General features: G+C 41.8%; 1 protein-coding gene across 1 annotated transcript; it reads left to right on the forward strand.

The window, feature by feature from the left end:
* The first annotated feature begins 11,716 nt into the window (after positions 1-11,716).
* Positions 11,717-56,182, forward strand: SH3BGRL2 (SH3 domain binding glutamate rich protein like 2). Its single transcript, XM_075747564.1, has 4 exons — positions 11,717-12,001; positions 34,063-34,248; positions 50,945-51,025; positions 52,150-56,182. The coding sequence occupies exons 1-4, from the start codon at positions 11,957-11,959 to the stop codon at positions 52,162-52,164; spliced, it is 327 nt and encodes a 108-aa protein (XP_075603679.1). The 5' UTR covers positions 11,717-11,956; the 3' UTR covers positions 52,165-56,182.
* The last annotated feature ends 15,907 nt before the right edge of the window (positions 56,183-72,089 follow it).

Below are 72,089 nucleotides of genomic sequence, written 5' to 3' on the forward strand. Positions count from 1 at the left end.
ATAATGTATTATCTGACATACAGTGATAAGCAGCTTAGCTGTCCGAGATCATATTAAATATGTTTTATTTAGCCTAACTCTGCGGCGCTCCGTGAGGAGACACCCTGATGTCCAAAAGGAGCCCTTTTGAAATCAGTGCAGCCCTGCATGGGGATGGGCACCCTCCTGCATGGCTCCTGGCCTTGGAGGAGAATAAACTTTCCGATTGTCTGGTCCTTCCTTCTTTTCTAAAACCCTTTCCTCAGCTCCTGTTCATGCACTTAATAAATGAAACAAAGTGAGCCCATGCCCTAGAAAACAAAAATATCCCTGTAGCAGATCATCCAGAAGTTTATAGCTTAGAATGGAACTGCCTTGATCTCTTGTTTAATGAGTTCTGCTGGAAAAACACATTTTAAAAAGAACTCCTACTCTGCATTTTCCATACTTTAAAAATACATCTTTTTAGTATTTTGTTAATAGTTTATTGGAGGATTGACAATCACATCTACTCCCTATATTCTCTTTTTAATTACTTGTAAAATTCATGTCACCTTGCAAAAAACCCTGAATAATAAGGTTTCTCTTGAGTCTGTCGAAAGCCCCAACACTAATATCCAGGTGAGGTAGCAGTCTTTGCCTCTTTTTGACACCTCTCTGAGGTCGAAGGGATAAAGACTCTGTAATGACAGATCCTCTCAGCCCCCTCTCCACTCTGGCTCCAACTGTTCCTGGCACGGATGCGTGGACTCCTTTTGCTGTTTGGGGAGCTCCATCTGCAGCTCAGTGATCACAAGCTGAATTTTAACCAATAGATATAAATAGATTTGATGGGAATGATGAATGTGATAGTCATCCCTAGACAGTCATTGCCAAGAAAACAGTGATATTATTTAAGAAAAAAAAAAATCAAAAATGTTTGCCTTTTTTTTTTTTTTTTTTTTGAAATGGGGACAAACTGAGGTGGAAGGAAGCAGTTAAGGCAACTGTAGACCTCAAAAATAGATTTAACTGATATTAACATTGGCTAAATATAATAAATACAACACAGGCTAAAATGCAGGTCTACCAGTATTGGTAGGTGACCCTGAAGTAAGAATTGGTGAAGACTGCATGTGGTAGGGAAAGGAGAACAAGCACAAGTTTCTGCTTTTTTTTTTACTTGACTTTTCTATTCATTCTTTCCATATTCTTAAACACAATCACAGCCCTCAGATCATCAGCTTTAAAAAAAAAAAATCTGCTTAGGCTTCCTCTCCTTACAAATTCTAAAATACCTATTTTAAGGGGATTGCTTGTACTCCTTTTGGTGGGAAATTACATTGGACATTGGAGTTAAAGGTCATATGACCTCAAACAAGATGGGTGCCAGTGCTGAGAAAACTGAATAGAGGGCTACAATTTCCACAGGATTTAAAATTAACCTCATTGCATGATTGGCTTACATTTCTAATCGGATATATCAGGCTAAATATAGCCTTTGAAGACAATTTCTTTCCATGCAAATAACCACTGCAGGCTAAAAATGAGTAAAAATGTAAATTAAGAAAGAAGAAATGTTAAATTAAATTATAGACAAACTGTCATCTTGCTAGAATATTGACCTGAAACTGCACATATAGAAGACACCTGCAAGGGAGAGAAGGCAAAAGGAAAAAATAAATAGAGAAATTAGTATGTCTGTGTATATATATATATATATTTATAGAGGGAAAGTTTCTAATGCTGTCAGCAATTTCTGTCAAAGATCTACCTTCAGAGGCATCACTGTTGACTTTCAAACATTTCATGTTTTATTACTGCATTTTAATCATTAACTATGAATGGCGTCCCTGGATGATCTGCAGGAGCTATGAATCATTCATTACAACTAAAATGAACTCTTTTTTTTTTCCCATAAAAATAAATAAATATGAAATAGTTTCCAAAAAATCAGGACAGCAAAACCTTTAGAAAAGAACTTATATTTTAGGAAATGCTACAAATCAATACTACAAAAAACTCCAAGGTCAGAGAAGGAACCAGAGAGCAGGGAGCTGAGATTAAGACTGTATGCAGGTTTTTTTGTTTTCTCCTTTAGTCTCCTAAATTCCCAAAGAATGAAAATATCATAAAATGTATTATGTAGGCAGGGGCAATTCTAATTTAATAAGTCCATACTAATATTTTGTAGATAAGAGAGCTGCTTTTGTGGCACTAAACCCATTTGGGAACAGTCTTTCATTTTGCATATTAGCGCAAGACATGAATTTCCATGTGACGGACAAAAAAGATTTGCTTCGCTGACAAAGGTTCCTATCTCTGTTGGAATTCAGTGAGCTCCAAACATAGGAGAAATATTATAGCCCAGTTCACTTGGTTTTATTTATTTGTTAGCGTAACTTGTACCAAGAAGTATAAATAGCCCTTAGTTCCTGGGGAAGTTCACAGCACTGTTTTTGATCAGCCTCACAAGAAATTTGCTCTGAATCCCTACGGGGTTTATTCTTAATACATGAATTCCAGCCTATGAGAGAAACAACATCTTCAACTATGATCTTCATTATATCCAAGTCCCATAAAAATCAGTGTCATTCGGTTCAATATCTAGATGCAGCTTTCAGATAAACAGTGAGACAACCCAGTCTTGGAAGTGACAGCAACATGGAGATAGTGTGAAGATACCACAGGCAAAGCTGAATTTGAGCAAGATGGAGATGTCTGTAGGTATGAAAACCACAACTAACAATTATCTACTGCTTTTCATTCTTAATGGCTGCATCCCAGTGAGTGACAAAATGGAAAGATCCTAAAAGAAATATTGAAAGACTGTCTCTCAGAAATCGCTTTAAAGAAGATAAACCTGCTACACAGTAGGTCAGCTGCAAAACTCAGAACCACACCAGGTTTCTTGGCCTGTAGGCCAGCGTCTCACCATGGGGTCATGCTATGGAAGGTTTGTAAGGCCCTCATCAGTCATATCTTCTTAAAAAGAAGTCTGCTGTTTGAGTTCAGGTTGATTCACAGTTGTTATCTCACAGCCTGAATCTGCAGCCCGTTTTGCTGAGCATCATTCATACACCCAGATAGTCTCATGTATTTCACTGAATGCTACTTGTCTGAGTGAGGTCTGCTCAGTGGGAATACAGACTGCTGCTACGGGCTTTAGTGATTAGATGGGGAGGCAGGCAAGGGAATTAAAATGAAGAGCTGAAGTCTTCCGTGAAGTGGGTCTTTGACCCACTGATGATGTGAGGGATCTCAGGAGGAACCCCTGACACTGGCCTCCAGTGCAGCCTATTCTGGAGTCCAAAAACTCAGAGGAAGGGTCTGTCATATGTCCTGTTATCTAGTTTCCATTCTGAAATGCTACATCCAGTTATGATACCACAGTATCCATTGTGCTGAGTTTAATATTTCTCAGACTTTTGTAGACTGCAGTCATCAATACTAAAAGTTAATATTGAGTCAAAGTTATCTCCTGTTATTTTAAATAGAACTGGTTTTTTAAGTGTAGAAAGTAGACTGGGCATCACAGATACTTACCCACTTAGGGTCTGATATAGCTGTGGTATCTTATTTGTCCATTTGTGGTCAAAAGACAACTTTCTTTACACAAGTAAGGAAATAATAAAACAATAGGTTTTTAAAAATTGTAACTTCTTTTTCAGGAGTTATCTAAGAGCAGCCTGTGCTGCCTGATTCATGGCTAAAATAGGTTATGATTGAGACATGTATGCTGTTTAAATAGCCTAGTTTGCATGCATTGCTCTTGTAAACCTTAAGATTTGAGCTGTATTCCTACTTGCCAAACAATCTCCTCAATATTTTTTTCTTTTAAAATGTAAGTCAATCTTTAGAATTTTTGCATAGCTCAGGGTCATATTCTGCACTCAAATTCATTCCAAAAAGAATCTGAGATTAAAAGATTGCTGTTAGGTTTAGCAACATAGCTGCTTGGCCACACTTTTGTTAGTTATTTTATATCTGCTATTCTGAAGTAATTCTAGTTCAGTCCAGCTGCATTTAGAAAAAATCAATAGCAGCTTTGACATCCTTACCCTTGCCATGCCTTAGTACAACAGCAGACTTGACCCTGCTGCTGGCATGATATGTCTGTTGCTCAGTGAAACAGAAAGTATGTATCTTGAGAAGATGATTTTGATGAATAGACCAAATAATATTTTTTGCAGCAAGATTAATTTTGCTAACCTCTCATAACTTCTCATTTGGCTTGCCATGTTTGTTTTACAGATTTCTGATGAAGACCAGTTGTGTTCCTTTCACCATCCTTTTCCAATTAAAAAAAAAAAAAAAGGGGTTGAATTAGTTTTTTGTTCTTATCATCCAAGTCATGCTCTGAATCATCTGGAAACTGTCCTATGCTGTGCCTTTCCTGACAAAAGTAATACATATGTATTGTGTCAACCGGCAGTTCTCCCAATGGAAAAACATGGACACAAAACACGTCATTTTTTTCTGCAAAGAAGAGCTGGTAAGGTCAAACATGACCAGGGGTAACAGTTTGAGTTTTGTAGCTAACTTTTGGGAAGTGTTAAAAATGCCACTTATCGTTTTCACCACTTTACATTTTAGAACTGAACAACAGTTAGAGGTTAATTAGTCCTCTATGGAAAATATTCCTTCCCAACCGCTACCTCCCCAGTACCTTTATGGCAGTGGAAAATAAATCTTAGATAGTTCTGAGACAGAGTTAACAGCTGCACTAAAGATTTGATCTGGGAAAACATGGTGCAAAAAACGACATGGAAATGCAAAATCTTTATGCTACAAATCCGAAAGGAATAAATAAATGTTAGCGAATTTTGCAGGGTTACTTTACCAAAGAATACAAAATATGTATCTACTTCGACAGGCAGGTTCATGCTTAGCAAAAAAAGAGCCTGGTTTGAGATTACTAAGACAATGCATGGAAGGACAATGATCTGTCTACCCATCACTTGAGAAGTTGCATGGTTTCTCATTTGTTTAGCTTGGCTTACATTGCCTCCTACATGCTCCTTTGCTCAGCGCATTAGTTGCCAGGCCAGGCAGCTGATTTCAGCCCAGTGTGCTCCTGCTCTAAATCCACGTCCCTTTTGCTTCTGTCCAGGCAGGAGAGGGTCCTCTCTGTTCAAACTAGCTCATGAAATTGCAATCAGTTCCCACGTAAGTCAATACAACCTGCCTGCAGCACATGCCAAATCACTGCTGCCATGTTGTCCTTTTCTGCCTTCTCCCTCCACCAGCTCCGTCTCCCACTTGCTAGTCCCCTCTCCAGTTTGGGACACAGGACCCGCACGCTTTCCCCACCCCCTCATTCTCCTTGGCCCCTGCCCATGACGCCTGCAATGCTAGAAGGTCTAGAAGGATGCCAGTAGGTTGGCTGCAGCCATCTGCGCTGCTCTTACTGAGTTAAATTCATGCCATTTACACAGTCTGTCTGCCGGGAAGGGCTCTGCCAGTCATCCAGCATCATCTCCAGAGAGAGGGGATACACTGGCGACGGGGCAGGTGCCAGCACAACACGCACACGGGGACTCCTTTGGCTGTGAACTGAGGATTAGAGTGGGACAAAGACTCTTCACTGCTGGTTCCTAAAGGTCACTTCAAACCTGTGCCTGAGCACAGTCTTGTGTCCCTGTGACAGGAGTGTGGCCTCCATTTGTGGGCTCAAACCCATACTTGAAATGCAGCACATACATAATCTTTATCCTCAAATTAATGTCAGCTTTTCAAGTTTGAGATTTTTATTTTCCCTCTCTGTTCTGTGAAACATCTAAAAAACTCCTAAGTACTATAAAAATAATAACTATTCTTAGTTTATTTGGTGCATACACTATAGGAAGGTTGCCAGTATTCATTGCAGTACTCAGCTGCTTCTTATTCTCCACAAGATTACTCTTTGTCCCTGTATACATAAATATTGCTGACCCACTTCTCCTGCATCCTGCAAGAAATGAATCTTTTAAAGTGCCTTGTCAGAGTGGAACTGTACAGACATGGAAAAACAGCTGGAAAATGGCCAAAATGAAGATGGTGGTAGATTGCTTTTCCAAGGGCTTGGCAGAAGGTCCCCCAGAAAAGGGCTTGCTGTAATGTAATGGTGTATGACTGCTCCTTAAGCGCACTTTGCATCTCAAGTGCTCACTAATTTAAGTTGCGTTGGAACTGCAGATGGGGAAATGAAATTTGGGGGGGCTTTCATCCCTCATACCTCTGCAGTAATTTATACTAAAGGTTGTTCAAATCAACAGAAATAAAGATGAATCCTTTCCCTAAGTTGAAAAAAAAATAAACAAAAAAGAAAGAGAAAGCTGCTCACAAGCTTGTTTTCACGAAGAAATGCAAGAAGAGTGGATGGGGTAGAAGGTTGGGCACTGACTGAAACCTGCCTCGATTCCTGCTCCTCAGTCAGAGCCACCAGCTTCAGCAACGGTGGGATCTTTAAAAACATGAGTGCAGTATGAACTCTGGCACTTCTTACACAATGTACTTGTAAGTTTAAGGAATGATGAATGATTTAATACAGAGCATGAAAGATGTTTTTACCTCCAGGTTCAGTTATTGCAAGTCAGATGACTGAGCTACACCAGATGATGGATTTCACAGGAAAATGTTTTTCTTTGCCACGGTCCTTAGTATCAGGAATTCATGGGGGGAATCAAAGCAGCCACAGACACTAACAGCTAGTCATGCTACAGCTAGTCATGCTTCAGCTAAAGGGCAGCAGATTGTGACTTCAACTGAAGGGCAGCAGCTGGAAGAATGGACTCTTATATAGCTTTGGAATTATCTAGATATATTTAGGTTTAAATAGCAGGAAGGAGGGTTTACTCAGCTCTCTGTGGTTTGGGTTTTTTTGTGTGCTATCAGTTGTAAAGAGATGGTACAAAAATTCTGAAATCAAGAACAGTCGTACCTTTCTGCTTTCTTCAACATCCCACAAATTTGTGAAGGCAAGAATCAAAACCTTTCTCAAAATTGTTCCAGCTCTGTGTCTTCCCAAGAGCTTGCTTTAACACCTGGACTTTGTAGTAACTTCAGAGTAATTCAAGTCAAAAGAGAAAAAGCTTTCTCTTGGGACAGTGTTTAATTCTGGTGATGTTATCTCTAAAATCTGACAGTGGGGAAAGCTGTGAAATGCTCTGAATATAAACCTCTGGCTACAGTCAAGGTTCTGGAAAAAAACCAAAGTCCTGTGTGAAACTGAGTTTGTTATTGGGACACTCTGGTGTGATTTACAAAACCTCTGAAGGCATTTTTGCAAGGGATAGGGTGATCTTGACTAGGAGCTGCTTGACCTGTTGTGCATGTAAAGGAGGAGTCATAATATTATGCGCAACCCACGACTGCAGGCATTAATGCACAACTGAGAGAGTGTACGCTGGAGGTTCCTTCTGTGATTAAACTGATACCTTAAAAATGCAGTGGCTTCTAGGACGTATGTGCAGAGCCAGGCTCCAAACGGCATTATCTCATATGCTTTCAAGCTGTGTCTAGCCAAGATATTTGTAGGCTATCAGCCACCACACTGAGTGCCATTACTCAACAAGTGGAACAATCCTGTACTTAACATCACATTACTTTGGCCATTTCGTATGTTCTAGAGCCTGTAGGTTATCTGCTTTCTCTTAGGATCTGCACTGCGAGGTGAGCTGATGATACTCCGTAGCTCTATTGCAGCTGGAGTGTTCTGTTTTCTCTACTATTTATCTTCCCCTTTTGCTCCTCCCAGGCGTGATGATAGTCACATTTCTACCAAGGAAGATTGCTCAGGACTGTCAGAGCCTTTAATGACACTCTAAACCAGTAATTTTCAACATGTTTTGATACTTAGAATTTTAAAAAAGTGCTAAATACACCTTCAGAAATTTCAAGTATGTGGATTGTTGCAGAGTCTATGAGAATTTACTACCGCTTAGCAACTTTTCACAGAACCCAGAGAAATAACTGATGGGTACCAACAACCCACAGAGCAGAAACTTCTAAAATGCCTCAGACTGCGCCTTTCCAGTGAGAGATGAAGCCATTTGTCCTGGTTTCAGCTGAGAGAGAGTTAATTTTCTTCATAGTAGTTAGTATGGGGCTATGTTTTGGATTTGTGCTGGAAACAGTGTTGATAACACAGGGATGTTTTTGTTATATAGAGATGTTTTTGTTGTTGTTGAGCAGTGTGTACACAGAGCCAAGGTCTTTTCAGCTTCTCACACCGCCCTGCCAGTGGGATGGCTGAGGGTACACAAGGGGTTGGGACAGGACAGGACAGCTGACCCCAACTGACCAAAGGGATATCCCCTTCCATATGACATCATGCTCAGTTTATAAGGATCTTGGGGAAGAGGAAGAGGAGGGGCAACAGTGTTCAGAGTGATGGCATTTGTCTTCCCAAGTAACCGTTATGCGTGATGGAGCCCTGCTTTCCTGGAGATGGCTGAACACCTGCCTGCCCATGGGCAGTGGTGAATGAATTCCTTGTTTTGCTTTGGTTATGTGTGCGGCTTTTGCTTTACCTATGAAATTGTCTTTATCTCAACCCACGAGTTTTCTCACTTTAACTCTTCCAATTCTCTCCCCCATCCCACTGGGGAGGAGTGAGCGAGTGGCTGCGTGGTGCTCACTTGCCAGCTGGGGTTAAACCATGACACCATCTTAATCACTTTTTCAGTTCTGAATATAATATTCCATTTCTCCAGGATTTTTCTCCTGTGCCTGTTGCATCTTGCTACATAATCTTTTATCATAATTAGAATCTTCTTTGTCCAAGGAAGTACTTTTATACTTGTGTTTTCACATATTCGCAAGCCTTGGTTTTGTGTATTCTTTGTTACCTTAGCAGCAGCAAAGTTCTGTTTAATCTTCCATGAAGATCTGGCGTAACAATGAATCATTCTTACCATGAAATCTTCAGAAACTGCCCTCTGCCCCCCATAAACTCGCATGTCCAAGCTGCACCTCCTGTAAACATGGAAAACTGCTCATAAATCATTTTAACAATGTTTTTAATTTATCATATTTCTTCTACTTAACTAAATGTTTGTAGCATCTGGTATTCAAGGCTCTATAACTGTAAAATAGAAATGGAGTTAAAGGTATGGCCTCAGGACATTTACCAGCAGTGGCTGCAGGATGGAGGATGATGGCCAGTCTTAACCTGTACACCCCCTGCAAGTGCAGAATTTCACATAACAATATCTGATGGGTTTTACCCTCCACGGACTAATAGTTCTCTGCTTAGGAGCCATGTAAAGTAAGAGGCCACTCTACAAGCTTTGAAATCTTCAACTTTTCAGTGTAATATTTCTTTTGCCTAACTTTCTGGATTACTGCCAGGACAGAACAAGTTCTCTTGTGTGTATGGAAACACTAACAAAAGAGAGAAATGGAAAAACTTTCTGGATTGTCAGCGCCCATGCTACATTGAAGTTGATACTGAGAAGTTGTAGGTGCAAGATATTTAGCCGAAAATATTATAAATTTACTTATGAAAATGGAGAATTACAAGAAAATTCATTCAAACACAGCTTGAAATTGTTCAAAATCTGTTTCAAAGGGTGTTTGAAAGGACACTTTAATTAAATTGCTGCATTCATGGTCAAGTAGTTGAATGCAAGCAGGAAGCCCCCTGCTCTGTCTTTGATGGTGTCTCTAAATATATGCGGAATAAGGATGCTGAAGCATTGGCTAGAAGTTGTGTCCAGCGTGATGGATGGAAGGTCTCCAGGATCTCTGCAACTTTGGCTCAATTTGGGTCTATATGAGACTCTGTTTCAGACTCTGCCACACAGTTATTGGTTATGTGTCAAGGTTGTCTCTGAGACGTAGGAGCATCCTTTTCTTCTGTTTGGTGGGAGTGAAAGATGTTCAGCACTCCTCAGAATTAGACTTTGCTACCTTTTTTTCTGTTTTGCTGTATGTAATAAATATATTAGAAGGCAAGAGTTATTAATATTATAATTTAATGCTGTGAGAGAATCAAATACAACCAGCTGTAGTGAGTTGCCCTGATTCTGTTTGTTTCATATAATAACAGTATGGCCAAACTAGAATATTAAACCCAGTATTTTATAGTAGGGAGTAAATAGGGAAGTAACTGGTAGTAAACATCTCCATCTTTTTTAAGAATGTGTAGAGAAAGATAGGAAAATATGTTGTCAGAAATAATCTTGCAGTGTGACAGAAATTCATTAAGTAAGGTAATGGGTATTTTCTAGCAAATTCGTATAATTACTTACCTATTACAGAGTTTTAACAAGTTGCTCAGAGTTACCTTACAAACCAACATAAAAAAAGTTTTCCTCCTTTGCTCCTTTTGCTGGTTGTTCACCAGCAATTAACCAGTAAAAACTTGGTGGTTGCTGGTTTATGATTCCCACAGTAAAAGTTATGCTCAAACGAAGACAGGAGCACTGAAGCCAGAAAATCTTAACCTTTGTACCTAAGTGTACTCCAATGAAGTTTACTCTGTTTTCAACAAGCACTCTTATGAAAGCAAAGTAATGCATAGTTATAAATCTTTGCAAGATTGGTACCTGAATTCCCATTACAGGATTAGACTTTATATTGCTGATATTGAGCTCCACTCCAGAGGACAGTGAAGTCAGTAGAAAGCCTCCCAATGACTTCCACAAGATATAAATCAAGCTCAAAATATGCACCAAGCATCCTGATTATTTTTATGGCTCTTGCTACATACCTTCCATGAGACCTGCAGGATTTTGAAATAAATTATCAATATTAAAATGTAAAGAAAGCTTTAAGGACATGTTTGGCAGCAAGTCAAGGTCTGCGCTTAGTCTGGGTGGTGTAAATTCACTGAGGGCAGTGGCGATGCAAAGGTTTGAAGGAGGCTGACACCATGCACTTCCCCATTGAGTGACACGGTGGGAAGGGAGTTTAGTCAGAGGGAATGAGTAACCATCTGGCTGCGTGTAGGGAAGTAAGAGGATGAGGGTTACGACTGTAGTAACACATATATGGCTGCTAGCTACATGGTTCTGAGTCCTTTAAATAAAGACAGGCCCTGTCCTCACAGACCCAAAAGCTGATGAGGGCCATAGGGATTCCCTCCAGTCACTTGCAGATGAGCTGACTGATGAAGGGTTATTTGGGGTTATCTGCTTATTCTGTTGATTAAGAACATCTGTTCCACAGCTGACAATATTGAGAACTGTACATCTCTACCAGGGAGTGAAAATAGCGCTGTTTAACTCCTCTGAGATGTATGGTCTAGGAGAATCCTCTTGCTCTGTGGCACATCTCCCTTGCCTTGTCCCTTTTGCCTGCCCTGACAGGAATGCCTCCGTGTGTCCTGTCCAGCACACCACCATTTTCCGCCCCTTTGCCGCTGTAAATTGGCAGCCAGCTGGGCCGGACCCGGGCCCGGCAGAGGGGAAATGGTGGCTTTGTCACTACATGCAGGACAGGAATGCTGGGAGCGGCCAGGCAGGCTGAGCTGTCAGGGAGGAGCAGCCCTTGATCACGGAGGGGATGAATTTAAGTGCATTTGTTGTTCATGATGCGCTGGGGCCACCTTGACCTGCAGGCAGCGCACCTGGAGGGTGGCACAAACCCCTTCTCAGCCTCTTAAACGCGAATTGTGGCACTTGGCAGCCCCGGGGGTTGGGGACAAGGTTGCCTGAAGCACGCAGGCTGCCGGCTTGGCTCGGTTTTCCCGGTGAAGCACGACGAACAGTGCGCTGTCCCCCGCCCGGGGAGAACTACAGCGCCCGTCGGCCCCTGCGCGCCGCCCCCACCTTTCCCGCCTCTCGCCGTTATCGCCTGCCTCCTGTCAGCGAGGAGCTGGACCCGGCTCATCCGAGAGGGGTTGCCGCCGCGGGGAAGGAGGTGCTGCGGGTGGCAGCCGGCCTTGGGGGGCGACGGCGGGGTGGAGCGGGGCGGCCCCGTCCCGTGCGGGGGGAGCAGCGTCTCCGCAGCCTTACTGCCCCGTCCCGTCCGGTCCCGTCGCCGCGGTGGCGGCGCGGCTCATGAGGTGAAGATGGTGATCCGCGTCTTCGTCGCCTCCTCCTCGGGCTCGGTGGCGGTGAGTGGGGGCGAGCGACGGGGAGAAGGGAGAGGAGCGGGGCGCGGGGCCGCTGTGGCCAGGGCTCAGCCTCCGGGGCTGGGGACAGCGCTGGGCGAAGCTGCCCGCTGGTTGTCAGCCGCCGGTCGCCGTTCCCGTGGTTGCGGAGCCTGCCCTCAGCTGCGAGACCTCACCCCTCACGCTAACATGGACCTGAGAGTCAGTATGCTGTTGCGAAACGCGGGTCTGAATTTGACGGGGTTGCGTGTGAAAAGGGGGGAAAAAATAAGACAACTACTCCTCCGCACCTCCCCGAGAGGCTGCCAAAGCTTAAGTTGTTCGTCAGTTGCTTTTGGCAAACCAAGCCCCCCTGAAACCTCTTTGTAGGGGACAAATATTTGGTGTGTTTAAGGGGTCTTAAAGGTGATTAACGTGGGCTAAACTTGCCCGCTGGGGAGGAGGGTTCAGCGCCTTGGTGCAGGGGGAGCCGGCCCTGAGGCGCGCTGAACCCGGTCAGGTGCCATGCCTTGGTGCCTGCCAACTACTGCAGGTTTAAAGGATAAATAAAAGGAGAGCCTAGAGACAAACTTCAGGCTCGTAGCACTTCTCTGCATTAACAGATACTCTGGAAAAGGTACAACTCCTTTCAAACTTGGTTTTGAAAGGCACCACTGGGTCCTCTGCTTAATTGAAGTACTTATAGCTTTCTCTTGTTGAATTAATTGGGCATGTGACCTATGAATTTCCATATTTTCATATAAAGTGACAGCTCTGATTTCCGTTAAGGCAATCTGAGCGTAAGCGTTCTACTGAATTTGTTCTTTAATGAGAAACATCAGAAGGATTTAGATATAATTGCTATTCTTTATGCTTCAGCAGTGAAGGCAGCGGCGTTTTTGCATTGCGGAAGGATGTAGCACTGTATTTCCCATCTGAAGGTTTATTGTGTGTTCACTTCCTTCAGCCTTTTACTACGCAATACTTGTTTTCAGTTCAGTAGCATGGTGACAGGTATGTGTTGTGATATGTTTTGGCAAGAATTGTTCAAAATGCTTAGTGGCAGCATTACAGCTAATAAAAACTAATTATCCATTTCAGTAGCCAACCGAGTAAACACAGAGCATCTTCAGAACTCTAAAGTCCATGTTTATCAAGCATCCATAATAGAAACATCTCCTTCCCTGCATGGGCAGTTGGTTCATGCTGTGGTAGCTGAAGATTGCTAAGTTTAGTTTCTGTTTCATGCCTCATAGCTTGAACAATAATGCATAGTTTTATATTTTGCTTTTGTTGAAGGGGCAGGGAAAAGGGCCACATAACTAGCTCACCCATATCTCCTGTTCTGACCAGTCTGCAAATAGGTTATTGATGGGAGTTTTTGATTCTGCCTTCTCCTTCCCCTGTCTCTGCCTGCAAGGTACATATGCTGTTAGCAGCAGCAGTATAACCCTCTTCACAATCTATTAACCCAGAAAACCAAATCTGAGGTTGACAAACAATTTAAGTTGCACATCAGTTCATTTGCTGACTTTTTTCTGGGTTGGACAACAAGAAGATCACATATGATACAGATAACACTTTGCATACCGGTGATAGTCAACTTTCTTCATCTAGGCAGCAGTATGTCCGAGTACAGGCTAGTCAGAGAATTGATAATTTAGTGATCGATGGTACTGTTAACACAGGACCAGAGCTGTGACATCTCTTTTCTGTCAGTTTTTCTTCATCTGTGTTATCACAGCATTTAGGAATGCTCATTATGGGCTAGGGTCCTGCTGTGCTCAGTGTCGCATCACTGAGGCTTTTTACTGTGGGCTTTGCAGGGGTTGTCCATAGATCATGGCTAAGTGATTGAGGAAAATGACAAAGAAAAAATTATTATCAGCTGGTTATGTGGGAATCTGCATCTGGAGAAAAGGGCGGTTACTGTATTGCACGTCTCTAAACAGGGAAGTTTTAAGCTAAAAATTAGTGAAAGGAAACAAAAGGTGTTTGAGTCATGTAATTCCTTGTGATCTCCTCCAGCCTTCAGCACAACTATGTCAGCTACTTTTTGGGATCCTATGCAATTCATGAGAAATGAGGATTTCCCTGTCTAGAGAAATGAGTACCCCTCTAGAGAAATGAGTAGTCCTTATAGATTTTACTCTGGCTCCTGCTAAAAACAGTGTTAGAATCTATGGTTTAATTTCCACCTGTAGGTCAGCTTGAGTCAAACTGTAGGCTAGCTGCTTGTGAGAGTGGATGTGGCTGACTGAGATTAGTACGTCCTGGTGTAATTGACCAAAATCTTATATATGTAATATTTGCTGATAAACTAAAAGCAGTATCATAGTGACATGATTCATTTTCTTAATCTCACTAGAAATATTTTATTAAATTACTCTTTATTTTAAAATGAAAACTCCATCTAGTCTCTAGAGTAAGCTTTTGGTTCCATTTGTTACCTCACCAGCAGTGTGCTGTTAAAGCAGGAGCACTTCTTAGTCCTCTTTCCTCTGTGCCTGGAATAAGACTGGCTTGAGTTTCCAGAGAGGGAGGAGTGAAGACAGTGATTTGTTTAAATAAAAATAATACACAGGAATTTCCTTATGGTGAAAGAGATGATATTACCTAGCAAATATAATGAGCTAAACTCTTTGTGTATGACTACTTTTGAAATCTTCAGAATACCCAGGTCAAATGATAAGCATTTGGCTGAAACATTCCTGAGAAATATACTGGTTGTGTAGTCAGCAAAATCTTCAGTTTGCATAAATATCACTTTCCCTGGAAACTTTTGAAATGTTTATTGATCCTGATACTTGGTGCAATTTATTTTGTACTAAAGATAAAAATACGCAGTAGTCATACATAATTATGAGTTCAGTGCATAAAATGTTTTGGGGGTCATTCTGGAGAATGAGAAAAGGAAATAACGGAGTGGAAGAGAAGTCACGAACAATGCGAACCTTTCCTCAGTTTGGTCTTGGACTTCTCCTTGCAGCATCTTCCTCACATCTGAAGGTTCTTAGACCCCTGAGAGGTTAACGGTAGTAACTGGTTGGTTGTGATATTTTTTTTTTTAATTAAACTTGTGAATATAAATGCCTCATGAGCTTAAAAGAGCTCCCAGATCCCAAAGCCTAGTTGTTGCTTGAGAGGAAACATTCGTCTTCAGTGTTAGGGAAGCTGGACTGTGGGTTTACCCTGTAGGGATGCTGTAGACAAGTTCCCGAGACCTTCTTGTGGGAAGGGAGGAGAGAGGCATTGTGTATATGTGTACATTTCTAAGTAACCTCCTGTTGTTTTAAGCATGCATTAGGCAGATCCAATTGAATCACAATGGGAAGCCTCTGAATAGGCAGGCAGGCATGTTTCTACAAGCCTTACTGTCTCCTACTTTTTCTGACCTGAATTTCTACTTCTTGTTGGTTAGCTTTGTCTCGAATTCCAAGCACTCCTTTGTAGGACTGGGGAGGCAGGCTCTGCTACTCCTCCCTGATAAGGACAATCAGTGTTCCTTTGTGCTTAGGAGAAAGGCTACATTAAAATTAGCGTTTACTTTTCTCCTTCAGCAGTGCTTCACTGTTTTCAGGAAATAGTTTATGCCCTCGTTTTTCATTTCACCAAATCATTCCAAGGTGACTGTAATTTAATCTGTTTCACATTTTCCAATCTATCAATAAAAATTTACACTTGTGCTACTGTACTACGTATTGACTCAGTTAAATGGTCTTCAGTGTTTTAAAGCAGCTCTACCTTTGACAGGAAGCTGGTAGTATGAGCTGAGTAACTCTATGCCTGGAATTCCTACAGTTGTGTAGAAATGTCAAACCAGAGGAGACTGCAGTCGTCTTGCAGTCAGAGAACTGAAGATCAGGTAAGAGGAATATCATTGAAGAGCTTTCAAATAATAGAGAAACTTCAAATGACTGTTGCACTTTCTCCTCTGTGGTAATAATTTATTGCCTTGGAGCTTCATCTGTTAAACTGAACAGATAATATAGGAAGTTACTGAAATAATGGAACAGCGGATAGAATCTACTCTGACTAGTGACAGATGTGAAACACTTTCCCATTGAAATTTTTGTGTCTTCACGAGATGTGAAAAACACATCACTGAAATGAATTCCATTTAGCGTACAAGGGCAAGTGCTGCTCAGCCATATTCTCCATGAGAACATGTTTAGGGGGACAGGAGGGTTTGGGGAGGAACCACACCAACCCAGAAAGAATAGGCTTTTTTAAATGACCAAGACTTGGACTTTGACTCTTGCTACTGAAGAGGTTTGTGGATTTTTTTAATAGGAAGCTTGATAAGATAGGTGCAGTTATAGTTAAATTGTTTCTATAGCAAATGTTGGTTTTATGAGACTAAAGCTCTTCTTTTGTTTAAGCATAGTATAGAGGTCAAACGAGTTGGAATTTTTGTTTCCTGGAATGACTTTAAATCACAGTGTAAAACATCAGAATGTCAGAATAATTACAGTTATGTTTGTTTGGTTCACGTGTTGTTGGATAATGTAGTGAAGACAAATACAATGCTAATGTTCTTAAGGCTAAGCTTGTCTCCTAGCAATAACGATGAATTTCAACTCCACCCTTTTTTGTACAAACTCATTGTAACTCAACATTTCTCGTAGCACTTCTCAGGAAGAATGTGTTTCTTGTTGAGAGGTTTGGAATAAATGAATTCAGAATATGTCACTTGGAGAATATCCACCATCTAACAGGTTTTTTTTGCCTCTCTGCACCCTAAAAGCTCAGCAGTCAAAAGTGAAAGTGATTTGGTTGATTGATACAAGTGCCTTTTGTGAAAAATGCATTAGTTATGGCGGTCAGTTGGAAGGATGTGATTTATGGAAATTCAGGTGCCTATGATATAATATATCAAGCTTTGCAAATTATAAACATAATGATTTTTTAATAGAAGTTTGTAAAATCAGATCAGAGCAGCAGGTGAGTTAGCTTTTCAGAAATGAGACAATAATCTTTACAATTAGAAGTGATTCTGCACTATTTATATGGGAAATAGCAGTATTTTAAATGCATAAAAACAGTATTGACTAACATCTGTCAGCATGCTGTTTGATTGGATCCTCCAGGCCTGATTTATGAATGTCACATGAACATCATACTGTATCACTTCACTTGGTCAAGATGGTGGTGCTTTTGGTCGTGCACAGGCAGAGTAGTGCTGTAGCAACAGCAACAATACTAAAAGAAAAAAGTTGGATTCTTGCTCAGTCATGTGTATCTGTGTCTTGCACATTAGCAATTATATCACGTCCATAGGAGAGTTCTGGGGACTTTCTGGATCCAGTCCCTTTGACTGACAGAATTAGTTCCCTCATCCTTCCCCAAGTTTCCTATTGTCAGGTCAGGCAGCTCATATTTGTCTTCGCTGGCTTCTGTCAGTCCTGCTTTGCAGGGTTCACATGGCAGAGTGCCTTGCTCTTGACTGTGAATTCTGCAATGCAAGGAGGTCAGCACTGAAACCTTTAGCTATTATTCATCCAAAGGACCCTCTGTGGATCTAGCACTCAAGTCTGTATTCCAAATAAGTCTAAATCCTAGTTACATCCTCCTGCATTGTGATGGAGAGAACTAAGAGACACTGGACGGTGGTTCACATAGCTTAAGGAATGTGTTCAGGAGGGAGCTGGGTGAGAAGCCTAGTCACAAGAATACAGGTGGAATTTAGACCATCTGTGTATGGTATTCAGTACCTAACTGTTGCAACATTCTTGTGTGCTCTAGCGCTTTTCAAATATTTACATTTCTTCTTGGCAGATAGATTATGTCAGAAATAATGCTACCTTGAAGAACACGCTTTAGACTACATAGTGTCATGAGCAGTAGGACGGTTGCTGACCTTTGATTACAGTTGTAGCTGTAATAAAACTTCAAAGGAGGTATTGTTCTCATGAGTTTCTGAAGACTGTTTGGAGTGTGTGTTTTGACTCTTCATTTACTGATCTGCTTTGTACAGACATATGGTTCCATGTCTCTAACAACAATATAGTAACATCTTCATTACAGATTTAGCCCTCTATTTTGAATATATTCACATGCATTGGAAAGAATAAAATGAGTGATAAAAGGCAACTTGTTCATTTTAAGAAGGTTTTTCCCCTCTGTTTTTCTATGAAGTACAGCAGCGTCAAAGTGCAAGTCCCTGAATGCACGTACTTCACAGATGGTGACCTGTTCTCCTTAATCTTCACCCATATCTTCAAAGCCTGGAAATTCATTTTCATAACTCTGGTCATAGTGTCAGTGAGCACAGGAGGTCACATATAACTGAATTTGTTTACATTAATAAAGGTAATAATTAACTTGCATGCAATTTAATGACTTTTGGATTACTTTTGTTTTCCACGTTGTTTTGTGAAATGGAAATTAATTTGGGCACATAGCTCACCTGTCTGTTTTCTGGAGAGTACAACCCAGGAGGAAAGGCAGGGAATGAAGCATATGCCATTCTTTTGTCATCCCCATTTTGTTGTCTGGCGTTAGTACATCAACATATAAACTGCCACTTATATAGCTGTCATTGTCACTTTATTCTGTGCCAACATTGCTCCTGCAGAGACAAACTCCAGCAGAGGGGCAAGGCAGGCAGCTCTCTTGCTGTAACACATTGGATCACTGCAACTGCTTGCTTCAGTGCTGCTGAACTGGGGCTCTTGGTACCAGCAACATTAATCTGGTGAATTCAAATTGAAAGCGTTTTCCATACGCAGCCTACTGCAGGCTTGGTGTCTGGTTTCTTGTAACTACAAAGGTCTCTCAGCCAAGTGACAATGAATTGAATTCTATTACGTTTGCGCATCACGGAACTGCTTTCCCAAAATTTGTTCAGCTATTCTTCTGTAAACCTAGGTCAGATAGTCACTTCTCTCTAGATTTTTTTTTTCAAGAAGTTTCTTATTTGGGAAAAATATGCTAAGCACCAGACCATCAGTACTTTTTTCCTTTCTTTTGGAGTTCAAGTCACTGCTGAACTAATGCGAATCCTGTGATCTGCAGTCATTTACTGGGATGTAGTGTCTGGTGTAGTAAATTGTAAGATGTGATCCAAAGCTTGTTCAAATTAGTGAAATCATCTTAATTCACCAGTTGGGCTTTCGTCCAAGCCAAGTGGCTTCCATGCTTACCATTAAACCTAAATGGTGTCTCGTGTGTGTGAAAACTTCCGGACTTTAATAATGTGTATTGTTTTAACTGTTTTTATTCATGTATATAAACTGTACAGTACTGCTGCCACCAACTTGGAGTTGCTTGAGTACTGTCTGCAAACATAAAATCCTCATTAGCAATAAGGAGATATGAACCTTGGGATATAATTTTCAAACTAAAATTAAAGACCTAGATTGTTGGTAGAACAGTTGTATTGGACTCCTAAGCTTCTGTCCTTGTGCAGACCACAAGAAGTACGTACCAGTTGCATGACTTACAGGCCATGTTCTAGGCAAGAAAACTGAATTTCCTGAATTATCACTGTTCTGGTAAACAGTGCAACTAGAAACAAATAACTAACTCTTGCAAAGTTATGTCTGCTTTCTATTCCTGAATACTTCCTCATTTTTAAAATGTAAGGATGTATAGATAAAATTCAAGCAACAGTGAAGGCATACCAGTAAATGTGAAAGCGTACTAGTTGAAGTTACTTGACAGTACCAAAGCTCAGAAAACAAAGCTTGCCAATGTCATGGAACAGTATTTATGCAGAGTAAATTAACTTTCTTAGTACTTATAGGAATTTTTTAAGTTCTTACATTCTAACTGATACATTGAATATTCTGGGTTTAATAGTCTTATCAAAGGTGAAGTATACTGTTGAATAAGTCCATTTTACTTGCTATATGAATGCTTTTGATTTTAATTAAAGCAAAATTTATATCTAGAATGCAACATGTTTCAGTTGACCGATGTTAGATTTTCTCTGGTACTGTGATTCTCTTATGTACAATGCACCTTCCAATTTAATTATTTCAGACATTTCTATTTATCCAAAGAGAAAAATACAGAAGAAATTAAGATTTATGGAAAAGTAGTCAGCATTTAAGGAAGTTTCTTATTGCATAAAATGAGGATCACTTTTATCTTTAGCAATCTGAGTTCAATTTGGAGATAAAGAATTGTCACTAAGCTGGTAACCTAGACTGTATCATTTTACTAACAAATACACTAAAGGCAACAGTTTCCTGACCTGCAGCCTCAAGTGCTGGCCTTTTAAGGGAGTCTATCCGGAATGAAGTACTGCAATCTTTATTTTGCTTGCAGTGTGAAAGCTTGGTAAGAATGATAATGAACACAGAAATGCTGTAGTCCTTGGAGGCTATTCTTAGTTGAAATCTACTGTATCCAAACCCGTGGTTATGTACCAGGTTAATTTTTGGTAAGTTTTACAGAAAATAGTTAACATTTTGCAGGTCCCTTAAGTAGGTGGATTTCCTTCTTGACAAGGTGAGGGGAAATGTAGGGGCAGTGGTAGTGCTTCTTACCTGTGACTGTCAATGGAAACAGCCTGCAGTTAGCTGCAATAGCTTGGAAGAGCTGCTGAGTTCCTCAGTAGCCATGATGATACTCTTTCCTTAATCTTCTCTCCTGGGGTTGGTATGTTGTTTAGTCAGCACCCGTTGGAGGGGCAGATGGAGTCAATTTAGAAACCTAAGTCACTGTTGACTCTCATTTCTGAAAACAAACATCAGATTTCAGTGGGACATTCATTTCAGTGGGACTCATGTAGCTGAGGAATGTGTGACCTGATCTTTCAAGGAATGACTCAAACTTGTTGGTGAACTTCAGGTGCGACTAGGAGGAAGGGGTGACTGAGATGATAGATACAAATTCATTTAACATAGTTTGTCTCATAGCAAGAAAACATGGATCCAAAGCCTACTTTCTTGTATTTCTTGGGCTTTAGGCCTCCATCTGTGAAGTATTTTAGGGTGAAATCTTTTGATACTTCTGTTCAAGGCTGTGGCAGTCCTTTCATTTAGGTGTGCTGCTTTTCTAGGAGAGTTATTTAGCACCACTCTGAAGGGGCTGAGTCTAAAAGTATGTGGCTATCCTTCTTTTGGGGTGATAAGAGCTATGGTGATGAGGAACTTTCTTAAGACAAGTTATTTCTGTCTCAGTGGGGGAAGAGGAAAAATGGCTTTTACAACAGTAGACAAGCTTATTTAGTCTAAATTTAATATTGTACTTCACTATAAAGTAATTGAATTTGGCATGGAGGAAGGGGAGTAACTGTCTTGCTAGCTGATTTATGACGAGAAGCTCTTAGGAGATGCAGGTTGTTCAGTGACTCATATTAATCATCAATAACAGCATGCCCTTCTGTTGTTTCCCATCTCCCTTGGATAGGATAGAGCTTGTCTTCACAGTTAAGAGTTCCAGTATTTGTTGATTTTTTTGTTTGTTGTTGATTTTTGCTTTTTTACCTCTGGGTAACAGACCCCACCATTCCTAGTAAGACAATGTGGAAAACTGCAAAATGTTTCTCATTTTACTGCCAGGAATAAACTTGCAGAAGTTAATACCTGGGAGTAACCTTTGCAAATGTGTCAACCTGCCTTTTGTTTGAATATACATATGTAGATGTGCGTTTTTGCATATGCACATATATTTTGAGATATATATATATAGTGTGTATGTTAGGTATATTTATATCTATGTACATATTTCTTAACCTTGGAATCACCAATAGATGCTAATTATCATATTAGTGGTAAAAATAAACCACTAATTTTTGCATCCCCAGAAGAGAAACAAAGATAACGTCCTGATGCCTCACATTGGTTGCTCAAGATATGTCAGCATCTGTCGGGGCCCTATGAAAAAATGATTGCTCCTTTATTTGAATGGCTAGACCTTATGGGATTGTAACCATGGACGTCTGTCTTCTGTGTAAGCTAGAGTGCTAAAATCATAGAATGATAGAATAGCCTGGGTTGGAAGGGACCTTAAAGATCATCTAGTTCCAACCCTTCTGCCATGGGCAGGGACACCCTCCACTAGACCAGGTTGTGCATGTGTGTTTTTCAGAGAAAGGCAAGTGAATTTTTGTGTGTCTTCATTTGAAAGAAAGCTTCCTTTGATCTGATGAACAATACAGCATCAGCAACTGAATCCTGTCATTACTTTGCTGCAGGGTTAGTGAAATTGTCATCCCTATCTAATCTAAAGAAATACAATTCAAGTATGCATTAAACCTTTGATCTGGATCTGCATCTCCTAAGGTCAGACAATCTTCCTGAAGCATCTCTAATTGAGTGATCTGGTATGTTTATACAGAAGCAGAGACAGGAGTGGCATTTGAAAGATTTAGATAGCATCAAATTCTTCAGTAGGACCCTTCTAGGAAGCTAAAATTAGTTAAAAAGGAGATACAAAACTAGTCTTTGATCAGAGAAGACAGCTGCCTTGAAGGCCAGATGTGCATGCAGTCCCTTCCTACTCAGTGAGACTAGCTTGCCTGCAGCAAGGTCTATTTTCTGGTAAAGGTTCCCAGAATTAGGCCCCAGGAGAGCCTAAAAATCTATGGGTTTATTCAGCATAGTATTCAGCGATACCTTTGGCTATGTGGAGGTGACTCCTGTTGGCCTTACAGGAGATGTGTCTGTAGTTTATGGGATAATAATCAGATGACTGCTGTGTTTGGGGATGCAGCTAGCCATTAAGAAATGGGGCTGCAGAAGTATAAAAGAGGTAGTTTGCACATACAGAGCTGCAAGAACACACGAGTTACACAGATATAGTTGCAGTTTTTGAAAGAGAAGTAACGTTGGCATTTGTTAATAAAGTTAGATGCCTCATTCTGCTCTCAGTTGAGTCAAAGGTAATTCTGTTATTGATCTGAATAATAGCAGTGGCAGTCAGCCCTAGTTTAGAGAATATCAGCAAAATCCATCATCTTAGCCTTATAAAAACGTACTGGTAGAACCTTGCGGTAATACAGTCCAATTTTATCTGAAATCTGACATTTGTCTGGACCTGCAAATGCATTTTTCTGTTTCTATTTCATATACTGCTGGGAAGACCTATAAATATCTGTAAAAACTTAGCACAACAAATTCTGAATGACTAGCACTGCTGTTACTGCTGTTATTTTAAAGTGTATTATCAGGGGTGTGTATATCTGTAGTTGGCAGAATTACACATCTGTGCTGTGTGGATAGTAGCTGTCAGGAGAAAATAGTGAAAGTAATGACAGCTTTATTTCACAAACTTGTTTTTATATCTCTGATCCTTCAGGATGAGAAAAACAAATAAATGCAAGCATACTCCTTAGGGAGAGGCTAGGTGTTTTTTCCAAGTGTCCAAGGGGTCTTGTAATTCTCTTAAATTCATGAAAGAGGATTAGTAGTTGTGTGGGAGAAATATGGATGTGACCTTGTGTTCGTGTGAGAACAGGGTTCTCCATGAAACCCGGTATGCCACTACTGGGCTAGGCAGTGCTGTGGTCTTGGAGTGTGCCTTAATGTCTCTTTGAAACTGCACCATACTGTCAGGAGATTCTGCTGCATGTGGTATCTTATGGCTCCACATTCTTCATCAACTAGCTCTTGTTTCAGAAATAGCTGGAGCTGCAGTTGGGTTTAATTGCATGTTGGGCTGTGTGTCCTGAGTGACAAAACAGAGAGGGCGCAGCCTCATGGGTAAGGTAGGAGATGGCCAGTGGAACTTACCTCTTGAGCTAACAGAACTGAGACACCACCCCGATGAAACAAGGCTAATTACTTACTACATCTCATGGGCTGCTAGGTGTTTTATCCATTCTAATAGATAAGTATTCGTATGCCACTGGGTTTTGATGCTTAAAGCTAATGAGAAGGAAGAAATATGACCCTTTTTTTTTTTTTTTAGTACCAAGAAATTTGCTTTTATACCTCTTTTGCAGTAAGTACAGAAAATATAGCTGGGGATGCTTTATTCATTGTTACAAAACAGTGTGACTGATAAATACATAGAGTTCCCAATGCTTTCAGTGCTCTGCTGACTCACCATGTCACAAAGGACAATTGTGTGTTTTCATCTTAAAAGTCTAGGTGGTAAATGTGTTACATAATAGGAAGTGTGTGTGAATTTCTTGTTACGAAGATTTTTTGGTTTAAAATTTTTATTTTTCTTTACAGAATTTAAAACAAAATAGAATTATTTCAGCTGGAAGGGACCTAGTTCAACTGCCTGACCACTTCAGGGCTGACCAAAAGTTAGAGCATGTTATTAAGGACATTGTCCAAATGCCTCTTAAACACTGACAGGCTTGGGGCATCAACCACCTCTCCAGGAAGGATGGTCCTTTACCTTCTTCGGTAAAGAAATGCTTCCTAATATTAAGTCTGAACCTCCCGTGGCGCAGCTTTGAACCATTCCCATGCATCCTATCACTGGGTCCCAGGGAGAAGAGCTCAGCACCTTCCTCTGCACTTTCCCTCCTCAGGAAGCTATAGAGAGCAGTGAGGTCGCCTCTCAGCCTCCTTCTCTCCAAACTAGACAAACAGAGTCCTCAGCCGCTCCTCACAGGACATTCCTTCCAGCCCTTTCACCAGCTTTGTTGCCTTCCTCTGGACGCATTCAAGGACCTTCACATCCTTCTTAAATGGTGGGGCCCAGAACTGCACACAGTACTCAAGGTGAGGCCGCACCAGCACTGAATACAGCAGGACAATCACCTCTCTTCACCGGCTGGTTATGCTGTGTCTGATGCACCCCAGGATGCGGTTTGCCCTCTTGGCTGCCAGGGCATGCTGCTGACTCACACGAGTATTACAGCATTTGCTTACTTTCCAAAACCTGCTTATAAAACTGCGCTCTTCAGTGCTATTTCAGTGAACTTTAAACAATTACCAAATATTTAACACATTTTAAGAAAATAAAGAAACAAACCATAGTTATAATGTTTTTCTTCCCTCCACAAAATCATCATTCTACCAGGCAAGCTTGATTCACATAAACAAAGTGATACCTCTTAAATCTCTGCAGATTTCCAGGTATAGCAGTGTTGGAATTCCATGTGCAAGACATCAAACTATTCCCTGCTCTCCTAACTCTGCAGGAGGAACTGTGAGATTCAAAGGTCAATTTTCTGTTCATCACTGCAGGACTAAGGACTGAGTTTCCAATAGTTCCAATAGTTCAGAACTTGACTTGACTAGTTCTCAACTACCTTGCTGAATTGGGACTTTACTGGGAAGCAAAGGATGTTCTTCAGAATCAAATAACTTACAGAAAACAAAAGAAATAAACATATGAATAAATGTAATATATCATGGAGATCAGAGGACAACTTGCATTTAATTAGGAGGTACTAAAGAGTAACTGAATTAATAAAGGTTGCAGTTATCATACTTGTATTTATGTGTAGTATACATTTTGAAAAGGAAGATAGATGTTGCTTGTTGAAAGGGCTCCTTTCATGATGCAAAATACTTGCTATAAATATGCCATTTTGGCAAAAAAGTACCAGGAGGAGTTAAAAGTAGAATGCTAAACAGGAGATTTAAATTGTTCTCTGGCAACTTTGAGAGGTTTCTGTTGGAAAAATGCACGAAAATAACACTTTCTCTTTAACTACTCTCTTGAATTACTGAAACATATGGTAAATTACAAACAGAAACATCTATCTTTTGAAAGAAGTTAGCTGCTGGCTAGGGTTTGAAGTGTTAGTTTTTTGAAATTAATTATTCTAGTCCTGCAGGATGGTTCCATCAGAAGTTTTTGATAGCTGAGAATATGCTTTATGAATCCCTGAAATCTTCCAGACTGCTCAAAGTTTCTCTTGTTTTTTGTGTTAGCCACTAGGATCCCCAACCTTGTTTAAAAAAAAAAAAAAAGTCCTAGCACATAATTCTAATAATTTTGAAACTTCTTGGCTCACTGTTGGATGAGACATTTTTAAAAACAGACCAAGTTATCAGCTTGTTCTGGTAATCTGCTCTCTGTTTTAGCTAGAGGCCGAGCTGAAGAAGAACCAGTATGCCTTCCCAGTACCCTCACAAGAAAATACCTATGACTAGGAAAGATCTTGGTATCTGTAGCACAAATATCATTGCAAGTGTGCATTTTGTCAAATAGAAATGCAGAATAGTGTAATTCTGCAGGATGGAGCTCGTTATAGGTTACAATCCAAACTGGCAGTAGGTTTTGCAAGCTTCCTACTAGAACAACCAAACATCCTGACCTTCAGTCTGGCAGTCACCTGCTGCTTGCCAGGCTAGGCAGGGGATTCTCTTGCTACGTTTCCTAGTGTCCTCTGGTTGCTAGTCTGTCAAGGTCTCTCTGATTTGGAGCTGCCTGCCTGTCCACCCAGTGGGACTGCCAAGTTGTTGTTCAGTTCCTGTTGCAAAGTGTTCGAGTTTCACTTTGTTTTAGCCATTTTTTATTTCCACAAGCAATGCTGGGGGTTTTTTTTGTTTCACATTGATGCAACAGAATAAAAATTGACATCATTAATTGGAAGATAGATCCAGCTTCAATGGTATTCTTACTCTTTTGATGGGAAGTAATGAGCCAAGATTTGGGTCTCCATAGCATCTGGTTTCCTCCAGTCCACCGGAGACTCACGTGTAGTGAGTGCATTTTCAACACTGTAGGAACACATTGTTCCTACTGCAAGAAGAAAATTATGATAGAATCACTTACTTCATTTGTGTACATCATTGACAAGTCTTGTTTTCTGCAGTACAGAATAAATCAGAAGAGGTAGAGTTGGGAGTGACTTGAGAGGCTTTCGCAGCTATGCACAGCTCAAAGGCGCCCTGCACAGCACTGCCTGTAGCTGATATTTCTGTAGAACCTTCTCTTTTTCTGTTCCTGGTCTTTCCCCGTTTTCTGTCTCTCCTTTTCCCTTTATGCTTACTGAAATAATACCAAGTAAACCCCTGAGCAAACTCCCATCATCTTTTTGTTTTGTGCAATGATGGATGTATTTGTACTTGCTAAAGACTCCTTAGTGTTTTTGAGTGTTACCTTGTTACTTGCACAGAGAAAAAATTTTTTTTACAAACTATCTTAAATAAGAAACTTCTCCCTTCAGCTTGTAATAGACATACATACACAGATTTAAATGCATTTTATCATAGTGCAACATCTGACAAGGAAAATACGAGGTTAGCTGGCATTGGCCATGGAGCAGTTTACTGTCTTCTGTAGCTTTATAGAAAAAGAAAATAATGTTTTCCTTTGCTGACTGCTTGTGATTAGGAGTCTTTTAGAAAACAAACCTGGCTCAAATTTTAATTGCATTTGTTAAATACTGAACTCCTTCAAAGATGCCATACAGATATTGCGTGGAGCTAAAGGTGTGCAGATTGCCTGGCTAAGCAGTGGCTCAGCAGCTCCCAGGGACTGGCAAACTTATTTTGCATAAAGCTGAACAGATTGCCCTCCCAGTTCAATAGAGTGTTTCATATGGCGTGTCCTTAATTATGTCTCTGTATGCAAGCGGAAGATTGCTGCTAGCAGATCAGGGCAGTGCAGGCTGCATGTGGCCACTGTTCAGGGACTGTTCTATTTCTTTTCAGATTGGAAAGTTCTGTGGTCAATTTTTAGGATATTGAAACATTTTCTTGAGGATGAAGCATTGAAGGTGTTTTTAGCTATTTGGAGGTCTGTTCTGAGGAGACTGTATTTTCCTTTTATCACATGTAGTGCAATATTTGCTACGGCAGGTAACCACTTACTTTACTTTGGAGAATAGCTATGTAATGCTGATTTTTTTTTTTTAATTTTAAATTTCTTCTTTATTACCCTCCTTTACCTCACTACAGCTTCTCATCTCCTTTTTGCCTACGTACATAACTGACTTGTATTTTCTTATGCCAAGAACATTGAATTAATCATATAAACCTTTGTAAAGATCTGTCACAGCACTGGCATCTCTGTGCAATAAAAATTACCAGGTGTCAGTTGTGCTCTCCTTTCCTAAGCCAGAAAGAGAAATTTGGTAGAAGTCTCTGTTGCTACAGGTTGCAAATGTAACAGGACCATGAAGATTTGCATGTCAGTTTTGGTGAATGTGTGAGATGATTGTTTTTCATTACTTCTGAATGAAAGCAGAAACACAGTGGAAACAAAAGAAAATAATGCAGGTGTTGCTTAGTCTGTTTGAGAGGCATTGCCTCCTCCTAGCTTTTCTAAGGTAGGTATGTGTAGGTTTGCAGTTAACACTGTTTAGAGTTCTGTTCGTTTGATGTGGTTAGTGCTTGCATCTCTTTGTTAGAGTGTAGTATCTCCTTATTATATGGGAGTATGTGTTGAACCTCATCTCTATGAGAAGTGAAGATTACTAATCCTCTGCAGTAACTATATTACATCTGCAATTTACACTGCAACAATGCCTTTGGTTTTGTTTGCATGACTTGTAAAGGCAGAGGCTCCCATTTGAATATTTTCAGCTGTGGGAGTGAGCTGGGGCTTGTGTTTATGTAACCCAATGTTGTTTATGCAGTTCATATTTCAAATACCTGTAGCTGGTCATGGTTCAGTTTCTGCTGAGCCATTTTCTTTGGGTGCGGTTTTGCTACTGATTATAAACTGATGAGATTGTGGTGCTGACATTATTGATGCTTCTTTGTTCCCCTGATTCCTGCATTATGCTTGTGCAAGGAAAGCTGCAGGAGCTGCTTGGCAGGAGGGAGGAGCTGCTTGTGTCGTCTCAGTGACAGCCAGCGGTGAGATGGCTTAGCTGTATCATCAAACTGCACCCTAAAGGTGCCCCTGCCAAATGCAATACATTCAGTTTTTCAGCTGAGTCAGTGAGTGGATAACAGTTGCTGCAGTTCTGGAGTAAAGGCAAAGGTCAGGAAAGAGTAACAAGATTGAAAGAAAAGGAAGGGAACCAGCAGGACCATCTCCATCTTCAGAGGCACAGGTCTAGGTAGACATATGCCAGTCTGTGAAACAAGTCTTTGAGGTGGACTTACACATGCATTCTGTTTTGTTCGTTTAAATGTCAGACTTCTAAAATGTGTTTGTGGTCTGACAAGCCAGCTTAGAAGATACTCATCATAAGGCCTTGTTTTCAGCATGTGTAGTCTAAATATTTTTTGGGGTGGGATTTTGTGTTAGAAAGCTGGCTGTTTGTTCTTAGGATCTGTCTGCAGTGAGTGGACAGTTCAGTTAGGCTTTTGGTCCCTTCAGTTCCAGGATGAAGAGGTTGGAACACATATCACTCACCAGCCAATGCACTGAATGGTACCTGCTGTCGTTCCCTCCGCTTGCAGGCAGGAGGACTGAAGCCCAGGGAATGCCTGATCTCCAGACAATGTGTGGAGTTAAGAGTCCAGAGCAGAAGACCAACCTCCCAGGTCTACTTTGTGGGCACCAGACACTGAGCAACATGCCTGCTGACACTGTGAAGAGATTTGAAACTGAGAATGTGTCTGCTTTGTCCCACTTACATTAACTGGGCTAATGAAATAAGGGAAAGAAGTTCTCTTTAATCATGGTTATTTCAGTTCCTATTAATACTGCTACTTGACTCATTTTGACTATACTACAGTAGAAATGATACTTATTTATCCTATCTGGGCTAGATAAATCCTAGACTAGTGAGATTTTTGCAATGTATTCAGTATCTTAGTTAAAATAGTATAGAATAATGACATACTGCTGCAATTTAGTAATGGAGAGACCACATGATATGCTCTTCTGGTTCAGTCAGTAGGCAAGCCTTGATAGTACAGATCTTCTGAAAACAGGTTCAGGAAGCATAGCGAAGGAAAAAAAGAAGGAAATTGTGACCTGTTGGAAGTGATGAGAAGCTTCCAGGGAGTTTTGGAGAGAGGATGTGATCTGATTTTGCTAAACTTCTGGTCTAGTCTGGATATGATTTATGACGGTAACACCCTTATTCTGCTGTTAAATGAGCAATAGGATTTATCTTTTTATTGGAGATCACTGTTCAGGTTAGCTGGGAGATCTGTTCCCTCCCCATATTACTTGTGTGGGAAACAGAAATCTTGTAACAGAAGAATTTTCAGTCTAGCCAAAGATATAAAAAGTAAAGCGGCTGAAAGCAGGACGTGAGGCAAATTCTGAACAGAAGCAAGCAAATATTTTAAGTGGCAGCAGTTAGTGAACTATGGGAACAATTTGCAAAGGCTGGCAGATTCTCTGTTATTATCAGTTCAGGAATGGAGCTTAGGGGGAAAAAATCCAAAGAAACTCTTTACTCCTAAGAGGAATTAATTCAGGGATGCTGAAGGTCAGAGCAGATAATCCCAGTGGTCCCACCTGGCCTGACCTGAGGATGTCTTTGAAGTATCTCTCCAAAGCAGTCTGAAAGTGTATCTTCCTGTTACCTGTAGCATATCAGTATAAAGAAATGAAAACCAGGGGAGAAAGCCAGGATACTTTAGCTGAGATAGAGGGGTTTTTTGTAAATCAGTCTACTGAACAAGTGATTAGCTCATTTTAGCAGTTCTGTATGTCAAAATGGACATCCTATTTTTCTGATTTTTAATCCTAATAAGGAGACCAGCTTCAAATACCAGGGTAAAATGGAAATGCCTCTGGGAGTTTTTTTCCTGTCTTACTTTTGTGAATAAAAATATAGGTTAGCAGTAAAACCAAACCCAGAGAAATGATGTTCAGAAAACCATCAGCCTGTTAAAAATACAGGAGACAAACATCATATTACAGTAGTAGACTATTAGCTCTATTAGAGTTTTCTTCACCATGTTAAAGGTAGAGTAGAATCATACTATCTAGACACACAGATTTTGTTTCAAAGTCAGTGCCACTGCTTCATAAAAAGAGATGATATTTCCTGTTCCTAGTTGTATTTATGGCTAATACTCTTTCATGACTATAAGGAAATTTAAACAAAAATCAACATTGAACTGCCTGTTTGAGATGAGATAATTAGAATGCATATGGAAGCTACAGTTTCTTTATAGGATACAAAATTAAATGGGGGATGTGTTTTCCTCTGAAACTTCACAATGTATGTATATTTTGATGGTGTATCTCACAGTGTCTTCTGGTATGCTGCAACGTATTAAAAACAAAATGTTTTGATGCTAAAGCAGTTTGTCCTGTAAGAATACAGATGCTTTCCCAAAGTGATGTATGAATAACCACGAACCAAGTTTTTCTGAACATGGTACCTCTGATTATATGAATAATCTTTTCAGATTCCTTTTGGTTGCATCACACTCTGGAAACCTTGGAAGCAGCAAGGTACAGGGCTGTTTCGCAAAGAGAACTGAAGTATCCACCTCCGTAGTTTGTCAAATGAGGATGTATTTTTCTCCACTGGGCTCTTGATAGGAGCTCAGATCCTCTGCATAGGCTAGTGAGGAAGGGAGAACTGACACTGCTCTTTGTGTCATGTTGTCTTTGCTCAGTTTTTCATGTGGTTGAATGCTGGAAGTTTTTATAGCTCAGAGTAACCACAGATGAGAGCTACAGGCAGGATTGTGAGGCTGACGCACTCCTGCGGCACAGATCCAGTTGCAGAGGAAGACAAAGGTCCTGTGGTTTTCTTGGGGAGTAGTCAGATGGCTTCTGTTGTGGCAGATGCTCTGAGCATCCATCTTAAACAACAAGGCATAATTTAATAGGATTTTTAATGTACCTAATGCTCTTGTTTCAGTTTACAGACTTGAATCAAATCACTTGGGGGAGGAGAAGATGCTACTTTTTGGGCTAAGAATTTTTAGGGCATTTTGTTTAAATTTATGCAGCTGGCACATCCACAGCTGATAACTCATGCAGATGTCATGTTGTAGAATTGCAAGGCTTCTGGCTAAAAAAACCCACCCTATAATTTATTTCATTTCAACATCTTAATTAGTTTTATAAAAATAAAAAGGAGGGATTAGGAAATGTGAATTCTTATGGTGTGAACAGTAAAATATTACGGATCTGATTAAATATGAGTTGCAGTTAAACTTGTGCCCAGTGTGCAGACTGCTGGAAGACAGCAGATGAGAATAGGTACATGTAGATACATGCGTACTGGTGTGTGGCCTGGGTCTAGCATTGGAGCTCTCTGCTACTGTGAAACTGCTAGAAGAATGGTTGCCGGCACAGACAGCTTTGGACAGGTCTTACTTACAGTCTCACAAACAGTTCATGGCCATGATTTAGATGTTACAGCATGCCAGGGATCATTCCCAATGTACAGTTCACGTGCAGCCACTCTGAGAAGGTGCCGTTTTAACAGACTTGGCCAGATGATGCCATTTGGCCTCAGGGCCAGAGGGTTGGCCCAGCCACTATGTAGTTTGCTAGTTGCTCTGACCAATGCAGGAGGGAATTCACGTTGATTTTAGCAGTACTCCACTATAAGAAAATGACCTCTCCCACACATCATTTTAGACGTCTCATTTCTGTTTGAACAAATACTTAATATTCGTCTTAAGAAAATCTCAGTCTCTGTCTCTTTGGGGCCTCTCTTGCAGCTTTCTTTTTTTTTTTTTGGCAAAAGACAGAGGAAAATATTTTCGTCTTTCACTTCTACATTGACAACAGAATTTGTTTTTGCAATTTTTAGGGAGACAGTGAATGTCATGTTGTCTTGGGTACCAGCAGTGATGATGATGCAGTAATTTTGCTGTGGTTGATAATACATTATTTGCACACAATTTTAGGACCTGCCTTCTGTATGAAAAAGTGATCCTGTCACATATGCCTAAAAAACCCCATCAGTATATGTAAGAAAAGGAAAAAGAATAAGACACTGAGACACAAACTTACTATGCATCGTCCTTCTTAAGAAAGACAGTAATCATTTAAGAACTTTGTCTTTGCAGTTTCTTGGGATGGCTACCCCCTTATTTCAAGGAAACAATGATTCCATGAGCATTACCTCCAAAAGTTATGTATTTTCGTGATGCATTCAGGTAGACAGAATGGATTGTGTGACAAGAACAACTAGCACATGCACTTTAAAAATTCTCTGATTTCTAAATAGTATCTAGGTCATATGATACCCACAGGCATGATTCATCCACCTGGGCTTTATGCCAGTCAGCAACTGCGTGGATCTGACACTCCAGGAATACTGTAAAATTATTAAAGCTCTATTTTTTTTTTTTCTTCAAATAACACTGTTGATGATAATGGTAAAGAATACAGAATATTATTTATAGTTCCTTTCTGAAAGAATTCATTTCATTAAGTAGATGCAAAAAGTACAGTGTGGACTGAAGGGAATGCAGAGCAGACCTAGCAGGCCCAGGTAGCCTTCCTTGACCCTACAGACTTTCATTTCATAGGTTGCTATCTTGATATAAAGTCCTGTTTGAGGCAGAAGTAGTCTTCACCTGAGTCTATCTGTTTGAAGCCCAGCTAGCTGTTAAGGGTTGATCTTACTTGGCTACAATTTGCTAAAAACTGCCAGTGTTCTGCTCCTGTTAGGTTTTTGTATAAAGGTCATAATCTCTTTGAGGGGCAGAAACACCATACATTTATGCTTTTTTTTTTTTTTTTTTTTTTTGTTGCAATGAAGTTAATCTTCAAGAGATGAGATCATGCTTATTTTTAGGCATGTGTATTATGCAGACAGACACTCTTAATTAAAGATTCAGCAAGCCTTGTTCAGGGAACCATCAAGCTGCATTTTAAAAAGATGTGTAGGTGTCTAGGAAAACAAAAATGTGTGTAGCTGCATTGGGTTTTTTCTAGATGTACCAACATGTTGATCTCAATGAACACTTATCGGAGTAGACTCTTCTGGGGCTTGCCAGGTTGCTTACCTTGCATTTTGACCTTGCATAATAACTCTGAAAACGAGCTACCTCTTTTAACGCCTACTTCCAAAGGGTCCCACACAGATTATTTTTTTTAAAGCATCTTTAGTGAGTAAAGGCTAAAATTCCTACAGCTGAACGAAAGAGAGAGCCTTCTAGAAATGAGGTGAGGAAGTATAACCTTTGCCAACTTGTAAAGAAACAACAGTGTTTAACTTCTATGAACTTAGAGCTGAAAAAAATATTTTCTTTCTCTTCCTGAGTTTGTGACTACCCATCCCATGAAAGTAGGATGGGAGAGGAGGAAAGTTCTCAGGTTTGTAAGCATGTCTGGGTTATGGTGGACTTGGTCTGATTATTGGTTTTTTTTCCCTTTCTTTCATCCAGATAAAGAAGAGGCAACAAGATGTGGTGAGGTTTCTGGAAGCCAATCGCATAGAGTTTGAAGAAGTGGATATCACAATGTCAGAGGAGAAAAGACAATGGATGTATAAAAATATTCCTGAGGATAGGCAGCCCGCGCAAGGCAATCCACTGCCACCACAGATATTCAGTGATGATCGGTACTGTGGAGTAAGTAGCTGTTATGGTTGTCAATGGACAATATATTGATATACCCTGTTGGCCATTAGAAAAACTGGGACTTGCTGTTGAGCTTTCTCTAGTAATACCTGAATTAATGGTGACAGTTTGGGGCGGTAGGAGGAGGTGATGATCATACAGTGAAAATTCAGATCATTCATCTGTAAATCCTAAAGTTGTCTTCAGCTGGTGGATTCCCTCAAATGTAAGAATTTGTAATGTCACGTGCTTCATGTACAACCTGTTGATGGTAAAGTTCCTTGTGAAACCCCACTGTAAGCTGGGGATTTATGGTTTTCTTGCTACTTGGTCTAGTCCAAGCATAAAAATGCAGAAGGAAATCTTTGGCACAGTAAAAGGGAACATTGGCTAGATTGAGTTATATTGTCATTGTAATTAATCATCAAATCATAGAATGATATAGAATGGTTTGGGTTGGAAGGGACCTTTAAGATCATCTAGTTCCAACCCCACTCCCATGGGCAGGGACACCCTTCACTAGACCAGGTTGCCCAAAGCCCCATCCAACCTGGCCTTGAACGCTTCCAGGGAGGGGGCATCCACAGCTTCTCTGGACAACCTGTTCCAGTGTCTGACCACCCTGACAGTAAAGAATTTCTTCCTAATACCTAATCTAAATCTACTCTTCTTCATCTTAAGGCCATTACCCCTTGTCCTATCCCTACAAACCCTTGTAAACAGTCCCTCTCCAGCTTTCTTGTAGGTCCCCTTTAGCTACTGGAAGGCTGCAATAAGATATCTCTGGAGCGTTCTCTTCTCCAGGCTGAACAACCCCAACTCTCTCAGCCTGTCCTCATAGGAGAGGTGCTCCAGCCCTCTGATCATCTTCATGGCCCTCCTCTGGACTCGCTCCAACAGTTAACGCTCCTTCTCTGCTGCTGTCATAGTGTAAATTTCATTTATGCTCAGAGAGCCTTTATGCAATCAAAGTCTCTAGGATAAATGAAAACAATTTGCTTTTTGAATTGTAGAACAGTTTTATTTTTCCCTAAAGTAAAGCAGCTTGAGACTTGTGTTCTGCTGAAAGACTGCTAAGCACGAGAGCCTGTGAATCTGACAACAGATTGATGGGTGGACTGGTTTCTCTCATGATGTAAGCTGCAATAACTTCTCCATCCACTAGTGCATGCTGAAGCGGTAGCCTTTGGTACGTTAAGAATGGCACCATATGAATGGTTTACTCTCCTGCTTAGCCAGCATGGTGTTCTTGTAGCTCTGAGTCTTGGGAGCATCTTCCCAGAACTTTTCCTCACCTTTGAACAAAAATGTAAAAAAATCCCAGCTGGGCCCTCTTTGCCCTGCCGCATCTTCTCATACTTCAACCATGTGACTTGTACTTCCTTTAGGAGGCGGGTTTGAGGTACCTGTTAGACTAGCTGATGAGAGAAAGGGAGGTTTGATGTGCCTCCCTGGCTGCATCAGGAAGTGATAGGTTAAGGTTTGTCTGTGACTTCAGCAGGAGAATGAAACGGGGAAGAGAGTCTCAGTGGTTGTAATAGCTGGACCAGAGTAAATGTGGGTATCGTGTGGGTTTCTGACTACAACGTGGTGAAGATACATTGAAGCTGGTTCTAACTCAGTCCCTGCCAGACTCAACAGTGCTGTAAAGAAGCTACTTCTGGCTGATGGATCGTTCAGATCTGCTGAGATCCTGTCAACTGCAGTGCAATTGTTAGCTTAATGTAGGAAGTGCATAAGAAATGATGTAGGATCCAACAAATAGAATGGGTATGATGCAGCAGCTAATTGGCTTCTGGAAGCAAGGTTTTTAACATCCCTCCCCCATGCTTTGTATTGGCATTACTTGTTTACCTCAGCAGTGTAACTGGCATCTTCCTAGTTCCAGGTAAGAAATGGCAGTTAAAAAAATGTATCTGGGACATGAAGGTATTTTGACCCTTGCTTATGGAGCAGCCCCTCATTTACAGATAAAAACATTTACATTGTTCTATGTGATTTTAGTTTGCCTGGGAAATACAATGTTTTAAGCTGTTGTTTCTTACCCTTTCAGATTGTCTTTATAGCATGTTTTAAGCTAGCCTTAGAAATTGCTGTTTGGAATTAGCAACATGTGAGATGATCTCGTTAATCTGTCTGCTCAGCTGATAGCCGTTTTGGTTGAGCAGAGTTAATCCTATTACTAGACCTCACTGTCTGCATGAACATCTTTAAAGAGAAAACATGCTTTGAAAGAAACTGTATTTTCTAGATGTATGTGCAGGATCTCCAACATTCATCAGTTAGCTTGCTGCATTAGTTAATGAAGTTCTTAGGTAATAGAGTGGAGGCAGAACATTAGGCAGGAGGCAAAGGAGGTCAGTGCTGGAAAGGGGGTTAAAATATCACAATTAGATGAAGTCAGCAGACATGGTATATTTTGTTTCTATTTGTCATTTCCACAGTCAGTGTTTTCATATGTTTATCTTGACAGAAATAACTAAAAAAAATATCACTATTAAATAACTTAAACTGAAAAAAATACCTGTTGAGTTAGTTGAGTTAGTGAAAATTGTAGCTTATCATTCCTGATCTGTGTCCAGGCAATTTCAAATCCAATTTGTTCTGTTAACAAACACTGTCTGTTTTACTGCCTGCCAGTTCTACAGTCTCACCAGGAAACTGCCTATGTACTTATTGTGGCTTATACATTGTTAGTGACATTACAGACATACAATACAAACTGGTCGGAGCCGTTGCTGTTGCTCTAAATGTATGGGGGCTAGACAAGGCAGAGCAAAATAGGTACACTATTTTGTTTAGGTTATTTAAATAGAGGTTCACAAGCATGTGGTGTACAAGCCATGACTCAATGTAATGTTCATAGCCATCTGTGTTAGTAAAAGCATTAATAGTTGGGGTTTTTTTCCTCCCCATTTTATTTTTAGTAGATAACCTCAGCAATATGCACAAAGATATTATCTCAGAATAGATTTTTCTGGCTAGCACATTACCATTTGAAATAATCACTTTTCAGAATGTAAGTAAGTGCAATGTAGAGGAAGTTTGTCTTCAGTGTTTTCAGTAAGTATCCAAAATGGGTTGGTGTCAGCCATTTGAGCATGTGAGAGCTGGTGTAAGAGGGGAGAAAGGTACAAAAAGATGACCAGTGCTTACCGGTTCACAAAACATCTTGTACCACAGGGGGAGGTACAACAGACAAACTCCATGGAAAGTGTGAGCAAAACCTTGAAATTTCTCTGAGTCAATGTAATTGCAAATGTGATCATCAATCTCTCTTCTCGTTTTCTCAGTCTTCTGAGATGCACTCCCCAATTTTTCAGTAACAAGTTATGCTAATGAAATTTGAAATAAAGTACTCAGCAAGAACCATTGTTATTTCCTGCAAACAAGATAAGAGCTGTGAGCACACAAGAACACAAATCATTTTACTGATAATCCAGTGCTATGTCATAGCACTGACACTGTGATAATTTACATATTTTTATGACTTTACAATCTGTTGTTTCATCTTAGTGACATTGCTATAACATTGTAAGTATGTGAGAAGAGAGTCTACATTTCAGACAAATCAGACACATGTACCTGTTCTTCTAATTTACAGTAGGGTAAATCTGAAATTACTACAGTTATCTTGCTCTAGTTAGTGCTATGTAAGAGTAGGGAAGTGCCTAGTGCAGGTTCCAAGAGAGAACTCATGCACTTTGTGTAAAGAAAAGTAAAGTGGAGATAATCTGGAAAAGATAAAAAAAATATAGAAAAGGACAAGTAGAGCCTAAATAGATAAGTAGAGCTGGTGTTTTGGGTTGGGTTGTTGAGCATTGAAACCAGTTGTGTCTTGCCCGGTTCCTTACAAGGCTCATCCTCAGTTAGTTTTAGTGGCTTCTGCTGTAGTACTTTGTCGTACAGCTATGACATACAACTCAAATCATGGGTTATTTTCCCACAATGTTAAATCTCCTTGCAGTACACAATGGGTTTCCCCATCCTCCTGGATTACACACCAAGTATACCCTGGCCCCATGAATGGGTTTGCCTTTTCCTGAGGGAGGAGCAACCCACACTGTCTCTTCCAGCCACTGTTCTTCTCAGCAGAGAGGCTTTACCCACTTGACTTGTTTGATCATGGCACATGTTTCACATTCATGGATAACCTGTCCAATGGCTTCAATGGTCAGGTCCACCCCTTGATCACAAGCCCACCTATACATTGCATCTCTTCCTGATGTGTCGTGGGCCCACTGAGCTATGAATAGCTCGCCTTTACATTCCCAGACCAGGTCCACTTGAGCCATTTAAGTACTGGCAGCCTGGTCTACTTGCTCCTTGTTCCCGTGTTCTTTGGTAGCATGGCTCTTGGGCATGTGAGTATCTACATAACATACTTTTACAAAGAGGTTCTGTACCCAGTCAGCAATGTCTTGCCACAGTGCAGCAGCCTAGATGGACTTACCTCTGTGCTGCCAGTTAGTCAGCTTCTGTTGCTGCAGCCACCCCCACAGGGCATTTGTCACCATCTGTGAGTCAGTGTAGAGACAGAGTACCAGCCATCTTTTGGCAATGTCCAGGGCCAGCTGGATGGCTTTCACTTCTGTAAACTGCTCTCCCTCAGGAGGAGCTTCAATCTCCTTTACTAACTCCGTCATCTTTACCAACTGGGTGGACCTATGCTTCCATTATTTCTTCTTGACTGCGGGAACAACCATTGTAGTTGAGGGTTGGATTTCTGATTTACCCACAGTGTCTGTTTGTATGTCCTCAGATTAAGAGACCCTCTCGTTCCTCTGAGCATAGGCCTAGGCCTACCCCAAGCCCCAACAGAGTGCTGGAAGTTGTGTCTTTATGATATATGCAAGGCATCCTTTCTTCACGTGGTCTGCCAATTCAACAGGATTCCACATCTGTTCAGGAGTGAAGTCCCAAACCATCAGAGGTGAAAACTGCTCAAATACTCCCCCACATCTTGCCATTCAGGAGTTGGTTGTGTCATGGCACATTCCTGTGTGGCATTCCCAACTGGTTGGTTAACCTTCTGAAAAGGCAAAATCAGCGTCACTGCACACACCAATACAACCTTCTGGTTACATTGGGATGTTCAAGAAATTGAAGGGCCATTGCAACAACAGTGGAAACCTCTGTCCTAGAGAAGAGGAAGATGCCATTCTTCATTTCCTCCACAAAGTGGCTCCTGGAGGAGAAAGACGTAATTGCTAATTGTCTCCATGAGATGGTTCCCCCACAGTGCAGGAGCCAAATACCAGATTAGGCTCAAGGCTGATGCTTTTATCATGGCTTTCAGGCAAAGCAAAAGAAAGTGATAAACAACACGGCAAACAGCAAAAGCTGAAAACAGCCATTAACGAGCTCTTGAGTTTGATGTACAGGAAGAAAGGGAGCAAGCAACAGAGCAACTGAGGGGAAAAAGCAAATTGGCATCAAGAACAAGAGAGTCAACATCATGACCAGTAACACGAAGTAACAGCCTGCCAAGTAACAGTTTAACAGGTGTAACAGCTGTAAATTCAGTCTAGCACACCCTGATCAAATCTGTCATTATCTTGAACCTTTTTGAGTCCCTGTTCAGGAGCCAAAAAGGACTGTTGTGGGTTGATCCCAGGCAGCAACCACACAGCTGCTTGGTCGTCCCCCATTCCCCTAGCAGGACAGTGGAGAAAATAGGAAGAGCAAAAGCAGGAGAGGTCATGAGTTGAGATAAAGACAGTTAAATAAGTGAAGGAAAGGGAAAAAAATGAAGTTATGCAAATGCAATCACTCACCATCTCCCAAAAGCAGACCACTGCCCAGTCAGTCTCTGAGCAATGGGTACCTTGGAAGACTCCCCATTTTTTAATAAGCATGAGGTTATATGGTATGGAGCATCCCTTTGGCCCGTTGGGGTCAGCTGTCCCAGCTGTGTCTCCTCCCAACCTCTTGCTCACTCCCAGCCTACTCTGTGGGGGTGGCAGGGGGGAGCAGAGTGAGAAACAGGGAAGGCCCTGATGCTGTGCAAGCACTGCTTGGCAATAGCCAAAACACTGGTGTGTTATCAAGGCTGTTTTAGTCACATATAGCGGTTGCTGTGAAGAAAGTTAACTCTGTCCCAGCCGGACCCAGTAAAAACATGAAGACTGTAATTCGTTTTCTAAGTTTTCACTACCTAAATCCTTGCTTTCAAGGTTACAGAAAAATTTATGAATGCTCTATCTCCCATTGTGAATTTATTTTACACAGCCAGATCAGTGATTTTGCATGTGAGTAACTCAGATTTTTCTAAAATACTGCTGGTAGGATCCAACACAGTACTAACTATTAAGTATGCTGCAGGTTAAAAACACTATTTAAAAGAATGAACAAAAAATTACTTATCCTTACTTACTTATTACTTACTGTTACCTTTTTTACACAGACCACGGAAAGTCGAGACAGATGGAGAGATACTGCAGTTTGGTGCCTTAGGGCCAGCTTCACAAAGGGACTATAGCATGATGCCAATCACTGAAATGCCTAAATTTTGCCGTGTGGCTTCTGGAGTGGAATTTGCAGCCCCCAGCTAGGGCTCTGGCTTCTTCACAGGGTAGGTGAGGTGCCACGTACACGTATCCAAACAGGTACATATATCCAAACAGGATCTGCAGTAGCCAGAACGCTGGACTGTTCTTAAAGAAGAAAGCAAGAAACACTGGAAAAGTCATGTCTGAAATTAGGCCTGTGTCTCACACCTCCCTCTTCTGCTTTCTCTGAAATCTCCACAATTAAATACACAACACTTCTTAGACTGGAAGTGACTCCTGGATCTTTCAGAAGATTGGAAATCTCCACTTACCAGTGAAACTACACTCTAATTTTAACCTTACAAAGCTGCAAATTAGCACTTTGAAACACTGACAGTTTTATATGCAAATCTGCCAGTGATGTGAGTTCGCCTGAAATTTAGGCCAACCAAAATTAAAAGGAAATCTGTTTCCAGGTGGGAGTTTGAGCTGAAGGGAAAATATTTACATAGCAGGCTTTTTTTTTTCCTGGGTTTTTTGGTGGGTTTTTTTTTTTTTCTTCCTTGAAAGCTGCTCATATGGTTTAGAGCATTGGGGTAAGTCCTGATAGAGTGCCTAGTGGGCAGCAGTAGAGACAGAGATATGTGATATTTATTGTCCTTCCCTGAAATGTAATATACGGGTATCAACTCCTTCAAAACAGTGAAGGCCTATAGACAAGAAAGAAATAAAATAGGCTGCTGAAAGAGGTGCAGTGTTCTTGAGAAACTATTCAGCACACAGGCAATTACTGTGGCACTGATTTCTTTGCACTGTTAAGCATCAGTCTCTTGTGTTGTTTTTTTTTTTTATAAAGATCCTGGAAAGATTCATACACATTTCTTTTTCTTCCTTTTTTTATATGTGTCAAATGACAAATCAGTAACTACTCACTGATAAGAGAAAGAAGAGGGAAGAGAGGATTTCAGAAAACTGGCTAGAGGCCACCTCAGAGTTTCTGCCCTGGCCTGTTGTTGGGGAGTTTGTCGTTATTAAAGCCTACAGATACAGAGAGCTTGAACTCTGTCTCTCTAGATCCTCAAGCAACGTGGCAGAATTCACCTCAGCAGGCCTGCTGTAGTGTCTTTACTTCAGGAGCTAGGGCAGTTGTGAGGCCAATTTGGTATTCAGCAAGTCTACATTTGGTTCCCTGCGCCCTTGGAGTTGTCTTAGCTGACTCACTTAGAATCTTGGGCATCCGGGTCTGTCTTTAGAAGAGGGATAATCTCGCTAAATAACAGTTAGTGTGAATTGCTCAGAGATGATGCTGAAACTTTCTTGACTAATTATTTTTCCATCAGTGGTAGAGTTTCCTGTATGGCCAGTTTAAGCTTTTTGTTTGAAATCGTTCTTAATTACCTTTTGCAGTTGCACTGGAGAAGTTTGTGGCTCACAGGTGTCCACAGACCCTAGGCTGAATGGGGCCAGTGACATAGCACTGTTTATCTTCCTGACTAAGTGCTTTTCTCAAGCAAGGAATATAGAAGGCAAATCTGGCATTGGAAAGCAACCTCTGCCCATGTACCTTCTGCATGTTGGCAAGATACTGTTTGTTATGTCTCTTAGCCATGATTTCATGTAGAAGGATGAACTACCACAGTTAACTCCCTGACATTTCAGTCCCTCCCTCTTTCAAACTCCTGTCATGGTCTGATTTGATAAAATTCTTATCCAAACAATTTATAAAATAAGATGATGAGCTGGAAGGTGCACAAAAAGGGGAGGTGGCACCAGTTATCATCCATAGTACTTACTGATTGTGCCACTAACTCCCCCTGAATATTCCCCTGCCCCAGGTGGGCACTATACCAGTTTGAGGTCTTCAGTGCTTGGATGGGGGGAGCCCTTCTGCACTTTGATTCCCTTAGAGGTGAGGGATATCGGTTCTTAAAGAGTTGGTGTCTGTGTACCCTGTCATGGTTACTGAATGAATGACAAACATCACATCAGCCTGAGTTTGTCATGTACTGTTCAAACAACAGAGCTGCAGCTGACATCTGCCTGTCTTTTATTAAAGCCTTTGTTTTTGGAAGCCTACAACAAGAGATTATGGAAATAAACATCTGGCCCTTAGGAGAGAAGTAACAGGTTGCTTTGTAGAGTCAATTGTGTAAGCTCTTTAAAAATCCTGTGCAGGGATCCTATCAGAAGGTTAGCTGGTTGAAAATTGTCATGTTTAGACTGTCCTGTGTTATGCAGACAAGATCTTCTTATTTTTGTGTGTTTATATAATATTAAAAAAGACTCATGCATGCGCACACACTTGTTCTCCAAGGAGAGCTGTGCTGAGTAAGAGTTTTCCATTGTAATCCTAATCAGATCAGTAAATGAATGTCATCTGTCCTAGAGAACCTTTACAGGAAGGTTGCTAACAGCTCATTCTCAATGGCATACAGTATTAACTCAGTCAATAGCAGAGTGCTGATTCAATGCATTTAATTTATGAGTTCCCCATTATTACTTGTAAGAGCAATTACCTTGCCCCTTTTATAAGAATGAAGAGATCATAATCATATATGAAAAAATTGTTGCCAAAGAGGAAAAAATTCAAACAGCATGCCAAGAGACTTAAGTGCTGTCCAATAATTAGTGCATTTAAAAAAATCTGTATAAAAAGCAGTCCAAGCTACATTTGGGTGGGTTCTTTCTTCTTCTGCTTTTTGATGTGGTAAGCAATAAGGATTTGTCCAAGATGTGTAACAAGCTCACTCTTTCTCTTGTTGTGGACTAAAAACAACCAGCGACAAAGCCAGCTTGCTCTTTTAAAGAAACTTACTGGGAGGGATTTTATTCACAGTTACTTTCTTTGAAATGTCATTAGATGTAATGTTCTCCTAATCTCAGTTGCAATAGTAATGGATAGACAGTGTCTGTATAATTGCTAATTGTAAATGCAATCTACTTTGTGTTAACGTTTTACTTTGGCCCAATGCCATCATGCTTGTGTTATGTTCTTTGAAGCACAAATAATTATTTATGCTGACCTGCAGTACTGCCAATTTTAACTTTGGTGTGCAGTAAATAGTATCTCCCAGCAGTGACAGTGTTTGTTTAAACAAGCCTCAGTGTACCTGCTTAACAAAATGCTGAGCCAAATTAATTATGGCAGTGTCTGTAATCACATCACTACAGTGATCTGGCTTCCCAGCACCAGGAATACAACCCACTTACGGCCCTCACATCACAGTTGGGATACAGGTACTGTTGTAGCCAAGTTGACCGTTGTGAACTTGGAAGTTGCTGTTGAGAGAAGGAGAAGCTACCCTGGAAGTGGGATTTCTGAGGAGAGGATTCCCAAAGACCAATAGTTTTCTTACTGGAGTAAATTGGCATAAAACCCACATGAATGCCAGAAGGATGTAGCACATTTGTGTCATAATGAGGAGTTAAATCCAGATTTCCTGAATGCTCGTCCATTATCTCAAAGACTAAGTTGCTTCTACTTCAGTGTAGCATTTGGGCAGTGGATTGCTGTTGGGATTTCTGCATAATCTAGACATTAAGAGAGTTCTCCTGCCTTTGATGAATCTGGTTTTAAAGAAGTACAAAACAACCACAGCACCTTTTGGTTTCAGGATAAACTGCAAGGACTCAGGTTTTGAAAACAAAACTACCTAAGTGTGAGGCTTGATTTTGCTTTTTTTTTTCTTTTACCAGCGTACTAAGTGGACAATATCACTTGACTTTGCTGATTATTTTAAAACTTTGTGTAAGATACGACTTAAGATAACTCAAGTGGCCTTAATTGTGTGAGACTGAAGGTCCATCTAGCCCAGTTTTGTCCCAACAGTGGCCATAAGCATATCTCCAGAAAGACTACAAGCAAGTCAAGCATACAAAATACTTCTGTTGAATATTCTCCCTGTCCTTGCCTATTTTTTCTGAAACAAATATAACTTTAGTGTATTTAGTAATTCTTACTACATTTGTCTTTCATGAATTCAGCCTTCTGGTGAAGCCATGTAACCATTTAGCATCCTTAATGTGCTTTGGCAATGTGCACCATGGGTCCACTGAGCTCTGTGTCTAATACCAGATCATACTGCCACCATAGTGAGCTTCACAGCCTTCCTTCCATTACCACCTGGGGTAACATTGCTCCTGAAGACTTTTGCAGCCACAACCTGCGTCTCTATCCTGGTTTAGAGTCACTCAACAAGAGCAGGGAAAGCAAAGAAATGCTTTATGCCATGCCAGCAAGATTTTGCTTGTCTCTATAGGTGAGCTGTTGAAACTTCAGTACAGTTAGCTTTGCTGATTTTCAACAAAGTATTCTGGTGGTAAAACAGGGGCTGTGTCTTGCTCAGACTACTTGGTGATCAAGCTGCCATTGACTGTAAAGGTGAGGAGCCAGGCCTAAAGCAGTCAGATGGCTGTTACCCTGTTAAGAAACCTTTTCTGACTTGAAATAGCTTTTCACTTGCCTTATTTATACTCCTGTCACTTCTGTATCCCCTCAAACCATCCTGAGATGTATTTTTTTCTCCTAACTGGCATTTGTTGTTTTCTGTAACATTTCATACCCTTGTCTTTGTGATTTGTCACCTGTATTTGTGTGGCTTTTCAACTTTTCCAGAGAGACTAGCATCTGTGCATCACTGATGATTCACATCCACTGTCTCTATGTCCTCTTAATTTTAGTAGCCTTAATCAGCTACTAATGTTGCCAGAATTTTATACGTTGATAATGTGTAATTAGCAGCTCTAGAAAGCACCAAGGATCATAATTTAAAGCAATACAGTCAAAATTATATTTGTGCACATAGTTGCCTTTTGAAGTAGGGCAGTGGGTGGCAGTTTGCCATGCTTGTATATTTTTAGGTTAACAGCTGCTTTCTGAATGCCTCCAGGGCATCAGTGGGAGCCACTTCCTTGCGCAGGGGGAAGACAGCGCTGCTCAGCCAATCCCAGCAAAGCCACAGCACCCTCTGGCTTGGTAGAGCTGCTTGGCACAGTAGCAAGGGGATTGTAGTAACTTGCTACCGGCAGTGAATCCTGGTGCAGAAACAGGGAACCACTGCCTTGCCAAAACCAGTGGATGGTGGTGTCCTTCTGTGGGAGGCAATGTCCCGCTGAGTTTTTCCAAGTGGAACCCGTTGGCTCGCAAGCAAGTTGGGCTCTTGCCTGTGTATGAAGCTCTCAGCTTGCACTGAGCTTGGCACCATTTTTGTTCTTCAGCCTTTGCATCTGCTGCTGGTAGCAGTGGGATGTTCCTTATGTGAGACAAGAGTTTTCATGTCCTCACCCATGAATTTAGTGTCTTTATATGCGGCCCAAATCTGCACAGACTTTCTGTCCTTAAAAAGGTAAGGTCAAAGGCCTTTTGTTTTTGAAACATTGCTATCTCCCTTGTATTACAGGGAAAACTAGGGATGCCCACTTTGAACTCCTACTACATGCCAAAGCAAAACTGATGAGTCCTTGAGGTCATGCTCCTTGAGATCATGCTTCTCAAAAATCTCTTAAGAAACTACCATACTGAAGTGACTTTTTTCAACTTTTATAGGATTATTATGCATTTTTGTAACATTTTTTCCACATTTGAATATTTTGGGATCATATGTTTTCATTGCAGAGATTAGTAGGAAAATTCTCCTATTTAAAATTTTACTGTTGCTTTATCTAAAGCATACCCTCATATCCCATGAAAGTAAGAAAGTGTCAATAGCATTTTAATGTGTTTTGCAAGGCAGATATTTCAAAACATCAGGGAGATTACTTCTGGTGGATAATCTCTTGCGGTTATTAAATATTCCTCTCCTTTTAAAATGAATCAATCCACTGGGGTTTGTGCTCTTTCAAACATACACTTCCTCAGTTTAGTTCATTGTTTAACCTTCACAATTTTTTCAGTAAGTGAATCTAGGTTTGATAATCTGTGGAACTGTGGAAAAAACATGCTAAATCTGGCCTGGGTACTTCTGCAAGTAGAAATTGATAACTAGCACAATTTACAGAGGTTATGGTAAACAGATGTTCACAGATATTGGTGGATTAGTTGAGTCAAAGTCATTGTCAGAGCCAGGAATGCAGCCTTATTTCTTATGACAGTATTTTCCTACTCTGTTTTTCTTTCCAATTTATTAACAAAGAGTGAAAAACCCATGGTCTTACAGCAATGGTGCTTTTAGAGCTAATCGAAATACTGGGATTAAGATGCTTCAGGAGAGCCTCAGAACTTGAAAATGTTGCTGAGAGATGATGACTCACCTGAACAGAGAGCCTTCCCTTGGACAAACTATTGAGGCAAACAGCTGTCTGGGAGTTCATGAAAACTGCCTGTGTGCTTAGGAGGAAAGGGTGCTCTTGGAGGGGAGTGAAAATGATGTCATGCTGCTGCAGAAGTGCTCTCAATAGCTGCCGGCCCACAGGTTGGCTGCTTATAGTTTACAGGGCTGTAATGAGCAGTTTAAGGCAATTTAAACCTGCCCTGATATTAAAAGAGTGCCCTTGTTCTTCTGACTGTGGGTTCTACTCATCCACTGCTCCCCTTCCTTCAGCTCCAGAGATAGTGTGACTCACCTGTAGATGAAACCAGTGGAGAAAATTAAGGTTATTTCTCAGTTAGATCAGGCGCTGTCTTCACGTGAGGTTGCTGGTGTAGCTCATGCCCCTCATGGCTTTTCATCTGCTTTAGCAGAGTCAGGCTGAACCTTTTTCAGGTTTAACAGTGTCCATGCAGTTTATCAAGTCAAGGGCATAATCAAACATCCTTCTGTAGAGCTTCAGTATTACTTATTACTCCTCTAGGTGTTCAATGATTACCTAGTCCTCTTTTTACCCATGGCAGTGTTGGGGTTGCTTTCAGCACTGTTTCAGCTTACGCCATGGCCTAGCTGTGAGATCTGTCTATTTACTTTCTGGCTGTTAATTGTGAATTTACATTAATTCAGAAATTAGCATCAGTTCATCACCTTTAATGATTTTTTAATTTATGGAAATGTGTCTATTTCCTCTGTTCAATTATATGTTTAATTTCAAGGTTAGGTAGAACAGACCATACCTAAAAGTAACAGTAAGGGAACTTAAAACTGTGTCTAATATCTTCATGTGTTAGCTTTTTAAAAAGTAATGGTAATAATTCTGTCCTCATAACGATAAGCAGCATCTGTCTGCAAAGTCTGTTTTCCAGTCTGTGATGCTGATTGTTACAGGAGGTTCTACCTTCCCTTGCTCCAGAACTGCTTTATTCCTTGAAGTGTTTCATTCCCCTGGAAGTGAAAGCAAATAAACTTGACTCTTCTCATAGAGTGAAGTGAGTAGATGTTATTAATTGTAAATTATGTATTGCTCATAGAGAAAACCATGGAACTGAAAACTAGATAGAAGAAAAGTGTGTGCTCTCTCTTGTACTTGGCACTGGTGGGGTCGAACCTCGAGTACTATGTTCAGTTTTGGGCCCCTCACTACAAGAAGGACGTTGAGGTGCTGGAGCGTGTCCAAAGAATTACAACAGAGCTGGTGAAGGGTCTAGAGAACAAGTCTTCTGAGGAGCCCTTATTTAGTCTGGAGAAAAGGAGGCTGAGGGGAGACCTTCTCACTCTCTACAACTACCTGGAAGGAGTTTGTAGCCAGGTGGGTGTCGGTCTCTCCTCCAGAGTAACAAGTGATAGGACAAGAGGAAACGGCCTCAAGTTGTGCCAGGGGAGGTTAAGATTAGATATTAGGGAAAAAATTTTCACCAAAGGGTTTTCAGTCATTGGAACAGGCTGCCCATGGAAGTGGTTGAGTCACCATCCCTGGAGGAATTTAAAAGATGTTTGGATGTGGTTCTTAGGGGCATGGTTTAGTGGTTGGACTTGGTAGTGTTAGGCTAACAGCTGGACTTGATGATCTCAGGGGTCTTTTCCAATCTAAATGATTCTATGATTCTATATACACATGTGTACGGAAGCTGAAAGGATGAGTGGACATGAAGCTTCATCCTGGAATATTGACTTATTGCCTGAGTCGTTACTGCACAGCAATATGTCATCTTTTAAGAAGATGATGACAAAAAGCCATCTTAAGAAGAAAGTTTACTCCTTGTACTTATGTAAGCTAATATGTCTGAGGCCTCCTGACCATCATACACTCCTGCCAGCCTCTCTGTCTTTCAGGGCAGATGCTTTTAGTATAGAGGGTTAGGCTGGGAAACTGCCTCTGTGCAGCTATTTTTTTATTTTCCTGGGCTGAGATTATTTGAATGATTATGTGACTGCAGAGTATCACTTTGCTAGGACAGTTGTGTTCACATTGGTACAGCAGTATGTCATTATGGAAATGCTAGTAAAGCATCTTTGTCTAGTGCACCATAAAGGTTTTAAGAGAAATTCTGCACATCTGCAGAATTGTTATGGATCTCATGGGAGGTATATTATCCCTGCAGTGGTGACTATGTATTTTCTGTGTGAACAATCTTTTATTTTAGGTTGGTAGAGAGAAAAAAAGACAAAGGAAGTCAAGTCTTCATCTACAAGCACACACTTTCCTTACAAAGTTATTTCACAAAATACCAACCATCCTTCTGTAAGGATATAATTTGGTATATTTCATAGTTGGGTCTGGCAGGTGGGATGTAGGGCTATTCAGGGATTCACACTGCCTACTGGGAAGCAGAATGCTTGCCCAGAACATTCCTGCTTCCTGCTTAGGATCTGAGAAACCAAAATGTAAGCACAAGTAGATATTGGCTAGGCATGAGTAAACTCTGGTTAGAAGATAAAAGAAGGTTCCTGATCTTTGCATATCCTATGATGGCCTTCCAAGAACAGCCAGATCAGAGAAAGATTTCTGCTTTTCAATTACAGCTGCTTCTGTTTACCTTACATGGTCCCCTGTGATTGGGGGTGGGGTGGTGGTGGTTTGTGAGGTTACAGGTTCAAAAGAAGGCAGGAGTGGAAGGAGACAAGTGGGCAAAGCAGCTGCTGCTGGAGAAGAATTGAGGTCTGGTTTCAAGGAAAGTATCTGAAACTAACAATGAGAGATGAGCTTTCAAAAAGTAATGAGATTAGAGGATAGGAGCCAAAGAAGTGCTGGCTTTGGGGGTCAGGTGCATTGGGAAAGACTGTTACAGAAATGGGAAGCATGTGGAGGCACGGAGACTGCCTGATACTATTCTGATTGAAAGCATGTATGTGCACAGTCAATATTTAAAGGTATTTCTCTTGTTGAATGCTTTCAAGTTAAGTGTAACTACTAATCTTAGATACTAGAGATAATTGCTATTTAGTGATGAGCACATACCTGACATTTCCTGTCACTTACAGAGTATTTTGCATGTCAGAAGTGGTTAAGATTAATATTTCTGTTTTGCAGTTATGTGGAGGAGGAAAAGTCTGAACTGGGCACTGTATTGTTTGCTAGTGGTCATAGAGGAAATCTTTGCCCAACCACTAAGAGAACCTGAAACTTCCTGGTTTCTTGTCATATGTCAAATCCATCCACTGAACTGTGTTCTGTTTTTCTATTTTTCCTTGAAAACTGAATATTGTCAGCTCATCTGATGGTAGAAGATTAGCAGGTGTCCAATGCAATAAACGAATCAGTAAAAGAAGCAGTAACACTTTGAGATAAGAACCTGATCTTAAGCAGCTGAAACCTAAAAGGAACTTAATCATGATAATGAAGCTTATTTTTTACCTTTTATATAAGTTTCTTTATGGTAACATTTTATATTTAGCTGTGTGGTTGTCCAAGGCTGAGATATGATTGCTGATTTCAGAAGATACAATGGTGACGAAATCTCTGTTCCACCACAGAAAAAATAAGGAGTTCAGCTGCTGTGGGACTTCTTGGAGGTGTCCATTTCAGGAAGTATTTTGTTTGCTAAAATACAAATTGGAAACCCAGTCAGAAACTTATTTGTATTGTTAGGCACTTAAATACCTTTGAAATATACTCACAATAGATTTCCTTTGAATGCAGATCCATGTTCATATTTTTCTGTCAAATAAAGTAGTGAAAGGTGGTGTAGTTAGAGAATTTATGTGGTTTTCTTTGCCATTGTAGTTGGTGATATCATTGCACTTTAGAATAGCTTTTAGGTTTGCATAGGAGAATATGGGTAAGTATCAGTATTTTCCTGAGCGTTATTATGTATCACCCTTCAGTCTAATACATAGTGTGGTAAGATAAATCAGGGAAACACGAATACAAATGTTGACATCTTTTTTTTTTTTTTTTTTTTTCCTTTCTAGGATTATGATGGTTTTTTTGAATCAAAGGAGAGCAACACTGTCTTCTCCTTTCTTGGACTGAAACCTACTTTGGCATCAAAGGTCAGTGCAGTATTGCAGACTTTTCATGGAATTCTTGAAACATTGAGATTGACTTTTCTTTGAACCAAAAGAACTATGCATGTTTGGATGCACCAGTGCCTTGATCCATACCTTGTCCATATCAAATTCATGCTAATGAGATAATTGAAACTGTTGCCATGAGAAGCAAAGCATGTTAAATGAAACCAAGCATGTACATGGGAGTCAATTTGAGACAGCAGATAAATGAAGTTTAAAGAGTGCATTCTTCTTCACATTATCAATGTAAATTGAAAGCAACCAGGAGACGAAACTAGGATCTTTATCACTGTAATATCTGCAGTTTATGTCACCAAATATCATTTTACTGGGCTGCCTGGCATAATCGCTCAACCAGGACAGCATTTATTTGTTAGGCATTAATTTTGTTTTTCTTAAAATGCTGAAGCAGTCAGGAGTTACAGCAACTTTTTGGGTAAGAATTAAGTTTTAACAAATACATATATACAGGTCAGAACACAAAGCCAGTTAATATCTTTCTGTTGAGGGCAGTTTAGTAGATGAGATTTTATTACCATATGGAAGCCTGGACACTCGTTCGAAGAGACTGTACAGTGCACTTTTGGGCAGTAAATCAGATGTATAGGAGAGGACTTTTCTTCCCTTGGCCACTGCAGATACAGCTGGTTTTGGCAGTAGTACTATTTCAGGCCTGGATGGTAGCTCTTTAATATCTGTAGAGTTCCTCTTCTTCGAGGGATTCGTTTATTTATGGACTCCATGAGGGAGAGGAGTAGGAGGGAACCTCAGCAGGGAACCACAAAAGCAGGTTATTTTGGCAGCCTTGCTTAAAGCTTCATAGCTTGAAGAACTAGTCCTGGGAAAAAGATGATGTCCTACTGCAATCAGAAATAGCAGCTTCTGTGCAGCTCTGTTCCTGGGAAATAACCTTTTGTTGGCCTGGAGGAGTGTGTCTATAAACTTGGCCAGACGACTGCTTCAGTCTGGTAGTACTTCACAGTGATGCATCCTCAGCTGCTGTGTGGACCAGAGTTAGGGGCACTTTATATGCGAAAGTCACAGACACAGGAGATGAGAATTTGTTCATAGCATTAATAATCCTTTTTTTCTTTTCTTTTTAATAGGAGTCAGAACCCTAGAAAGTCTATCTGAAGTATTGACAAGCACACCTCCTGGATGAATGACCCTGTTCTTCAGCACACAGCAGCTTCCCTAATGGATCACTGTGATAGAGCAAACATGCATCATTAGTAGTAGTCTGCTTGCCATGAGACGGTGCTCTCCAATAATCTGGAATTAATAACATGTACATGAAACAGGATTAAGGCCGGGCTACTCATCTTCCTTTTTGAAAATACTCATTGTTGATGTTTCACTTTTGTCTTTGGATTGCTTTTGCTGCTGACACTGACATTCTAACAGACATGTATGTTTGAGAGTAAGGAGTGGAAGTGTAGGGCTTCTGTTGTTCATGGATATACTTATGTAGTCGGATTCCGTACCTTTTTTAATTCATCCAACTACTGTAGTTGAAATTAGCTCCTCAGGATAGTTAAAGTGCCGGTGGTTATTAGAATGTTTGTGCTGGCTATGATCTAGAAGGTAAAAATCATCAATCTTAAGATCTCAGTCTAAGCCAATAACTCCCCTATTTTTGCTCTACATTTATTGTGAATGTTTATGCTAGATCATATTTATTGTAAGAGACATGGGCTGCTAACCTTGTTCATGAAAACTTGATTTGTCTCATGATACACATTGCAACTGACTGTTTAAAAACACTTCTTACCACACAGGAGGTGCCAAAGTGAAATATTTTGACATCGTTCCTGTTCCAAATGCAGGTGAAATGTGCAGGAAAACACTTGGTGGAAAATACTGGGTAGTTCAGAAGAGGTCTCATAGCTAAGGATTATATTAAGTTATCTCTTAACTGAGAGAGACTTAACACCCAAAGTTGGAGCTCTGTGGTTGGGCTGTCTTAAAATGAAATTTTGCCAAAATCTTGAGTTTACCTTCAGTAACACACAGCTCCACCATTAGTCACATGAAAGCCGGGGGGACACTTTGAAAGCCAGGGCTCAGTCCCATAGATGGTTAAACATTCTACCGTGGCCCAAGAGCACACCTAACTCACCCAGCTGTTTTCCTGGTTGTATCCCCAGGTGTGGAAATTTGGAGTTGCCTCAAAGGCAATGAGAAAGCTGAGTGTGTGCTTTGCTGGGTGAGGCCATGATGGTCAGTTCAGCTGAGGAACAGGAGCCACGTAAAGGAAGTGGAGATTGTTCCAGTGGGACTGCATTGATGCACGTAGCAGAACTTAGGCCCGTGACTTGCCAATAACCATTACAAAATGCATTCTAGACAGAAGTCAAATTGCATTATGCATTTTGAATCAAGTCTGGCTATGAAAACAACAGCTATGCTGTAATGTAGCTTTTACTCAAATGATTTCATAATGACAGGGTAGTGCCATTCCAGTAAATGTCCTTATGTCTTTGGGTGAATGAAACACAACCATTATGTGGGAAACCTTCTTTGCAATCGCAGCATCACTCAGACTGTGTGGCTTGAAGGAAGCCAAACTTGTAAAAAGTGTCAGAAAGCAGCACCGTCTGTGCAGCAAATCACATGTTCTGTTAAAATCAGTAACCATGGCATCCGAGACATGTTAGTTGGAAGGGACAGCTGGAGGTCATCTGGTCCAGCATTGTCAAAATCAGGGCTAACACGAGCGCTAGTTTGGATCAGATATGGGTTTGTCTAGCAGAGTGTTAAAAATATCCAGAGATATTTTTATCAGAGATGAAGGTCTCATAACCCTCTAGGTAACCTGTGCCAGTGCTGCAGTACTCTCCTAGTGAAAACTTTCTTTTAATGTCCAGCCTCAACTCCTAGGCTGTAATTTGTGGCTGTTGCCTTTACGATGTTTTCTGGCACTCACAGGAAGAGATTGGCGCCATCCTTTTTGTAACTGCCCTCAAGATAGTTGTAGGCTACCATTAGATCACCTCTTAGCCACCTTATTACCAGACTAAACAAAGCTGGCTTCCTCAACCTTCCTTCACAGGCTGTGTGCTTTATGCCCCTGGCTGCTTTGCTTTCGTGGAGGGCTACTCTTTCCAGTTTGTTCACATCCCTCTTGAACTGGGAGACGGTCCCAAACAATATTTCAGATGAGGCCTCACCAGTGCTGAGTAGAGGGGGATAATAACTTTCTTCAGCCTGCAGGCCACGCTCTTCCTGAAGTAGAGTGGTCTGCGTGCTTTCCCCTATTTGCAGTGAGTATGTTGCTGGTTTATGATCAATCTGGCATTCACTAAAATCCCCAGGTCCATTCAGCAGGGGCATTACTCTGTCAGTCAATTCCCAGCCCATGCTTATGCTTCGCCACCCCCAAGGGCAGAAGTTCCTACTTGTCCTTATCAAACTTCATGAGGTTTCTCATTGGTTAACCTCAAGGTTATTGAGACGCTGCTGGACTGAAGCTCTGCCAGCTGTTGCCCACCACTGAACCAGATTCAGGTGTCATTCACAGATTTGCTGAGGGTCCACGCAAGGTCAGCATCCAAGTCCCTGCTGAAGATGCTGAACAACAGGAGAATTGTAGCCTCTCAGATTTTGGACAATGGCGTCCTTACAACAGCAGAGGTATGACATGAACAATGTTCATGACTACCATTGCTGGAGTAAAGAACAGGTTACCTTCCTGTTCGCGTTGCCTCAGCTACAGACTGCTTACAGCTGTGTGGCTTTTCCCTCTAGTACAAAGGCAAGAAAGCTTTAAAAAAGGAGATGTTAAAGGACTCATCTATATATCAGTTTCTCTTTGGATCCTCTGGTGCCGCCTCAGCTCAGTTAAAGGGCTAGATGGAGCAAGAGCACACACAGATTTCAAGTCCATGGTTGTATTTACTGGTCAAAATCTTATCTACAGCGCCTTCTCCAGAGGAATCCTGAATGGGAGTTGATAACCTGCATATACATGTATGTATATGTGTGTATATATGTATGTATACATATATGTATGTGCATTTTTAAGAATTATGTTGTCTGTGGTAAGTTATTGTGACATTCTTGTCACCAATCCTATGTTTTCATAAGACTTGAATTTCACTATAGGAAAGGAATATGACATGAGGTGGAGTTGTATGTTGTTAACTTCACCAAGATCAATATAACTATTCCTAAAATAAGGTTAAAAATACTTAACTTTGCAAATGAATACAGATATAAATTTACATAATTATGCAGTTGATTACAGAGAAGCCATCCTGGATTTATCATGTACTTGATATGTTGTAAACTTTGACAACTGCCTGAAGTCCCAATTTTGAAAAACTTACCTAAGTGTGTAAGTACATCCATGTGAGTAATCCTGGGTGAAATCCCAGGCTTACTGATGTGAAAGGCAAAACCACACTGATTTCTCCAGGGGTGAAATTAGTTTCACAAAACTCCTCTTGAATTTTGAGAATTGTAGGATAGAAGCCTCTCGTTCAGTGAGGAGCTAGTCCTGTTACAGCTGTTAGGTAAACCTAGCTTATTTCAGAGCACGCACGTGGGCACAGTTAGTTGTACTAGTTGTTGGACAACACTAGCTCCAAAGATACCCTCCTTGCTTGCATGGATCAGCAGTGTAAGTCCCTTAGAATATGTCCTTTTGAATTATAAGTGGCTAGTTTAATAAAAAGAAAAGGTATATATGTTGCTTGAATGTGAATTTAGGCTGTTGTGTGACAGCCTTATTTTTGTAATTAAAGCAAGTAGAGTCTAGTTTGTTACACAAGATGATCTGGAATTTTTTAAACCGGTTTTGTAATAATGAAATGTAGCTATCAGGTAACTGCAAAGATCTGTGGAAACTAGAGCCATTTATTGAAAGAACTAGCAAATTCTTAATTTTGTTTAAAATACTTGCATATAAAGGTATGCTTGAGAATCAAATGATCCCAGTTTTTAGCTAATATGTGTAAGTAAGTACCCCACTTTTTAAAAGGGAGAGCAGTGTGAATTAAACTGTAACTCTTTGTACCTAGCTAAAGTTGCTGTGTGGGCTGACGTGCACACACACGTTCACTGTATCAGTGGCTTCGATAGAGGTGGTTTTGTTTGTGCCACACACTACTGGATAGTGCCTTGCCAGAAAGAGGATTGTTTCTGTAGGATCTTCTTAGGTGTGCTTAAACTTTGAACTGGGAAAGGGGTAGGTTCTATATTGCTATTTTTGTAATAATGCAGTAAATTGATTTTGAGGCCTGAGTCAAAGACATATATGCTTTGTAAGGTTGAAACAGTTTTTGATGAGTCTTCTGAACTCTTGATTTTTCTTAGTGTGGCTTTCTCTTTTTTTTCTCCTTTTCCTTTTTGTTGAATCAAATCTTCCAAGGGAAGTGGACCTGAAGTAAAACCCCTAAATCCATGTTTACACTTTAAAATAACTTACCTGATTGAAGTATTGAGCAGCCCAAGTGCTATCCCTGGGATGAAGAGGAGCTGCCAGGCTCTCAGTGGATTTCTTGGTCATCCCTCCCTGCCCTGTCCCCCCGCCAGGCCATTTACTTAGGGAGTCCAATTCTGGGAATACCGTGATTCAGCAGTAGGACCCTGAGGTTTTAGGCAGTGCCTTGTGGCACTTCACAGGAATGTGAGAGTGGGGTCATCACCAGGAAAGTGCCAAATCCCATTAGTCTTCAGTGACTTGTCCATTGGTTTCGCTAGATCTTGGCGTGAGCAGTGGGAGGAGGAGGGAGCCCGGCGCATTCGCCCTGCACAGAGCAGCAGCGGAAGGCACGGCGCAGGATGGCCCACAGCTTGTTGACGGCACCCTGCGCAGCGGTTCTCAGAGGGTCCCGTGGCTGGCAGTGCCCTGTGTGAAACCACACGGCACCGCTCTCCACGGGACTCCGGCTGCATCATGGCCTGTCCGTCACCCTCTTGCTCCCTGAGGAATTTGGGAGGGGAAATGGAGAACACCTTCTTGAGAGCAGCCCTTCAGCCAGGGCAGATCCGGCTTACTCTCTTCTTCCTGTTCTTTACCTCTTCCTAATGTGCTTTGTCCTGTCTTGCGTAGACCTGCCTGCGTGCAAAGCTTCCACTCCTGACCATTTGTAACATCCCCGTGAGGTTGCAAACGCAGAGCTGGTGTTCACCTTCGCGGCATCACTGTTGCGTAACTCGGTGGGGGAGGGAGCACGTTGCATCCTAGGCCGTGTACACGTGGAGTTTTAAATTATGTATTAGACCTGTGTTCATGTAATAAAAAACATCATTCAAAAAAGACATTTGGACTGTGTTTTATGTGCCAAAGCAAGCAACGAAGAAATACCAGTCTTTATTCTTGCTGCAGCTCCCTCTGGTGACAGCCTGTTGCGGATGAAAGCACTGCAGAGCCATTCGCCTGGGGTGAGTGAGCCCGATTCTGTAAGATGCTAAGCGGCTTGGATCCCCCTTGGCTCAGAGAGAATTGCAGTGTGCAAAATACCTGCTGGGTTAGGGTTCAGGTCCTCCCTGGGTAAATAGTAGTAATGAAAAAAAAAAAAAGATGATTTATTGTCTTCCATTTTTGCACATGGGTTAGTTGATAAATACCATGGAAATAAAGGACAGAGCCTTTGGGGCAGCTTGGGCAGTGGGGCCAGGAAGTTTTCATGCCCTGAAGTTCTGCTCCTCTGGCTACTTTGGGAGTGCTGCTTTTTCTTGTCTGAAAGGAGTGTGAGTTCCTGGTTTGCCTATCCACTTTGCCAATCCATAGAAGGTATTTAAATGTGTTTTACCCAGTAAGTGGCTAACTAAAGGTACAGGTTTGCATCATTGCAGTCTTTCCTTGATTCTCAATCTAGTGTGTAATTTTTAATACCTTATCCCTCCTGTCTAAAACTTGCCCATTATCTCCAGCATGAACACTGCTATGAAAACTACTCATTTGTGGCTTCTTCTGCACCCTGGAGCAACGTTCTGTGCCACCTGCTCTAGGACAGGACGAGTAAAAGATAAGGATGGGGAATGCAAGCCTGAAATGAGATCCTCAGCTGATGTAGGATCAGCAGCACCTCTCTGAAGCACCTCTGCTGCAGCAGCTCAGCTGTTGTGGCACAGTGGGTAGCAGCAGCCAGATTTTGCTGCGGGGGTGGATGGAAACTTCTTGATTTCCAGAGAGGAAGATGAGGAGATGTTCTGTATCACTTTGCTCATGCAGCATGACTGCCTGTGCTCCGTGTGTAAACCCGTGTCACTGCCGTTCCTCCTACATGGTGGCAGAGAACACACTGAGGGCACTCAGCGGGCAGAGGTCACACAACGCGGGATGCTTTGCCACTGGCTGTCATCCTCCCACGTGTCCCCAGCTCTGCGTGTGCTCTCTGTGCCAGGGGAGCATCAGTGGGTTGAAGTACTTAAAAGTCATGTCAGTGTTTGCACATATGAATGCATGTGTGTGTCTGTCAGTCTGTCTACATGACCTTGTACCTCCCCCAGAGCGGTCCCTCTGGGCTGTGAGAAGGTTCTCCTGAACCTGGCACATTCACTTGGTTTGCTTTTTAGGTGCCAGAAGGACTTTCCATGGTCATTCCCTGGACTTGAACTGAGCTGTCGCTACAGGTGCCTTCACGCTCTTATCGGAAGTAACCTCCCTCAGGCTGCATGGTGCAGCACAGTCTTCCCTAAATTAATTAAAGGTGAGCATTGCACATAATTCAACCCCTTGATGAATTTGGGAAACATTAGGAAATTGTAGGATTAAGGAACTAGCACCCTAAACAAAAAGTCACCTGCAGCCTCAAAAAATTGTGTTTATATGGCAAGAAAGAAATTGTTAGATTCTGACATGGAAAAAGGGACTTCAGAAGCAGAGTCCTTGAGAAATGCGTGCCAATCCCCAGCTGCTAAGTTACGCCACCCAGTTTAGCTGTATGTACATCTACATTCTGGAGAGGAACCTCACTCTCTCCAGGGACAGTACACACTTCTGGCCATGACTCATTTCGTCCCAGGGCAATAATCAGAAGTCAAATGATTTGTGTCTTGAAAATAATGCCACCTTTCCCCTCTGGAGGGGAGCTCAGAAGAAGAAATTCCTTCCTTTGTGTCTGGGAAAGCAGGCAGAGCCCTGAACACCCCATCCCTCTCCACACACTCCAGGATGGCCCCGTCGGGGTCACCCTGCAAGGGAAAGAGCCCTTATGTGGTGCTACTGCCGTCCTCAGAAGACACCTCACATCACGCAGCAGCCCTGCATCCACCTGGGGATGCTTCCTCCTCCCTGACATGAGAGAGAAGGTATTTTTCACATTATGGGAATAAACAGCACACTATTTTGGTGCCTCTCGAGTCCCAAAGATTGTACACCTCTTCCAGGTCCAGGTGCTATCTCCCATAGCTGTGCTGAACAGCAAACTGCGCTTACCTTTTCTTTGCACCTCTTTGGAGCTTGAGAGCAATTCCACTTAAATTGATGAACATTAAGATGTGTAAAACAAGATTTGAGCCTACACGTCTCTGCATTACAACACCTTCCATAAATTTGGCACAATAAGTTATTCTGCTGGAAACCGACAGAAAAAAAATCAGTAGTAGCTTGTTTTTTTAGTTCATTTCTTTGGACGAGGCACTTTGAGGATCAGCGAGGTTTTGCGAACACCTCACTCTGAAGTGCTGGAGCTGAGAGCATAGCAGGACTTCCAGCCCCGGCTGCCAAACAAAAGCTGTGGCTGCTTTTCCCTCTGGCTACCAGAGAGACCAGGCCACCACCAGCTGCATCTACGCGGGAGGGATATGTTTCCCTGATGTACAACCAAAGGAGTGAGATGCAGAACAGCGCTGGCAGGGAGAGAAACCCACAGAGGGTGATCTGGTGCCTGTGGACAAGCTCAGGTGAAGAAGACAGGGTTGTAGCCGGTGAGGTTTGCTGAAGGTAACAGCTCAAGTCTGTCCCAGCCTGCTTCTCCAGCTACTGCTAGTCCGTCCCTCCTCTTCATTAAATACTTCCAGCTCACACCTTCCACACAGGAAAAGGGTAATTATCAGATTTGATGACTTTTGCATGCATTTCCAAGATAACTTCAGCCAATTTTCTTTCTTCCTTGCCAATTTGTGTGCCAGCTTCTCTTCCACAGGGCAAAGCTGCAAGGCTGGCACGCACAGTGCTGGAGACAATGTGGGCACAGCCACCATGGGCCTCCTGGTCTCACAGCACGTAAACACCAGCCTGTCCTCCTTCTTCTTTTTCCTTTAGCTTCTCTTAATTTCATGGTTTTATGGGCTTAATGGGGCAGGGAAGGATGAATGTACGTGTGAAGAGGCAGAGGTGGATGGTGTACTGACCAGCCTTTCAGATGTGAGAACTAATAAAGTTGAATCACTCTTAAGCATGATATAAGCAGCATAGTAACATGTTCAAATGTATAATTTTTATAATTTAATTATACATTTCCTGATTAAAGCTGTATCTGGAGAGGAGACCTGTTCTTTCAGGTCTTCCAGCCTCAGCTTCCTTTGCCAACATACCCGTATTGTCCTCTTTTAGCAATTACCTAATGACTGTCTCTGCTGGGAACGGCACTTGCAGAGCCCTTTGGTGACGTCACCTGGCTGCAGCACTGACACAGACATATGTCATCTCCGGAAGATGGGAAAGCTGCTTGCTGAGCTGGCTGTAGCCCTGCCGAGCGCTGCCCCTGGCGAGTGCCATGACCCACAGAGGGTGGGTGTCCCGTCACTGTCCCACCATGCTGCGTCCAGTAATGGCTGATAATGGCTTTCGCTGCTGACCCCCGAGCTAATGGTCTTCCTACTGTGAGATTTTTATAATCATTGGCACCACGGGTATAATTTTCCTTCAACGCATTTTCTTCTCTGTTTTTTCACAGCCTTAAATTCTTCCGTTTTTCTTCCTGGCCTTGTTGGATATGCTTTTTCTTTTAGATTTCTTCCGTGACTGGCATAAATTTCAGTTTAAGCCATGAGAGGGCTTTTAGGTCAGGACAGTTATACAGCATTGCTGTGAAATACACTCTTGAGTCATTAAGGTAAATTGCTGTAGCATCAGTACTGCTCCAGCCGGGCTATAATACTTAAGCCCTAAGTGGTCATTTCATGTCCTTTGGAGCATTCTCGCTCTCAGCAAAGTGTCGGTATCCATCAAACCCACTTACACCTACAGAAACCTGCAGAGGTGATGGCATTTCAGTGCAACAGGATTTCATGGTCTGTATTGACTAGTCAACCTGGAGATCTCTTGGGTTACAGAGCCAAATCCTCTGCCATTTCTTGGTCGTCACCAAGTCTGTTTCATAAAACAACCAAACTCCAGCTAAAAGGAACAACCTGGCTTTGGGCTGATATTTTTTTTTCTCTTTTTCCCTCCCGTCTCTTTTTTGGCTCCTCTATGGCAGTTGGAAGGTTGCTTCAAAATCCCACTTCTCTTGCACCAAAAGCCAAACTTTTTTCCAAATTCCAGCTGAAGTTTATTCATGGCCAGCTTATCTCCATTGTCCTCATTGTCCTTTCACTTAAGCAAGTCTCCCTCGCAGGAATTACCTATCATATGTAGTTACATAGGGGTTTCCTCTACCGCCTTTGCTACACTTTTGTCAGGTGGAAGAAGCGGCCAAGCCAGCGTGGAGTCTGGTTCTGCTGCCGGCGCCTCTGACGTCCAGGGACAGCTGAGATCCCTGGGATGAGGAGATCTCCCCTATGCAATAGCATAGAGTAACTCCATGAAGCAAGTCCAGAAAGAGCTCTTTAATTGCTTCAGCTAGCAGAATTCATAATTTAGAGGTATAACAAAGACAGAGATGATCCTAATACTTGCTTTCAGCATCTTGGCAGAAGTCTTGTCATTTAACGGTTTCTCATTTTAGCCCTGACTGAACTATTGCTTCAATTTAGTACATTTTCTGGGCATATTGTGTGGGCAGATGAAAGAACTGCGTTTGCTAAATACATGAATTAAACATTTCCTTGACAGACTTTAACCTTTGATTAATTCAAAGGTGTCAGAAAAATCGATAGCTGGGGATGTGCTCCTTGAACTTACACCAGCTGTAGGAGTGAAATACAGATCTTGGAAAGACCATGAGTAGCGAGCCATCTTTTTAATATTTATTTCAGTTTAATATATAGACTTATATCGGTAGATCCTAATTCCCCACTGATTTGAACAAGGAACATCTCCATGGCAGACAGCAGTTACCCGGCATAAAGACCTGTACGTGAGAGGCCTGAGACCTGTTGTGGTCGTGGCTGTATTTGTGTATGCCGTGTGAGTGGGATAAGGGCAATGGCCACATTTCCTCGAGCACGTGCACGATCTGTCTCCTGCCTTTGAGCAGCCACACGCTGCCTGCTGCTGCTGCTGCACGGGGCTCAGTCGCTCCCCCGTCCCGCTCCTCTGCTGCTCTTGCTGCTGCCTCTCCTTCACCTCCCGGCGCAGTCCTGCTGCCTGGCTTTTCTGCATGTTAAGCCAAAATCACTGTGTTTACCCAAAACTTGCTCTTGTGGTGTTTGCTCCAACCTGGTCCCTGCACTCATCCCTCAGCTGGCTCCCACAACTGAATTCCCCCCGCTCCCCCACCTTGTCATACCATCCTAGCTGGGCTTCCAGCACATTTATCAGTGTATCTTCCAGTCTTCTCTCCTCACTTTACACCTTGTTGTGTCTTTAAATACAACCTCTGTGCCGGTGGCCTCTTCCATATACCACCCTTCCCAACTTCACGACAGTCTCCCTGCCTTGTGCCACCAGCTGAGATGTTATGAAGATATGTGAGATATTTTGGGAAGTTTGATAAGGGGAAATGTAACAAACATCTTGATTATCTTCTTCCCAGGGTAATCAATTGCCATTACAAAGCACGACCCATCAGAAAACACCTCTCACTCTGTTAGCCGAAACCCCACGGAGCAAATGCATCACTGCCCCAAGGTGTGCTTGGAGGTTATGCTTTCCAAACCCCAAAGGGACAGACACTCTTACAGTTAATAATAATAAGAAAAACAGTGTTGCATATGTCCTAACACCACTGAGAATAAAACATGAAGTGGTGATGACTTCCGCAGTTTTTCCCAGCTAAAGACTGGGGAGAGCTTTGATCACTGTAACTTTACAAGATCTTCCTTACCATTAAGACCTGCTCAACATCCTCACAGGATTACATATGACCTCAAGTTCAAATTAAGCTGTCTTCAGGGATGGTGATAGCTGAAACTAGAAATACATTCCAGGTTTTCTTAGGTTCCTCTATCCCATCCAACTGTGCATCACGATATCTGTTTCTTAGCAATGTCTTCAACCGATCAGCAACAACAATCTTTATAAAAGATCCTCTTAGAGGGACTTAACACTGTAGGGGATCAATAAAGGCAGACTGAATGATGATTGCACCTTCTTAAAGGCCTTGTTGGTATCCTGGAGGAATAAAAAGAGGCGGGGGATGAAAAGAGGGTGAAGTTAGAGAATGAGGTCTCTAGTGAATATGGTCTTCAGATTGTGCTGACTGAAGATCTTCACATTAGAGATGTTTAGAAAAAATGTTGTCCACTTCCCTTGTAGAATAAAATGATGGAAAACAAGCCCACACAATAAATAAATGAATTATTTTTCACATTCTCCTTAAAAGATAGAAGCCCCAAAGAAAGTAGGTATATTGACCATTTTTTGTGCAGTTTCACCCACCTCATTTTTCACTGAGAAAGGCTTTGATGGAAAATTCTTTTACCAGCAGCTCCATTAATAATAAGTTCACCCTCGTACAAATTAGCATAGCAAGTTGTTGAATAGGTTTTTGTTTCTTCTGCACCTCCTTATCTATCCATTGTTGAAGATTCTCCTCTAACACCCTCAGCACATGCTGGCATCCTGATCGGGGGACTGCAGCAATCCTCCTCTGCTCACCTCTGAGGAGAGCACACCAGCTTTTGGAAAGCACCCCCGTGTTAGCCTGGTGATCTCAATGGTCTGGTCCTACCAGCGCACAGTGAGGAAACATTATTACCAATGATTCGTAGCCCACGGGAAAAATGGACACTGGCCTTTTAAAAAAATTCGATCACAGATTTGCATCTCAGCTTGGTTTGGAGGACCATCTCCTTTGGTGCTTCCACGAAGGGTCCGTTCTGTATCACAGAGACAATGAGCAGGGAAGGGGAAGGAGGGAAGAGCCTGGCCCAGCCATGACAGGGTGTGGGTGGGAGCGGGGAGTTGGGATGTGCTGGCTGTCACTGACACCTAGAGGACAGCGCAGACAGTTTGTATATTGTGAAGCATTATAAAGTAACCAAACCTGGGGCACGACGACTCTTCCTTTACCCTGGCACCGCTCACGGGCACAGCAGCACTCGTGGCTGAACCTCGCTGGCTTTCCACACTGGTGCTCAGGCTGTTCATAAGGATTTTACCCAGTTTGGACACTGACATCATATTTTTTGTTGTCGGTGAGACACCAGCACCGCTACCTGCCGCGGGGCCTGCTCATCTTCCTCTCCCCAGCAAACACACAAAATTGGAGACCGACCAAACCAATCACCACTGATGGACATTTCCTAACGGGGAACACGCCGGCAGCTCCGCAAGCTGCCATCCCCCACCGCGACTGTGAAGCCCACGGGTTTTACCCGACTGGGTGAAGGAGGCCAGGTGCCAGAAGACCCCCCTGTGGCTCCGATGCTGGGGTCCATGGGGGCCTGCCTGGCACCCTGCGCCAGCGTGGTGTTGGCAGGAGGCTGTGGGGTGCTGCCGGACATAGTGCGGTGCAAGCCCTGCTGCCCCGCTGCACCTGGGCTGGGGGCTGGATGGGGTCCTTCTGGTTGGAGGAGCGTTACGAGAGCCTGTCATCATCCATGTGTATTTTACATCTACTTATAAAGAATATGTTGTTTAAGCCCCTGTTAATGTAAGGTAAGCCAGCGTTTTAAATTAAAGAAAATAAGTAGGGAGGCTCCTGGGAAATCAATTTTAATTTCAGAGACATATTTTCATAGTAGGCTTCTCTTCCTGGCACAGCTAAAGAGGATGAAGATGGAAAGTTATTATAGATGGGCCACCTTCTCTGCATCTTTCTGCCGGCACCAATCTTTGCAGATATAGAAAACAACCGAAGGGGCTGAAATAGTGCTTCATACCATTTCCAGAAAGGTTTAGTGGGATTATCTATAACTGTTTGCAGATCTTTGGGGTGGGATGGTTTCTTTTGCCCCAGAAAGCAATCAGTAATCACTTCAAGCCAAGGAGCTGCTTCTTCCACTCAGGGTGGCTGAGCATGCGCGCAGCAGCTCATCATCCTGCTTAGACCATGCCAAATCGGCATGTGATGGGGCAATTTCCCAGAGTCAGCAGGTTACCCCACACCTTGGTTTTCTAGCACTTGTGAAGAGGCTGTCCTCACAAAGAGAGTGTGAGCAGAATAGTAAAAGGATGAGTAAGCTGTTTTGCACAAAGCTAGTAATTTTTTAGAGGAATTTTAATTGAGCGCTACGTTTAATTAGCTTTTCCCATCCTTTCAGCTTTGCACTCTGGATTTACAGGGCTGAGGTCAGCGAGGGCAGGTGACATGGTAGGTGTTACCTGTGCCACTGCTCCCCAGCAGCTCTGCACATTGGCTGATCAACGCTCCCATCAACCACCTCCACTGCTGCCTACTTTGCAGCTGGGAAGGCTCCTACCCGTTTGCTTTTGCGAGCAGTGGCCCCCATAGCTGACATTTCCCGGGGCTTGTTTTATTTTATCGGAGCGGTGAAGGATCTCCAGTAGAGAGATGTCATCAGTGAGCATGGTCGTCATGACTGTGGTGTTACGGATGGTCCTTCCACTGTTGCTACACATCGTGCCAGGAACAGCAGACAAGCACAACCAGAAAAAAAGGAGGAAAAACTTCATCTGCAATGAAAGCATGTTGTGTGTGAAAAATAAATTTTGGGCAGTGACCATCCAGTGGTGTTTCAGCAGAACTGGATAACACAGGGATTGATTTCTTTACAAAGCTTTAAGGTTGCAAACTTCTTCCAGTTGTATCCTGGCACAAAACCCCCAAATCTTTAGCAGTTTCACTTTACAAACCAGCCAGTAGCTGCTATCCCTAGACCAAGGGAAATTTCGGCAGTGGATGGAAAGAGAAAAGTTACTTCAGCCCTCCTCCCCACTCTCCTAAACGTGGGGCTGCCAGGTATGGTTTCAGCATGGACCCTGGTGAAGGACATGTACAGACGAGGAGGAAATGCCCCGTTCGCACGGTACCACACTCCCCTGGCACTGGGACCACCTCTCTGGAGCGCTACTGCATGAGGACGATGGCTTTGGGGAATGTTTTGCACCACCTGAGACAGCCAGCACGGAGGACGACGCCTGCGTGCCCAGGGGAAGACTGATCGAGGTGGGTCCGGGGGGCTCAGCTCAGTGCCATGCAGGGATGTCCCAGCGCTTAAGCTGATTGCTAGAGGAAATCAATTTTAAAAGCAGATGGTTTAATAAGAGCACCAGGCTCCCTCCTTGTAATGCTGTGTCTCTAGATATTTTTACTGTTTTATTAAGAAGTCTCTTGTACCTATTTCTTTCCCATTACATGACAGATGCTTTCATGAGGGTTATATAAAGTCCTATTTTCATCCCTCCTTTGCCTAGAAATAGATTAAAGAAAAGCTGAGATACAGATTAATAATGATATGCAGAGCGAAATATTTACCACATGCATTTTTAAAATAAAAATGCAATTTTAAACCAGTTTTAGAGGAGCTGATGCTCAGCAGCAGTATCTGCCTACCTAGGAGTGGTTTCTGCAGGGAAGCAGCTGTTTCGCTGAGACTGACCCGAGCTCTGTGCTGCCGAGGGAAGAGCCGGAGCGAAATGCCTCTCCTTGCACAGGCACACAGAAATGGGAAAAAAACCCTCTGAAAATTTCAGTGCTGCTGTTGTCAGACAGCAAATTAGGCTTAGGTTAGACGGGTTCACATTTAAATGCATTGCTTCTGCTAGATGCTTTTCTGAGCAGTTGGACCAAAATTATGAGACAAGTTCGACAAACTTCACGGGTAAAGTTAGCCCTCCTTATTGCTGGATTGAAAGAAGCACTGACAGAAAGCAGAAGCTTGCTGGCAATGGTGTCCCTGCACACTCACTTGGCTGGACAGTCAAAGTGACGAACAGATGTCACAGGTACATTTTGAAAGCAGCCATGTGCTTTCTTACAACCCAAGCCTCCTAAAGTACAAGTTCTATTAAAGCAAACCACGGTCATAGCAATCCCAAGAGTAGCACCATTTTCAATTGTTTAAATATTGGTTACAACTCTTCAACATTAATGATGTTATGAAGATCAGAGCAACTCTATAAAATCCTTCTCGACCACCCCTGCCACATCATGTTGGCTTTATCACTGAATAAATACATCATCATTTTGTTGACATTAATTACAGTCCAACAGCTGAGTGCATCCTTTGGGTTTGTGGGTTTTATCCAGTTTAGAAAACATGCAGAGGGATGTGATTTAGCTCCATTTAAGATATCTAAATGCATGTTCTTATGTGAGCAAGGTATCAAAGTTCCCATTACTGCAAATGGACATCTAGGGAAGGCTCAGTTCAGCTGCCTGAATGCAGGCTTTTGGATATCTAACCCTGGGCCCAAATCCTGTCTTCTGTGGAAAAGATAACTAATGTCCATGTTTCATCCCATGCCCATGTCCAATGCACCAGCTGTCACAGCTCCCAGACCTCCAGGAATGCATTTTCTTTCTGCTTGTTCTACAACAATTGCCCAAAACTTCAATACAGTCACTGTGAGGCAAGATTTTGGGGATGGAGAGAAATGAGAAAAAGTCTGCTTGAGGTCATTTGGCAGTGGCTATCTTTTAGAGAAAAAACTTATTTCAGCATTAAAGGCCAATCAAAGCCAAATTTGGTCTTAAAAGAACTTTGAAAGTCTCAAATGTGGTCAAGATTTTCTCCAAACCTTTATATTTACATTCCATTGATCATAAGAAACGTAAGTTCAGATAATATTCAGTATTTGTTTTAACTGATGTACATGTATCTCAAAGATGGTTCATAAATAGGCCCCACGTATCATTCTTGTCTTCAAATAAACATCTGTAAAAACCAAAGGTGGTCTAAGGAAGGGTATTTGGCAGCAAAGTCCACTCTTGCCAGATGCAGAAGTATCTCCCCATGGCACCTGGAATCACAGATCCTCACCGTGCAGTGGATGAGTCTGACTTTCCCCTTCTGCCATCTTAACACCAGAACAAGCATTACATCACCACATGCAACACACGGGTCATGGCATCATCTGCCAGCAACAAAGGTTCCACCTTTGGAGTGCTAATATGGAACCCAAAAATACATCATGAGTGTGCTTCCCTCCACAAAAGGCTGGGTTTTTTTTTTTTTTGACTGAAAATATACTTATTGCTAATAAAGCACTAACAGGGTTGTGTCTGGTTTCATGTGCCAAAAAAGAGCAGGATATCTTGAACTGTTTTTGAGGGCAGGACCAGAGAGAGTCAGGGAACAGGATGATGTCAATGTTCCCTGAGAAGCTGCTTTTAATGAACAACATTTAATGAACAGCAAGCAGTATATGTTACAGACTCTGTGTAGTTTAACTAAAAGAGGCCATAACCCTCTGGAGTTTACAAGTGCTTTGTATGAACCAGAACAATTTGGTTGACATCTGCCTTTACAGCACATTTCCCATAGCATCCAGCTATTCCAGTTTATTCATAATTAAATGACATCAGAGACATCTGCTTTAAAAGTGGAAGCAAACCTTCCAAAGTGATTACAGCTGCATGGTCTTTATTTTATTTTTCAAAGCAATGGGACCATCTTCTTCTCAAAATGACCTTTAATTAATCTCCTTCTAACTACCTCTATAAATGCTACTGTTGTCCATAGCTTGTTACCACAGTAAATTACTGAACTAGAAACAATACAGAACGATCTTCTTTTTGAGGAGATTACGGGGGATGCAGCAGCAGCGGCAGCGGGGGAGGCGCAGTGCTTAACAGAAATAACACTGACGTGAGCAATGATAACCTTTAAAAATATTTCCTATGTAGCGGACATCAGGTAAAAAAATAATCAGATCTTTGTTGACACATGATCACAGGAAAATAGAAACTTACATGGACAACACTCACAAAGCTTTCTACTCAACTGGCATTTCACCTGGTTTAGGTGTTGGAAAGGAGGATCAAGCAATGAAACAAGAGACTCCTTTCCCACTGGCCAACTCTCTTCATAAAGTGTTTTATAAATGATGATGCATAGAAATAAAGTCTTGTTTACTAGGGAAGTGAAATATCACTGCCTGTTTTTTCTCAATGCACTTTTGTTTCAAAGTAAGCCGTAGTTCATTCTGTATTTTCCTCTACCCTTTCATCCACTGTCCTGATCATAACACCCAATTTTCAGCTTCACATAAACTCTTGTCTTGAATTTACAGTAGTGGCATTACCCCTCTGAGAAGGTAACTGACTGGCTGCAAGGGCAAGAGACGTCACCCAAAGCTTGTGTCCCCACTAAAATTGCTACAATAAATGTTTTATCACCCCTGAGGAAAAATACCTGAAGAAATAGGAAGTACCTTTCTCAGATATTTATAAAGGAAGATTGCATTAGCCCCATCAGATGTCAAGTAACATGGCAAAATGTTTTGTTTTTTTCACTCCTCTCTTTAGCCAAACCCAGGCTTGGCCACTTCTCATCAAAGGTGTATCCTCCACAAAAAGTGTTTGCTCCCTGAAATGAAGTAGCAGTGCACACATCTGCTCAAGTGCAAACCTCAGAGGAGATCAACCCCCTCCAGCAGTGACAGATCCAGGCAGACCTGAGCCCTAGAGACATTTTGTGTAGCTCCCAGTCACTAGGAGGTTGCATCTGCTCCATTGCCCTACCCCTGTTGCAGTGCCTGGACTGATGCTAAACTCAGCCTGGGTATCCCTCCAACACCAGGAAAGCTTTGCTGTAGGGCACCAAGCCGCACTGATCAGGTCAGTGTTGAGATGGTGCCTCTGTGGGAGGTGGGATGGTGTCCCAAGAACATGACCAGGCCAGTAAGTGTCTGAGTAGCAAAGGGAGAGCAGGATGTGCTGTGAGCACAAAAACAGAATGAGAAAAGCATGTTATGGGACGAGCTTCGTCAGGTGGCTGGTTTGCATATGAGAAAAGACAGTGCTTGAACTTACCTGGAGCTGAGAAAAAGAATCAAGACACGAGCAGGATAGCATGTCTCAGAAAGCATGTAAGGTAAGCAAACTGAAAGCAGTATAAACGAGGTATTTTAAGGGGTGTTTGGAGGCTCTTTTGGGGAATGGACCCTTGCAAGGGTAGCTGTACATAGGAAACCATATCATCAATGCCATATAATGCTGAGTTTGCATATGTAATGGCAGCAGAAATACCGGATTTGGAAATGGATGTAGCAAAATAGGGATAACAGGGGGGTTTGTTTGGAAGGAGACTGAGTGGAAAAAGGGAGGGAAAGGTGGTGAAAAGGAGAGCAGAAATGGAAAAAAATGGAGAATAAGGCAGGAAATCAGTCAGTGAACAGCAGGAGGTGGGATGTTTGATGTCAGGAGCGTGAACACCTACAGGCAGTGCTGAGGATGATGGGCACATCCCAAGCCCACCGGGATACTGGAGGAAACCCCTTGGATAACCCGTTAGAGTCTCCATCAGGTCTATGTCCAAAAGCCATGTGTGGGAGGGTAGAGCAAAGAGGAGGGGAACTGCACTAACACTTGGTGTGGAAGGGCACAGGGACTGGTGGCAGAGCTGGGACCCTTTGGAAATGACCGAGGTGTGATCTGTCAGACTGTTACAGTTTCCCATTACAGCTTTCAGTCTCATAAACAAATAGATAAAACTGCAGTCAATCACTGGAAAAATCATAGTGCTATCACCTATTGTAAAAATTTAATATAATCTAAAAATTAATATTGCATATTCTAAACAGAAAAAAAAAGATATTTTGTGTGGTGTTTCAAACATCATTCTTATTGCTGAAAAAAACACCTTCATGTTCAACAGGCATTTCTTAATACATGCACAGTTAAAGTGAAGTATTTGTTGACAGATACATAGCTAACTTGGCTTTTCCTCTTTATGATGAATGATGATGAAACATGTTTGCATTTAGAAAGTGACAGAGTAGCATTCATCATTGATGAGCGGGCCGGTAAACTAATAATGTGGGACTGTTCCCTATTAACCATCTGTTCTGGCAGATTATGGTTGAGTGCTGAGTACTGTTTTATCAAGAGTGCAACGGTCTCAGCAGTCTTGCACATCAACATGGGCCTGGGCGTGCAAAATACGGAAAGGCTGTCATTGGGTTAAGCAATCAGAAACTCTCCAAGTGAACCCATAATCTTCTTACTGGTTAAGCTGGCTGGGATGCAAGCGGCTGAGATCCTGCTGACCTTGCCCAAGGGGTCATCTTAGTCCACACAAATTTTGGAGGGTCTCAGATTTTGCAAAGGTGGCATGCTGGCCCTGCTCAAAATTAATGCAACTGCATCAGAGAGGTCTTGTTCTTTTGCCTGCATGAACCTGTGTGATGATGATAGTCTGCTGTTAATTTGGAGAGGCTTACAAAATAGACAAAAGGCAAATAACTGTTGCAGGAAGAAAAGGTGCATTTGCCAGCTGTACTAATAACGCTGACTTCAAACAAAGAGCAGGAATGATTTTCCATGGCTCTCATTGAATGTCATGAAGCCCAAAGACTGTTGTTAAGTCTTTACCCTACCAAGTGTCTCAGTTTATTCTAAGGAAAAAAAATCGTGCTTTCGTGAAATTAAGTCATACTCTATTTCTCATCTTCCACAGAAATGAGAAACCAGCATGCGTGGGAAGTGGAGAACGAGGACAGATTTCCATATGTTGGGCCCCAGGAATGCTTGAATTTATTTTTAGGCTGGATTTGGTAAAGATTTGGGCAAGATTTATTCACTGTTTTACTGGAATTACAACTCCCTTCCTAATTTAAAAACATTGCTGTGTTTTACCCCGTTCACCTTTAGAAAGAGACTGAATTGTTTGTGTCGGTAGCAAACTTCAACCCTCCCCCTTT

The sequence above is a fragment of the Balearica regulorum genome, chromosome 3 (genome assembly GCF_011004875.1).
Source record: "Balearica regulorum gibbericeps isolate bBalReg1 chromosome 3, bBalReg1.pri, whole genome shotgun sequence".
Lineage (NCBI taxonomy): Eukaryota > Metazoa > Chordata > Aves > Gruiformes > Gruidae > Balearica > Balearica regulorum.

What these genes read in the sequence shown, in the direction of transcription:
- SH3BGRL2 (XM_075747564.1), top strand. Translation starts at nt 11,957, where the DNA reads ATGGTGATCCGCGTCTTCGTCGCCTCCTCCTCGGGCTCGGTGGCG. An exon ending in CCTCCTCGGGCTCGGTGGCG is followed by an intron (nt 12,002 to 34,062) that starts GTGAGTGGGGGC and finishes TCTTTCATCCAG; the next exon opens with ATAAAGAAGAGGCAACAAGA. An exon ending in GTGATGATCGGTACTGTGGA is followed by an intron (nt 34,249 to 50,944) that starts GTAAGTAGCTGT and finishes TTTCCTTTCTAG; the next exon opens with GATTATGATGGTTTTTTTGA.